This window comes from Eubalaena glacialis, chromosome 15, assembly GCF_028564815.1.
Source record: "Eubalaena glacialis isolate mEubGla1 chromosome 15, mEubGla1.1.hap2.+ XY, whole genome shotgun sequence".
NCBI lineage: Eukaryota > Metazoa > Chordata > Mammalia > Artiodactyla > Balaenidae > Eubalaena > Eubalaena glacialis.
In genome coordinates, this window is record NC_083730.1 from 9121524 (window position 1) to 9193612 (window position 72089).

Sequence of the window (72089 nt, forward strand, 5' to 3'; positions counted from 1 at the left end):
GAGCAAGAGTTCTACTTTGATTTGCACTCAGGATTGCCATAGTGATTTCTGAAGAATGGTACGTGACACAGGGGTCTCTTTATCATTCAGTTATCTATGTCCACTTACCAGACCAAACTGCAAGTCCATAAGCAACCATTCAAGATTCAATAAGCATGTAATTGCAGGGATTTTACTTGTGTCCAGTTCTCTTACTGCCAGGAATAGGGCCTGTAGCTCAGCCCACCGTGCTGCTGACTTGCTTTTGCCTTCTTCTGTGAAGGGTTTGTGATTTGCTGGACACAGGACAGCCATTTTCCTCATGGAGCCATGGCTCTCCATTCTGGAACTGCCACCTGTGAATCAGGCCAAGTCCCTCATATCCTTGGGAAATTGTTGGAATGATGAGGCCCATCAGTAAGAGCAGCAGACAAGTCTTCAGATGGCCTTTTCGGAGGTCCTAGTGGAAAACAAGCTACTTGCTCATGAATAAGTTATGAAAAGATTGAGTCCCACTGTGTATCATGGCTGTAATATCGCTTCCATTTTATGAAGGAATTCAACATTTCCCTTCTTGTTGGGATGCTTTTTTGATACTACTCATGACATGGGGGTAATTCAGCAGTTGACATAATTTTATGTTCTTCAGTTAATGGGGCTGTCATGGTAAACACCCAATAACTAGCTAGTAACTATCTTTAAAAGAAATACATCACAGTGTATCTGAGCAGTATAAGATAATTTTCTAGTTGACCATGATTATGGGCTTTTGCCAAGAAGACTTGAGTCTGCATGAAGGCAGGTGGTTGACACTTTGAATATCATTTCCACATTGGTGTCTGTATTAGTCAGCACAGGCAGCTTTTAACAAAATATCATAGACTGGGTGGGTTAAACAACAGACATTTATTTCACAGGCCTCGAGGCTGGGAAGTCTGGGATGAGGGTGCCAGCATGGTGAGTTTCTGATGAAAGCTCTCTTCCTGGCAGGCAAGCGACTTCCTCATATGGGGGAAAGAGAGTGCTCCTGTCTCTTCCTCTTCCTATAAGAACACTAATCCCAACATGGGGGCCCCACCCACCCCATGACCTCATCTAAACCTAATTATCTCCCAAAGACCCCATGTCCAAATACCATCACATTGGGAGTTAGGGCTTCAACATATGAATTTGCAGGGGGGGCACAAACATTCAGTCTATAACATTATGCCTCTGGATCCCCCAAATTCATGTCCTTCTTGCATGCAAAATACATTCACCCATCCCAACAGCCCCCCAAATCCTAACTCCTTCCAGCCTCAACTCTAAATAAGTCCAAAGTCTCATCTAAATTAGACGTGGTGAGATGTGAGGTATGATTCATCTTCAGGTAAATTCCTCTCCAGATGAGAACCTGTGAAACCAGCTGCTTCAGTCAGTTCAGGCTGCTGTAACAAAATACCACCAACTGGGTGGCTTAAACAACAAAGGTTTACAATTCTGGAGGCTGGAAACCCAACATTGGAGAGCAGCATGGTTGGGCTTTGGTATGGCCCTCCTCCTGGCTTGCAGGTGGCTGTCTTCTCTCTGAATCCTCCCGTGGTGGAGAGAGGGAGCACGAGTTCTGGTTTCTTCCTGATCTTATAAGGACACTAATCCCATCATGTGCCCACTGTGATCTCATTTACACCTAACTGCCTCACAAACACCCACCTCTAAATTCCATCAGATTGGGCATTAGCGCTCCAACATATGAATTGAAAGCTCCAACACAATTCAGTCCATTATGGTCCACACAGGATAGTTTGAGCTACAGCCTCTGCAGTTTCAAGAAGGCTTGTGTTGTTCAAGCTGCTAACCAAAAATGACCTTTTCCCAGGTGATGTAAATTAATTAGGCCCAATAGTGTCTTTAAGTGGGGGATATGATTTCTCCAAAAGCAAGTAGGCCTATTAGGCATTAGGCCTCTTGTCTAGTCTAATAACGGAGGTTGGGGAACAAGAACATTGTATTCCTAGTGGTCTGCAGTGTATCACAGGGCACTCCAGCCCATATAATCCTCCCAAAGTTTACAGTCTATGCAAGGTTCTGGATTTTTTTCAGGGTTCATAAACCATCTTCCATCAGCCATATGATCATAGTAAAGTTGCTTTCAGGTTGATTCTCCATTTCAGAAATAATCATAATGTCATCTCTATTGAGCACTAGAACACTGTAACCTAGCTGTATTACACTAGATCTGCCTCACTATACTTGTGACAGTACTTAAGGGAGTTCAAATATCCTTGAGGCAAATGTACATTGGAAACCATTCCACATGAATGCACACTGTGGATGACACTCCCTAGCAACCGATATTGAAAAAAGGCATTAGCCAAGTCAACTATGGAAAACCGGTCATCTTTAGCTTGTTGAATAATGGGTAGCAGTTGAATAGTCTGGACCATACTGGGGACTGCAGAAGCTATTAAGACTGCTGTTTACTGGAGTCTCCTGTAGCCCTGGGTCAGCCTCCACGATCCATCATCTTCCTCACGGGCAACATCAGGTTACTGTGGAGTGAGGGTGTGGGATCAACACACCTGTCCTTAATTAGGACGGTAATTTTTTGTGGCTGTAGGCACATGACAGTGGTTCAAATTAACCACTTCAAAACTCTAAGGGCTCCCATTATTCAAATCCAGTTACTACTGGATTTAGGGCAGATCTACAAGTTGTTTATCTTCCTTGTTCTACTCAGTACAGGGAAGGATTTTTAGTCAAGGACTACATAGACAGCAATGATACATTCAAGTGAGGAAGTTACCCCCACGGCAGAATTTTGAAAATCACTTATTCCAACTTTTAATGACTTTAATTTTTATTCTTCTTATAGTAGCATCTCTCTATTCCCCTAAATTAACTCTATCACCTCCCCAAGGGGCTCACAAGCAGGCCAAGGCAGTGCTCCTGTATCCAGCTGACCTAAAAGAGTTTCTTCTCCATCGGCAGGCCATCTCACCCACACATTTGTAAAAGGCCTTGGTTCTCGCACAGGAACTGGTCAGGAGAGCCCATCCTTCATGTCATGCTCTTCCTCTCTTCCTGCCTGTGGTTGGCAGTATTCTAAAGGTGTCCTATCAAGATTCACATACCCTGTTGATTCAGTTGAAAACTCATCTAGGCACTTCCCTGAAGTAACTTTAAAGATGGAATTAAGGTTACTAATCAGGTGAATTTACAATGGCGAGAGCATCCTGGATTATCCAGGTAGACCCAGTGTAGCCACATGAGCCCTTGAAAACTGAAGAGGAAGGCAGAAGCCAGAGAGTTGCAGCAGAAGGGAAAGTTAGAGAGATCTGAAGCATGAGGACTGGATCGACTGCTGCTGGCTTTGAAGGGGACCACAGTCAGGGAATGTAGGTGGTCTTTAGAAGCCGAGAAGAACTCCCAGCCACCAGCCAGCAAGGAAACGGGCTGCAGTTCCACACCCACATAGAAGTGGATTCTACCAGCAACTGGAATGAGCATGTAAGTTCTTTTCCAGAGCCTTCTGACACCTTGACTTTGGCTTTGTGGGACCTGGAGCACGGAAACTGGCTGAACTTACTAGGCTTCTAATCTATAGAACCATGAGATACTAAATTCTATTGTTTCAAGAAGTAGTAATAGAAAACCCATACCTTGCCTTAGTAGTAAATGTGTGCATTTTGGAAACTTGATGCTGTAGGCTCATGAGAACCTTTCTCTATCTGAATTTCCCCTAATTTTGGACAAGACAAGCATTTCTGCTTCGATGTTTTTATATCTTGGGAAGTTCAAGGAGAGACAGTTGTGTTTCCTTGGCTTCATATAAAATTCTATCCAATTTCCTCCTTTTTAAAGCCATTTTAAATTAACCATCTAAACACTTCCACACCATTAGGTCCTGAATTCTTGCCCTTTACTTGTTTCGATTACTTTTTTTGGTAAAACCCTAACATTTGAATTATCTTGAAGTCTTATGGGAGGAAGCTGGGATTAAAGATCCAAAACTGCCTCTTTTACATCCTCCGAGGTCTCAAGAGCAAAATCACATATGGTGGGACGCGTTGTATCATAACCTGGGTGAGAGGCATCAAATAGTGAGTTTGTTTCACTGTCACAGAGCCAGTCCAGCGCTGCCTGCATCAGCAGCATTTCTGCAGCTTCAGTAGATACTGACATTTCAATGACAAGGGAAGGACAGAGTAATTACTCTTCTCTTCTATTCATTCTAGGAATGAATAGCTCCTGTCCTAATCCACTCTTGTCAGCAATGATTTTTCCTAGAACTATCCCCACAGAGACAGCAGCCAAGAGGATCAGGGATGAATGCAAACATCCCCCTCTACTCAACAGTGTTCCAAGCCAGAGACACTGCAACTTGATCTAAAATTCTCAGGAGCCATTTTAACAAGGGTCATCAGGACAGTGCTTGTAACAATTTACAAAACACCTCCACTTTGTTACTAATTAATCCCTTACTCCACTGGTTTCCTGCCCTCCATGATCTACTGGCCCTGCCTGGATTACCTTCTTGGCTGTGTCGGGTCTCCCAGGCTAAACTGACCCATCAGAAGTTATACTGCCCAGGTTCCTGTGGTTGGAGCTCCACTTGCTAGCCAAAGAGGATGAAACTCAACCCAAGGATATTCTGAACCTTTACTTTTGCTAACGTTAAAAGCTTCAACTGGAACGGATTTAGCCAACCTGCCATCAGTTTGCTCTTGTCTTCTAATTTTGCTCGCTCTTGGCATTTAGGTTCTATCATTTCTAGATTGCAATGGAAAGTCTTATAATCAGTAACTGATTTCAAAGCCTGTGCAACTTCAAACCAAGTGTGGAAACCACCTCTGCACCAATAGTCCATTTTCATCCCCTTTATCAGAATCATCCTTTTTCTTTCTGAATAATGCCTAAGCCACACTTTCAGCAAAAAGTAAGTCAGAAGTCTTCTAAGCGATCTCACGTCTAATGCCAACTGTACCAAAAGAGTGTTTGATTGCTAAAGAAGACTGCTTAGGACCCCGAAATAACAATGCTTATAAATTTATACTGTACTATAGGAAAAGGATACAATATAACCATAGTGTTGAAATAAAGGTTCAGATCACTGCCAAAGACTGTCTCATAGCGAGGGGTCTGGGAAGGCTTGGTACAAGTTTCTGTCTTCTATAAGGGTCATGGTTGTAAGCACTTTCTTTCTTAGATCAGAAAGATCTACATGTGCATAGAATGCCTTGGAACTAGGGAGCCCAAAATGGAATATCACTGGGTTATAAAATATTTTGCTGGTCATATACACATATTCTTGCTACAAAATCAGCCTTAACAGTAGACGTTTCCAGGTGGGGGGATGCAAATCATCAATCTCATTCTTGCCAATAAACAATGCTGACAGGTTCGTAAAAACCACCCTAAAACTCCTCCAAACCATGGTTACAAAAGCGACGTCACTAATCAGCATGTTTCACGTGTTGGAACCAGAGGTTAGTGTCATGCAGGAACTTTAGCAATACAGTTCAGACAGAGTCCAGGTCTGCCAGAAATTAACCTGCACAGCACATCATGTTGAAGAATGGTCCTATTCCTAATTTTCTATTACGATTGGGGAGTTGATAGGTATCAAATTCTTTCACTGCATTTAATCATTTAAATGACTACATATTTTTCATCTTTTATCTGTTACTATGCAAAATTTACACTAATTTTTCCCCCTAATGTTAACCCACGTTTGTTTTTCTGGTGCTTTGCTAGATCTGGTTTGATAATATTTTATTTGGAATTTTTTTCCATTTTTGTTCATGAATGAATTGACCTGTATAATTCCTTTCTCATTCCAGGCCTCCTCTGGTTTTGTTACCAAGTTTATACAAGCTTTATTGAACCAACTGGGGAGTGTTACCTATTTTTCTATTCTCTGAAAGAGTTTGTAAGAGACTTTTTTTTTTCCATAAAAGTTGTATAGCATATTTTCTTTTAAATTTCAAACTTCTGATTCGATTTCTTTAATGGCTATCCAATTACCATCTTTTTAGCTTTAGAATCTATCTTGGTATGTTGAATTTTTATAACTTTCCGATTTCATTTTTTCATAGATATTGCGATAAAGTTGATCTTTTTAATCTCGGCTATCTATATTTATGCCCCTCTTTTGGTCCTAATATTATTAATTAGTAATTAGTTTATTGAATAATCAATAATGGCAACATTTTCTCCTTCCCCTCCAAGAGACTGTTGTAGGCTGGAAACTTGCAGTGGGATAGAGGGTCTTGATTTACCTTCTCTCTTCTGCCTTTCCCAGTTAGCTAACTGGGCCTTGACTCTTCAAGACCTGGTATGTAGGGAATAAGAATGGGATGAATGAAGGAGCTGTCTTACTTTAACTGGTCCAAGATTAAAATGACTTCTACTTCCCTGGGCCTGAAGTATGATTCAGCCTGTATCCTGGTGATTTCTGAATGCTTTAGATGTATTTTCATTTCTTCATCCTCTTTCATGTCTTCTCTATTGCTGGATTCACTATAACAAGAAATGTACCCATTTTATCGATTGCTTCAAAAAACACACTTTAGGACTTCTTTGAGTCTCTCTACTGTATCTTTTTTCCCTATCTCTCTAAATGAGTTAAGGTTTAAAGCATTTAGAACACAGCCTGACTATATATGTGCCATAAGTGATAATTCTTATAACCCACTAGAAAATAAACTTCACTAGAGTCCACTTTGTTCAATGCTATGTTCTCAGTGCATAGAACAGTTCCTAGCACAATAAAATAAAATGAATGTCCCTTTTTATCTTTTGAGCCTTCTTTTTCTGTTGTTTCTCCCACTTCTTAAAGAGAATATTTATTTCACTGATTTTCATTCTTTTTCATTCTAAAATAAAAGAACATTTACGTCTATAAATTTCTCTAAATGTACAGATTTTCCTGCATCCTACAATTTTAATAAGCATATTTTCCTTTCTTGTTTAGTTCTAAGTATATTGTAGTTCCTATCATTTTCAAACATGTTATTTGTGTTTTTAAATTTCTAGATTTGGGTAATATTTTCTTTTGTTATAGATTTATAAACTAATTGTGTTGTGGTCAAAGAATATATTAGCAATAACAAATTTTTTTCAATCTGTTGAAACTTACTTTATGATACACTAGGTATACGATTTTCTCTTACTTTTTCCATGTGTATACATTCCCTGCTTGTTGAATGTAGAGTTCTATAAATGTCTACTTTGTTTTCAAACTTTTGGTCTCAGGACCTCTGTAAATTCTTAAAAATATACCGAGGACTCCAAAGACCTTTTTTAAAAAAATGTGGGTTGTGTCTAACAGTATTTCCCATATTAGAAGTTAAAACTGAGACATTTAAAAATAAAACTTTTTAAAATTGTCATTTAAAATTAACAATAAAACCATTAAACAACTATAAAATGTAATTTTTTTCTAGTTTTTTTCCTCATATATGTTACACAAATCAATCTAAAAATTAATAGTATTTTCTGAATTTATTTTCCCTCAACACCACTAAATGAGATCTGCAGACCAGAAGCAAGAGCATCACCCAGGAACTTGTGAGAAATACAAATTCAGAACTACTGACTCAGAGTCTGTAAGGAGTGGTTGGAAACTGGGTTTGATCAGGCTCTCCAGGTAACTGATGCTTAGTACATATGAGAAGCACCGCTTTAATGCTGTACAATGATCTTTCCATTTAAAAAAATATAGTTTTATTCTTACCTTTAAACTTTTATTGTTAGAGTCTATATACAGAAAAGTACATGAACCATAAGGGCAGAGCTCAATGCATTTTCACAAAGTAAACACATCTGTGTAACAGCACTCAGATCAAGAAACAAAACCTTAGCTGTACCCCTGACTTTTAACACTCTTGATTAATTTGCTGTTTTTAGAGCTTTAAGCTCAAATCATATCATGTAGTGACTACCTTTCTTTGGTTTCTCACTTTTGCTCAACATTTTGTTCATGAGATGCATCGATGGAGTTCCCTCCACAAAAGTTAATTCATTCTCTATTGCTACATAGCACATTGCTATAGTATCCATTCTATTAGACATTTGAGTTGTTCAGTTTTTTACAATTACAAATAGACCTGCTATAGACATCCTTGTACATGCCTTTTGGTTAGGATATGTCTGTATAACACACAAGGCATATATATGTATAATATGTAGTTAATTTGAAAGGCTTCCTAAAAACATGTCATATTTAATACAGAACCTTCTAAATGTCAAGGAAATTCATCACCACTGGAGACAGATAATCAGGAAAAACACACATTTTTAATTAAAAATGTATTCCATATTGTACTATGAACTTACTAAACACAAGTTTTAGCATTTGTAAATTTAGCCTGTTTTCTATACAAAAACCTTTAAAAAGTTTGTTTTGTTTTGACCATTTTCAGATCAATGCTCTATTCTGATTATTTTCAGGTTGTCTAGGTCAGCAGTGTGCAATGGAAATATAATGCAAGCCACATATGTAGTTTTAAATTTTCTAGTAGTCTCATTGAAAAATAAAAAGAAACAGGTTAAATTAAGTTTAATACATTTTATGATCTCATACCTAAAATATTATAATTTCGACATAATCAAGATAATGAGAAACATTACATTCTTTTTTTACTGTTTTCAAAGTCCAATGTATTTTTAGGTTTTTCCAGCCATACTTAAACATTTTCCAGTAACTGAATCAAGTATCAATTTAAAATTTAAGTTTATCGAAATTAAATAAAACTAGTATTCAGTAACTGCATCTCACTAGCCATATTTCAAGAGCTCAATAGCCACATGTGGCTAGTGGTTATGCTATTGGGAAGCACAGGCCTGGGTCAAGAGTGGTTTTGTTGTACTCCACCTGCTAATTTAAGCTGTGATGAAAATTATAAAAAAATATATTTTCTTTTACACACTGTGGAAGACAGAATTTTGAAACAGATGAGAATGAGAATTTTTTAGTCTGCTTCTTTTGGGGAGATACCTTTGTACTTTCCTCTCAATTATGCTGTGAATCTAAAACTGCTTTTAAAAAAGTAAAGTCTTTTTTAAAGAGAGTGCAACATAGGAGATTTTTGCTAAAATAGCAAACACGCTGATGATAATAAGATTCAATCTAACTAACGAAGATTATCTTACACAAAGTGCAAGGGATGAGAACAACAAGGCAGGTTCAGTAGGGAACTGTTGCGAGCGCTGCATAGTTAGTGGAGGATGGGACTAATGGGGGAGAAATTAGAGGAAACAACAGATAATGAAAGTACTAGCACATAGTATAGAGCTATGATTTTATTCTGTATCCCAGCGAGCAGTGTTAAAGTTTAAAGTAATCTGATGTTGTATTAAAGTTCTGAATTGTATTTCTGAAACATCCATTTAGGAAGTGACACACAGAGTGCCTTAGAGGGGAAACTAGAGGCTAGGAGCCCAATTAGGAGGCTATTTCAATTATCCAAGCAAGAGAAGATGAGACTCTGACCTGGGGATAATGGAGATGAAGAAAATGGGGACAGATTGAAGAGATATTTAGGCAATAAAAGCAACAAGATGCGGTGAGCAGTTAAATATGGAAAATATTAAGTAGGGAAATACCTAGCATAACTTCCAGGGAAATTGGTCAAACATTTGTACCATTAGCCAAAATAGGATGACTGAAAAAGGAGACAAGGAAGAGAAAGGGAGAAAATTCCAGGGCAGAAAGAAATCCTGAGAGGTCATGTCCTGTTACAGAAAAAATTCCAGCTCTGGAGTCTGGGACTTTGTTTCAAATGGCAACTCCATCATTTTAAATTATTAACCAAATTAGCTTCTGAGCCCCTTGGTCCTCATTTACACTCTTTGAGAACTTTCGTGAGGATTAAATATTTACATATGTTAAACTTTTAGAATAAACTAGATGCTCAATTTAAAAATATACGTATTTGAATCTGCTGAATGCCCGCACCGGCTACTATGCTGTATGCATAAAAGGAATGAAACCTAGGGTTTGCTCTCAATCAGATTATAACTTAATCTTCTAGTCATTAGGAATAGCAGTGTTTTATGAGCTTTCTGCCTGATGGAATTTTGAACCTACGGTGAATGGGCTGACATCATAATCCATTTCTGTTCTCATAACACACGTTCAATAATTGACTTAATCTAAATCCTCTGCTATTTCTCCTCCTATAAAAGTTCCATATTAAGTCAGATGTAGTTTCCGCAGCAGTCACTACCGTATAAAACTAGATCGCTTTTATAAATTACTTTTGTTATGCAGAAAAACAGATAGCAATATAAATATTTTCTGGTAAGTATTTTATTTCAAAAATCAGGAAACTGGAACAAATTATCAAAAAAAAAAATAATATCCCATGATCAGCTTCATGTTTTCAGGTTTCAAGAGAAACACTTTTTTAAAGGGGACTCTTGGCAAAAACGCATTCATGGAGCAAAATGAGACAGACCTCGCATTCTGCAAACAGGGCCAAAGAAAATTCCAAATTCATTCTGGAGACATATGTAAGGTCACGCAGCACCCAGAGCCTTCCATCTTTCTATCCACTGCTAACACCCACCTCTTTTCACGAATTTGATTGCTAACTGCTCAAGAGCAGCAGGTGAAAGAGACGGCAGGATTCAGCCTCAAGCGTTGCCAGCCTCCCCCAGCTTCCGCTCAAAGTCTAGCAGGCGTTTAACTTCCCGGAAACGCCCCCGACCCCCCCCCCACGCACACCCACGCAACACTCCGCCCCCACAGGAAAGCTCCCCTACACTAGGTTCCCACGCTCCCCGAGGCGGTCCCCGGAGCAGAGGCTTCGAGGACGCGACCGCGCAGGCGTCCCAGTTCCGCGCAGGCGCCGCAGTTCCGCGCATGCTCAAGGCGGAGGTCGGAGGGGTCCTAGGAGGGTAGCGGAGGCCGGCCTGCCCCGCCCCCGCCGAGCTTCCCTTCCGCGCCCAGGCCGGCCGGCTTCCCTTTCCGGGAGCGCAGGCGGCGGCTGCCGGTGTGTCTTTCTCTCCGCTCTGCAGAGTCGGCTCTTGCAGCTCCTCTGCGGCGAGCATGGCAGCTCGGAGACGCGGGGCCGCCCTGCGGCTCTGCGCCACAGGTAAAGGCCGAGCGGGGCGATGCGGGCGGGCGCGGGGACCCTCCCCCGATGGGATCGGGTGCGGGGGCCTGGCAGGGTCTTGGCCCGGGGTGGGGAGAGGTCTGCGGGGCCTCCGAGATGCCCTCCGGGTCCTGGGTCCCGAGACTGAGCAGACGCCTTAGGGTCCTTCCCAGGCGCAGCTTCGCTGGGCATCCGCGCTTTCCGTTTGCTTCCGTTCTCGGTGCGGCAGGAAGTTTCAGGAGCGCTGACTCCGTCGATGGGTGTCAAGGATGCTGCCTTCCCAGCTGGCGGCCAAACCTGCTTTGCCTTTGGGTTCTGAGTCTTGTCACATCTGAAGAATCTTTACCCACGCGGGGGCCAAGAGAGGGAGGTTCAAGGACGGGCCCTGGTCGGGCCTCCGGGGGCTGTGCGATGTGAGAAGTGACCTGCGGGCGTGTTGCCCTTTCTCATCCTCCGGCCGGCATCGGGTACCCTGGTTCTCACCTCAGTGTGTCCACTCACACAGCAGCCGTTTAGTTCCCTCTACGTGCCAAGCACTGTTCTGTAATCAGTATTAGGAGTGTAGCTCAATTTTGTTTCTATCTATCAGTTTGGGGGCGGGGGGAACGGTATTTTGAATGGCGTTTGAAGCTTATACTGAGAAGATAATTGTTACTAGAGAAAAAGAAATATAGAAGAACAATTTTCATCTCTACTCCAAAAAGATGGAATGGTAAAAAGGAAAAATAGGATGGAAATAAACATATATTTAAAGAGAAATTCGGTGTCTCAGATTTACTAGCCTACATAGAACTTGCTGTCACCATACGGTCGTAAATATTTATTAAACAGGTGAACTACAGTACTTATGCTTTTGCATCATTTGTGCCCTGGGATGGATGAATGATGAGTTTTTTGGTAGGCTGTAAAAAACCAAAAACATTTTATAGGTGAATAAGCATATAAGCCAAAAGATAAATCAGCATTTATTATACTGTATACATTTTGTCTTTTTTTTTTTTCAGTTTTTTTACTTGATATGGCTTTCTGTAAAGGATATGTAGAAGATTTAGATGAATCGTGAGTATATATTTTTTAAATAGTATCTTCACTTCTTCCAACTGTGATGTTATCTGAATATTTGTATGAATCTAATATTTTTTTAAATAACACTTGTTTTATTGAGCACTTAATCTACACTACATAATTTGCTAATTCTGTATGGAGGTAGATTTTTTTTTGTTAAGTATAGTTGATTTACAATATTATATTAGTTTCGAATGTACTAAGAAGTGTGAATGTAATCTTTTAATAACAGAGACAGTAATGACCAATGCTAATGTAGCACCAGTTTTGTTCCAGGAGTTGCCCTAAGTGCTATATATGTGTGAAATGGGATTGTGCTCAAGAGTTTTATGAACAGTTATAAGAATAAAAAATTGGCAAACTCTTCTGTCTTACCATTTTACCTGTACATTTGTTAAGTCTTTTGGCCTTAGTCACTACTGAGTGGGGGCTGGAATTTGGTAACCACGCCGTAACACAGCATTAATCACAAGGCCTTGCTTATAGTAGGTGAGGAGTGCTGCTTCAGACCAAAATCCTGTGCGTGATTGATCTTTCAGGCCTGACCATAGGCAATTACAAGGCTTTTCCTGGCAGGCCTCCAGCGGGAAGCTGCCCTTCCCACACCAGACTTGGGGTACAGCCAATGCCCTGCAGTCTCTGGAGGGAGTTGTAGTCATAGACTCAGGCCCCCAGGGCAGCCGTGCTCATGTGCGTGTCTTCATTCTTAGCCCTGTTGCCTCTTTTGAAGGCCTTCTTGTTGGGGGCCTCACCTAAGGCATTTCTTAGGAACACCTCCTCTGGGAAGCTCCTTATTGAGGGGTGTGGCTGAGGCACTTTTCTCCACTAGGACTCAGTACCTTTCCACTCCTGTCCTTTCCCTTCTCCCTCCCTCTGCCCATGGGTCCTGAGAGAGGCAGAAGCCTTTGGTTCAGGGCTCCTCAGCAGTGAGGTGAATTTCTCTGTCTGTGCTGCATTCGCCTGCCCTCTCGCCTCTTCCAGTTCCACCCAGAAAAATGGAACACTGAAGGGCTGGCACCGGTTTTTCTGCCTCTTGGCTTGCACTGTTGCAGTAAGTGAATAAAGTCTTGATTGTGACTTTCAGTTTGGCTTGTTGTCCTAATTAACCACCTGTACACAACAGAATTGGTACAGCAGCAGGGTGGTCAGTTGGGCACAGTCCTGCTCTGGAAGAGCAGAAAGCCCAAAGATGCCACGGGGCACTCAGCAGCCTTGATAATGGGTATTGGGGCGCCCTAGTGGATTGTTGATGGGCACTTTGATTCTCAGGTTAACACAGAGGTGATTTTGTTAAACTTCATGGTGCCTGGAAGGGTGTGTCGCTCTAGACCTGATCCTTAAGAACGCCCTAACAGCGTGACTTTGCTTAAGGAGGAGGCAGAAGCAGGGATGGGCAGGTGCAGATGCCCAGGACCCTAACCTTCCTCGGCCGGGTGCTCCGTGAACTAACGGTTTGGGCCCATCTGTAGTGAGTTTCCGGTAACTGAAGAACACATCTGGCCCTCCTTCACAGAGGAGGAAGTGGCCCTGCAAGCCTCCTGGTGGTCTCCTGGGCCTGTGGTGCGGGATTAGGAACAGTGAGTAATGAGACTGTCAAGCAGACTCAGAGCTCTAGGTTTGTCCTTCCTGTTCCTGTTTGTTACTGGACCCAGTTAAGCCTCCTCATGAAGTCAGGTCAGTCAGTCTGTGACACAGTCCAAGCCTTAACTGACAAATTTCTGGACATGGAAAAAGCAGCCACCATGAAGAACACAAAGGTTGACCAGCACAGAGTGACAGTAAGTGGGAACTGGGTGCCCTCTCTGGAATGACCCATGCAAGAGCCTTTCCAGAAGCTCTGAGTGAGGTTGCTCGATAATGGGGTCTCAAAGGAGGAGATTGATAGGCTCCTTACCAAGGACCTCATGGCCAGGTACCAACCTGTGAGGGGTCTGATGGGCTTTTTCAAAGGTCAGCATGATGACAGCCCTGTGGCTATTAGAATAACGCCCACCATCCTGCCTAGTGAGTCTGGAGACAAGTCAGAGAGTCCCAAAACCTTTACCCAGACCTTGACAGGGTGTTCGGTTGAGGCCTCTCTCTCCCCGGGGGGGGGGGCTGCCAAGGTCAGAGTTCATTGGGGAGGTAGAGGAGAGTTGCACTTCTTAGGCCTTTTGGGTATCAGTATACAGGTGAGTATGATCCATACAGCCCCTGCTACCAGGAGGAGGAGGAGACGTATAATGCTGTCAGGCTTTGAGTCTGTGATGACCAACGCCAGCACGCTTGCCCAGGCCCGGTTCTGGCTGAGCACTTCTGGGCCCCTCCTCTTCAGCATGTTAACTGGTATAGATGTGTTAGCTGTGTGTGCTCCTGCTTGCCCTGGTCCCCAGGCCCCAGTGGGGGTTGCTGCACTTGAGGCCATCTTCTTGGAGCACTGCAAGACTGAACCTACCCGACCTTCAGCACTTAGTGCCTTTGTCTCCCCAAAACGGTGTTGGCTGCCTGGTGAGTAAAAGAAATAGCTGAGCTGAAGGAAGCCAGAGTGCTCTGTGAGCCTTTTTCTATTCAGGAGCCCCACACCCCCACCCCCTGACCCCCTCTGGCCTGTGCACAAGGCCTTGGGTACTTGGAGACTAAACATTGATGACAGGTGGCTCAGTACCATGGTGGTACCTGACATCAGGAAGATGCTACTAGAGGGAGCTTGGTCTGCGGCATTAATGATGTCAGGTGCCAGCGTGTGTCTTCACTGGGCTGATACGGATCAATTTCCTTCATTGGGAATGGATTCAGCGCACCTTTAATATCCTGTGCTTATCTAAATTCCCTGCCTGTCTGCTCTCAGTAGGTAGGCCATGACCTGGACAAACTCCTAGAGGGAGCACAGACCTTCCACTCTACTGATAACAGCTCCTAGATTGCCCAGACAGGGTCGCTGTCCAACAAGGACCCGACACCATGATGACTCACAGGTGGTAACATGGCTGGGCTGTTAATACCCACAAAGTGTAACAACTGAGATTCCTGGGGGGTGATCTGGGAAGCAGTACAACATCTCATTCTAGAGGAGATCATTACCAGACTCTTGGCCCTTTCTGACCCCCAAAATAAAAAAGGCTCAGGGATTGATGGGCTTATTGGGCTACTGATGTTGTCACATAACTCGTGCAGGGATCTGGCACCCATCTATCAGGTACTAGAAAGGCCACTGCCTTTGAGTGGGGCACCAACCAACAGGATACTCTAGAGGCCCTTAGGCAGGCCACCAGGCTTCCTTTCTCCTGGGTCTCACTGGTCCACATCTGCCGTTTGAGTTACACATCTCAGCAACCTCTCAGTTCGCTGACGGGAGCCTGTGGCAGAAGGACGACATCACAAACCAGCACAGACCTGATAAGCCCCCCAAGTGGGCTGAAAGATACATGGCTTTTGAGAGGCAGTTACTGGCCTGTTGGCCCTTGATGGATGAGTGTGGTCGTAGACTCACGAGCAGATATTCTAATCATGTTGCTGCAGAACGAAAGCTTTGGAATCTCATGAACTAGGAATGGCACCTCCAGGAGCTCAGCTGGAGTCTCACAATTCAGTGAAAAGGTCTCCTGAGTGTCCCCCCACCTCCCAGGAGTAACACCCGAGGAGCCACTGCCTCCTCTGGCCCAAGGGGGACCCGGATAATAGAGACCTCCCATACCACCTATGGGCCTGGTTCACTGATGGCTCTTCCTGGGATGGAACTGGGCGCAGCCCGCATCCAACCTGAAAGAGACCTGTCCTTCCCAAGCATGGTAAAGGACCTTTGCACAATGGGCAGCTTCATGCAGTGTGGAAGACTGAGATCTGTCCTGCTGTTCCCCCACCTGCTCCTCGCTTCAGCCCTCGCACATAGGCCCTGCTGTATGTTCACTGACTCGCTGGGCTCTGGCAAATGGCTTGGCCGTTGGTTGTGTGGCATATAAAGCAGACCCCCTGTGAGGATGGGACATTGAGATGAAGATCGGTTCTGCCCCTACTAAGCGTTGTGTTCCCTCCGTGGTTGCTCACCAGGAAGGCCCCTGTGCTGACAAAGGGAAACAACCAATGAGCATCCCGTGCTTGTCAGCTGAACACAGGAACTGAATTGTTCTCCACCCCAGAGCAAGCAGATGTGCAGCTAATTGCCTCCTGGATCCACAAGAGGATGGCCCTTGGAAATTCAGACACTGTTGTAGGTTGAGCTGGCCTGCACAGATTGCCACTGCTGTGGGAAGACTGAACCAGCATGAAAAAGCTGTCCCGCTTGTCAGACCCTGGTCAAGGCTAAACATAACTACCCAGGAACACATTACTTCACGTTGGGCCAGGGCGTTCTCAGCAGATGGAACACATTAGGCACCTCATCCCACCCATAGTATCCCCCTGGATCCTGACTGCAGTTGACACTTTGTCTAGCCATCCCCATGCATTCCACTGACTCGGGCCACACTGTCAGGCCCTATAGGACGACATTTGTTTCCTATTCAGGTTCCCTGAGAGCACTGTATCTGCTAACAGCCCTGGATTTGCAGTCCAAGCTACACATCAGTGAGCTCAGTCATGGGGCATACAGTGGACTCTCCGTATCACCCCTAATCTACAGGGGTGTTGAGCATTTTAATGAACAGTTAAAGGACAGGTTTAATCAGCGGATGGGAGGGGACAAGATTACCACGGCCTGGATTACACATCTCAGGCAAGCGGCCTGGGGGCTGAAGGCAGCAGTTCCCCAGTCTGGTACTTCTCATTAACCCTGCATGTGCAAACACGTTGTCTGCCCCTTCCTTTAACTGTATGCCCTTCTGCAATTACGACACTTTCCACTCCATGTGGGGCTCTGTAAGGGACTTCTGTACCCTTCGACTCCTTCCCAAAGACTCAAATTGGTGGGAGAGGAGGATGGCTATTAAACATCAAGGAGGGGGGGACGGCAACCTCCAACATTGGCCGCTGGGTGCAGAGCATGGGGTTTTGTCTACAAAGACCTCAAGAATAATGACCATCAATTAGAGGGCTCTGGTTCAACAACTTGCTTTAGGTGGCTGTGACACTTTCCTGGGTAGCCCCACGAGATGAATATAAAATAGAACTTTTTACTATAAACCACAAGGGGAGCCAAGCCAAAATATTTGGGGGATTGATTAAGGGCGCTGTCCTTGTCTGTGGTACACAGCAGACTGTGTTGTAGTTGTGTAGATGTGAACATCTTTGGACTTAACAGCTATGGTATGGGGATATGTTCTCTTTGTCTTACCTATAGGGTTAAGAATCTTATTAGAATATCCCCACAGAGAACTTTTGTCATTCATCCAGTACAAATTGAATATAGATCACTGTGCAAGGCACTAGGAGATGAAACAAATACACTCCTTCTCGCTTAGCGTATCTATGGTTGGATAATATATAAGTAACTACAACGTGTGGAAATTGATGAGAATCATAAAGAGGGTAAAGATGATATGGAGAGATCATTTCTAGCTTTGAGGAACTTAGGAAGGCATGACAGAGTTAGCAGTGCTTTTGGCTGGATAGGATTTGAATATGAAAGAATGTAGAAAGTCAAACATTGTGAGTTTAGCTGTGGTAAGTACCATAGTCTGATTGGAAATCATACTCATATTTGGGTATGATTATATACTCAAATATATAATCATATATATTTGATTGGGTGCTTATATTTGAGTGGGAAGATAAGTTGGAGCCAGAGTAGTGTAGCAATTTGTACTTTTTTTTGTAGGTGGTGGGAAGGGACCTAGAAAATGTCAAATAAGAGTAACATGATCAGAACTGTGTTTTAGGAAAATTCTTGGTAGAGTATTGTGTCAGGGTTCCCCAAAGCACTTCCAGCTTCACTGATTGACTAGGAACACTCAGAGGACTGAGCCTGTCGTGGAAGTCAGAGCCATGATTTGTTACAGTGAGAGAACACAAAGCAAAATCAACAAAGGGAAAGGGCACGTGGGGCGAATTCCAGGGGAGACCAGGAACAAGTTTCCAAGAGTCCTCTCAGTAGAGTCACACAGGACGTGCTTAATTTCTTCATCAGGAGTTGCAACCACAAGTGTGAAATGCTACCTACCAAGGAACCTCATTAGAGACTCTGCCTAGGAATTTTTATTGGGGATTGGCCATGCAAGCACCCCTCTGCCTAGCCATTACCAAAATTCCAGACTCCCTGAAGGAAAGTAGCTGTTCATCACCAAACCACATTGTTTGTACAGTGGGAGACCAGTGAACCACCCTTAACAGGAAATGGTGGGAACCCTCCTGAAATTCAAGTTCCCAGATGCCACCCAGGGACCAGTCCTGCAAGCAGACCTTTCCGAGGCTGACGCCTCAGGCCTGCTCTGTAATGCACGGGTGTAAGTGGAGTAGAAGGGCTACAAGCTAAAGCATTTGTCTGTCTGTGTTTCTACAAAGTCCCACTTCAATTTTTTTTTTGATTCTTTACTCCTATTATCATTTCTCTACTTTTATTAAGATGTTTATTGGATCAGATCTAGAGGTCTCTCAGTAAAAATAAAAATTTATTGAAAGAATTTGTTCTATGCTCCTATATTTATCAATTTATTTTCTTTACCTGTACTATTCAGTTGTAAAGTGGAAACCTACAATCAAAGATTTGTTTTCTTGTTTTTGTTTTTTAGATTTAAAGAAAATCGAAAGGATGACATTTGGCTTGTAGATGTGAGTATGTAAACTTTTTGTACTAAGTAACCGCCCGTACCATTTTAAGTGTTATTTCGCATTCTCTTCACCCCAGTATGTAATAGACAGTACTAATGTATATTACCCACTTTGTTCGCTCAGGTAGTACCATTTGGGTTTTTATATTAAAGTGAACGTCAAAGCCTTAGGATTCCTGGCAGGGAAATGATGAAATTCAATGAGGTCCACTTGTGGATTATGTCTGAGGGAGATTACGGTATGCTTTTATTACAGAATTCACTCTTATTTTTTCATATTATCCGAGAGATTGAGTATAGTAATATCACTTGGCAGTCAAAATCATATTTTCATCTTAGTAGTGAACAAAATCAGATTTTCATCTTCCTTTCCTCACTTTGACGTTTTGAATGTATTTAAACCTTATGATGTTTGGGATTCATTTTGACATGCCTCAGTAAAAAAGTAGAGTGGCAGCAAAAGAGGTGGAATGAGAATGGCAGAGCTGACAGTTATTGAAGCTAGGCAATGAGGCATAAAGGTCCCTTGTTTAATTCTGTCTGTTTTCCTTTTGTATATGTTTGAACATTTCCATAGTGTAATATTAAAAGAGAGATAAATCTTGTTTCGTAAAAGTACAACAAGCAGTTTGTTACGCTATTTCACTGGAGGAACCTAAGTACCACCCCAGCCATCTGGTGATTCTGAAGAGGAACGAACTAGGGTTTTAGTTTCATCAGCCTGACTTGTCACTATACCAAACCAGTCATCCTGATGATTCCCCACATCTTACCAGTGGTTACGCTTAGAACAGCAGAGGCTGTTCTGTGTTGGAATTTTTGTAATAGAAATAAATTGATATTTATCATTAACACTTAAGGGGTGTGCATATGATATATGAAGTGTATTTGGTGGTTTAATTTTATATATAACATGGACATACTTGGGAGCAGAGATGCTTTATTGTAAATCATCTACTTTAAATAGATATCAGTAGTCATTTAAACTTAAAGTAGTATCAGTGTTGAGGTATATCCTAGGAGATGACCTGTCTAGGTTTGTGTATATGTGTGTTCTTTTATTTTGAAACCACTTTAAAAATTATATTTAGACTTTTTGTCTAAAATAGATTATTATCCAATCATTTAGTCAAAAAGATTCTTTTAAAATTAAGATTGATACCCAAAGTAGCACAGTATCTTAGTGGTTTTTTCTCTCTCTCTCTCTCTCTCTCTCTTTTTCTTCAAACAAGTTTTATGCACCATGGTGTGGCCATTGTAAAAAACTGGAACCAGTTTGGAATGAAGTTGGTCTCGAGATGAAAAGCATTGGTTCTCCAGTTAAAGTTGGAAAGATGGACGCTACTTCCTATTCCAGTAAGCATCTACTCAGTTTATTATTCTACTGTTCTCGTAATGAAAGTGTTTTAATTACATGAAGCAGTATTCAAGGTAAGAGGAAGAAATATATATATATATTTTTTTGCTCATGTAAAATTAAAATTATCTTAGAGATTTCAGACTGTATATTTTATGAGTTAGATGAATTAACCATTGAATGTGTAATATGCAGTCTATGTTAATCTTATACCCAATATAGATGTATGAGCCATTGTTCCTATTTTGAGCCCACTTGAGATAATCAGTTGCCTGAGACAGCCACAGAAATTTGAGTGTTGAACTCTTGATATTGCTGCATGGCTTAAGAGTGAGAGTTTGCTGTCTGAGTAGCCTGAATGGCATGGTAGAGGAGTAACGGGAACTCAAAGGACAAGCTGAGTTAGGATAAATACAAGTTAGGATCGGGAAACTGTTCACATTAGAGAGAATATTAAAGCAAAATCATAGAGCTGAAAAAGAGTTTAGTGAGTCTGTACCAAAGACTAGAATGTCTTCGAGCAGAAACTGGCAAACCACAGTGCTGGACAGTCTGGCCCCCGCCTGCTTTGTACATACAGCTCGACTGGAACAAGTCACTCTCCTTTGATTACCCTTATTTATGGCTGTTTTCATGTCCCAGAGGCAGATTCAAGTAGTTACAACAGAGACTGTAGGCCCCACGAAGCCTAAAATATTTATTATCAGACCCTGTACAGATAAAGTTTACCAACATCTGTCTTAAAGGATTTGGGAAAAGGCAAAATTAAGTTTAGAGAAGTATGAGGTATCACACAGATTTGGAAAGAGCATGGCTTCAGAAAGTAGATCAAATACAGCTCTGCCTACTACTTTTGCCCTGTAGCACGGGGAAAGTTTCTTAACGTCTCTAAAACTTTGATTTGCACACGGGTAAATATTTAATTGTAATGAATTTTTTATTGGTTGTTTTGAGATTAGAATGAGGTAGCACATGTACAGTCCCTCGTAGTATGCAATAAATGTAGGTTCCCTTTTCCTTTAATTAATGAAGAAAGTAGAAGTATGAAATGCAAAATGCATATTTCATTTTAGGAAATCAGCACTGTACTCTGGATATAAGTTTGGAACAAGACAGACGTATGTTTTAAGCCCAGGTCTATCATCTCTTACTTTTGTGGCTTTGGGGAAGTGCTTAACCTCTCTTAATTTTAGTTTCCTTGTCTGTAAATGAGAGAGTGATAATTCTCAAGGTTGTGAGGACTGTATTAATATTTCTTATTCAAAACCCCTAGAACAATGGCTAGTACTTATAAGGTGCTAAGGGATAATACCAGATTTTAAGAGCCTCTCAGGTGGGACAAAGTGTTTTGGATTTTATCAGTTGTCAATTGAGAGGTAATACACATTTTTGAGAAGGCATATGATTTGATAAATATGTTTTTGAAAAGAAGAACAGATGAAAAGAACAGTAAGAGACAAAAAGATCATCTAAGTGGACTTTTGTATGCATCTTGGTATAGGGTGCTGGGAGGGCAGACTTGGGTGGTTGGCAGGGCAGTAAAGAGGAAACAGTAATTCTTATAGACATTTGCAAGGGTTAAATCACGGATGTGCTAGATTGGCTCTGGTATAAAGAAAAACAATTGAAAATAATAGTGTAAGATTCCTAGCACAATTCACATTGAGCTACATTACCACTGGTTAAATGGGAAAGAATAATACATTTAATTTTGTGTGTGTTTTCATGTTAGCAGCTGTTTTGAATTTGTGGTATTTTGCTTTATTGATGTTTGGGAATATGGGGAACTAGAGTGCAGGTGAGATGTTAGAGCTGGAATTATTGAGTCACACAAGTGAATTGCTGCGACTTTGAGAGGGGATGAGATCGATGGCAGGAAGTTATCTTAGAGAGAGAGATAAGATAATATTCTTGAGTTGGTATTTCTTGAAATAAGCTTTTACAGTGTTTAAGAAATTATTCCTTTTAACTGTTGTGAAAGTAAATTCTTGTGTCTAGGCATATATGTTGATTAGACATGCATACACATACATGCGTCCATATAGTCATTCATTTATTTCAGTCAGTCAAAGGATAGCCAATAAACATAAATAAATTGTCTGGTGTTTAGTGTTTGATGTCAGTGATAGATGAATTTTTCATTCTGTTATAGAATCAAGAAGATGTTTTATGTGCTATGGAGAAAAGAAATATCATCTTCCTAAAAAAAGTAGTTAAGTATTCAAAAACTACCGTCTAGAGATTACAAATAGATTTTTGGCATATAATTCTTAAAGTTTTCTTAAATATTTCAAGGCACCTCAAATACAGGCATTTTAGTAGAACTTGGAATCAAACAGGTGAAGAAATTGAATTGTTTTTTCAGGCTAGCTGTTGGCAGTATTCTGCATCTAACTATAGAGCACTAAAGGATTGGTTGTTTTGTACATGTTTCTTCCGTCCCCATAGGTTGCTTTTCAGACGCTTATAGCATCGGTGTTTCCCAGCGTTTACTCTGCAGGCTGCCTGCATTAGGATTACCTGGGGTGCTCAGTATAAATTCAGATTTCAAAGGCCCACACCAACCCTACCAAGTGCAAATCAGATTGAGTCATAAGAATCTGTATTTTTAACATGGACTTCAGGTGATTCTGCTGCACACTCAAGTTAGAGAATCACAGAGTAAAGTATTATTTTGATGGATAGTTATTTATAGGATCTCAGTTTAGGGTGGGATAGGATTATTCAGTGATCAAGTGTAGAAAATCTCTTAGACTGTTTCATGGTAGCTTATTTCTCAATCATGTAATTGCAGTGATTGAAATAAATGCCATCATACTCAGTCCAACAAATTTCTGTGTATAGAAGTTTTGAACAGGAGAGATTTGAACTTTCATGATTTAACCTGCCCTGTGTGTATCAAAAATTTCTTGATGCATGGTTTTAATTAATAATATATCAAATAACATTAAAAAGTTGTATAATGTCCAGTGTAAATTCACATATTATTTTAGCCTTTCTTTTTCTACATATTCCTCCAAAAATGAGCACAAAAATTGTTTCTCATTCAAAAGTTAAAATGTTATGATGTTACCTGTAGTCATGTACTGATTTCTATTATGAAACCACTGAAATTCCATTTATTCCTCAACCTAAGTGTGACATCATTTTATAGTAAAGATCATATTTTATCCCCCTTTCATGTATAAACTTTCAAGGGCATTTGGCCAATAACATTCTTATTCTGATTCTTAGATCTCAGATAGATTTGCGGATCAGTCTTACCTTTCTAGATTATCAGCCCTTTTAGTCAGTGACTATATTTCAGGGTTGCTCAGACGTGGTACTGTTGACCTTTTGGGCCAGATAATTCTTTGTTTTGGGGGGGAGAAGAGTTTTCCTATGCATTGTAGGATATTTAGCAGCATTCTTGGCCTCTACCCACTAGATGCCAGTAGCTCCCTCCTCTCCCCACCCCCTAAGTTGTGGCAACCAGAAATGTCTCCAGACATTGAGGGCAAAATCACCCCCTGTTGAGAACCTCTGCATTATTTTATTCCCTTCCCATGTTAGACACATAGTGACACTCAGTAAACACTAAGAAAAATAGTATTTTTGAGCTGAAAAGGATTTCAGGTTGAGTTCAACTCCTCACTTTTTCCCTCCTTTCGTTGTGCAGATGAAGTAACAGAAGGTAATTAGCAGTGAACTGACTTTACTAATTTCCGACATCAAAGTTAGCCGCAGAATTAGTCCCAGAATCCAAGATCACCATGATTCAAAATCAGGCCTATCTTAACCATCAAGTTGTTATCATTTCAAGGAGAAAACAAATGAAATAGGGAGCTTTATGCTTAACCTTATTTTCTGAACATATAAAATTACAAAATTTCAGGGGAAGTTATTCACGTTGCAGATGGATTCTTCAGTTTGTAATGTAATTGATCTCAGGTTTCTGTATAAACCATTGTTCTTTGATAGGAAAAAATAAAGAACAAAAGATTTAAACTCAGACTTGAGTTTCAGTATCGGCCCTGCTGCCTAATCAATGCTTGCTTTCTAACAAGTTACCAAGTCTTCCGAAGTATTAGCTTATCTGAAAGATAACATTAGCATCTGTCACCCCACCTCACAAAATTGTTTTGAGGGGTAGTTGAAGGCATATTATTGCCAGTTATAAGATATCTACACATGCTAGGTCTTATTAATATTTTCTGCACATTAGTGTGTCAGCAGGTAATTACTTAACAGTGAGGTCAGGACCAAGAATAGAAGAAAATGGACTCAGCATTTGAGCATCTGTATGTGCCGAACTCTCTGTTAGATTCTTTTCCACACTTCCTTGTTTTAAATATCACCCATAGCCCTACAAGATGAGTGGTATCCCCGGAAGCGGAAACAGAATCCAAAGTGAAGGAGCTTACACTGAGCTGCATGGACAATAAATGGAGACGTTGGAACCCTAACCTGGGTCATTATGTGCCTGTAACTCATGCCTTGCTGTGTGCCTCTTTAATTATACAATCATTTACATTTAGGAAAACCTACCTTTGAAGTTTTAGCAGTCATTGTCAGTTGAAATTCTGTCAGAGATGAAAGTAATGTTCAAAGAACCAAAGGGCTAAAAGGTGGGTGGTATCATCTCCATCTTATAGGTAAGAAAACTGAGGTCAAGGAAATTAAGTGATGGGGTTATGTGTGGAGCTGGGATTTTCTCTCTGAAGCCTATCATGAGAACCATAACGTCAGCTATAAAATACCACCACTGTATTTTCTCATTGATTGCATATTTCATTTTTTAAATTTGATTTGTGTACAAATAAATTTTACACTAAATTATGTAAGCAATTGCTACTGGGCTACACCGCCCCCTCCAGTCAATTTTATTAGTCTTTATATTTTGGCATTTTTTAATAAGGTTTAGTTGAAAGCAATAATGGCTGATATTCACCTGACTTCTTAATTTGGGATGGGGAGCATTAAGAACATACATTACACACATAATCTGTGTTTTTTCTTGGAAGAGGGCAATCTTAGTAACAGCAGTATTCAATTAGAATATGCTTGACCTGAAAATACTTGCAAATGATGTAACCAATAAGGGTTTTTTAAATTTTTTTAATTCTTGAATTTTATTTTATTTATTTTTTTATACAGCAGGTTCTTATTAGTCATCAATTTTATACACATCAGTGTATACATGTCATTCCCAATCGCCCAATTCATCACACCACCAACCAATAAGGGTTTAACACCAAAATATATAAACAGCTTATACAACTCAATAAAAAAAAAAAAAAAAAAAAACCTGATCAAAAAATGGGCAGAAGACCTAAATAGACATTTCTCCAAAGGAGACATACAGATGGCTAACAGGCACATGAAAAGATGCTTAACGTTGCTAATTATTAGAGAAATGCAAATCAGAAGTACAATGGGATATCACCTCTTACTTCTCAGAATGGCCATCATCAAAAAGTCTACAAATAACAAATGTTGGCGAGGATGTGGAGAAAACAGTTGTATACTGTTGGTGGAAATTAAATTGATGCAGCCACTATGGAAAACAGTATGGAGGTTCCTTAAAAAACTAAAAGTAGAACTACCATATGACCCAGCAATCCCACTCCTGGGTATATATCCGGAAAAAATGAAAACTCTAATTTGAAAAAATACATGCACTCCAGTGTTCACAGCAGCAGTATTTATAATACCCAAGACATGGAAACAACTCAAGGGCCAACAGACGATTAGCTTAAGAAGATGTGGTATATATATACAATGGAATATTACTCAGCCATAAAAAAAGAATGAAACTCTGCCATTTGTAACAACGTGGATGGACCTAAAAAGTATTATGCTTAGTGGAAATAAGTCAGACAGAGAAAGATAAATACTTTATGTTATCACTTATTTGTGGAATCTGAAAAATAAAACGAATGTGTATAACAGCACTGAAACGGACTCACAGATAATAGAAAACAAACTAGTGGATACCAGTAGGGAGAGGGAAGCAAGGAGGGGCAAGATAAGAATGTGGGATTAAGAGCTACCAACTAGTATATATAAAATAAATAAGCACCAAGTATATATTGTACAGCACAGGGAAATACAGCCATAATAACTGTAGATGAAGTATAATCTATAAAAATATTGTCACTATGCTGTACACCTGAAACTAATATAATATTGTAAATCAACTATACTTCAATAAAATGTGTGTGTGTGTGTGTGTGTGTGTGTGTGTGTGTATGTGTGTGTGTATATATATATATACTTGACAGAATAAGTCCTAAATTAGAGATAGGCACAAATAAATTATGTAATTTGTCTAAGTTCACATGATTGTTCAGAGGCAGAACCTGTATCTTCATATATATATATATACCAAGTTCCTATTTTTGTTACCTCTGTTGTTTGTGTTGCCTCTAATAACCATTGTTGATCACTGTCCAGAACCTTCTGGTCACCTCTCTCCATGCGTTTAAGGGAGAAGCTCTAGAGCTGACAAGGGAAGGAGGAGAGATTTTCGATATTATTTGCCACAAATTCACTTTGTCTTTATTCTTGTGTATTGATGGGGAGTGATGAGAAACCAAAATTAATGATTACTAAAGTGATGAGTAAATCAGAACTCACATATAGAGGTAGATATAGAGGTAGTTTTCTTATACCCAGCTATCATAAGAATATATTCTGGAAATAAAAGAAAATTAACAAAAGGAGAGATCATGTGAGTAAATACAGTATACTTTGCATATACTAGGATAAGTATAAGTATATTGTGTTTTGTCTACTAACTGAGAATATTTTATTTCTTCTTTCCAGTCCTAATTGCCTTGAATCTGTAAAGTAGTATAGTATTAATTTCCCATAGTGATTACTATACCTCTTAAAGTCCTAATTCTCTATTGTTTGCTTGTTTTCATTACTATTTCTCCTTCCCCTCAAAAAGATGCCACTGTAGTGACTGTGTCTCATTTTAATTAACGTGCGATTTCAGAATAATCTTTGAAATAACTGGAATTACTCTAGGTTATTATAGAAGCAGAAACTTTTAAAACAAGTAGATAAAGTTGCTTTTAGATCATATATTAAATTAATTTTGCAATTATGATTTATGTTTTTAACATTAAAATACAAAGCAGTTCTTTTAAGACTCAGAAAACACTAAAGGAAGAGACGGGCCTTTTTTGAAGAAATATTTGTCCTGGAAATGAAGTCAAATGAGGAGTGAGACTTTATTTATATATGTGTGTGTGTATATATATATTGTTTTTTTTAAAACAAGAATATCTTTTAAAGTAGTACTTTAGAGATAAAAATTTACTCTTTTGGCTTTTTTTTTTTGTTACAGTATTTTTGTGCAGGTCATAAGTTGGATTATTAAGTAATTATTTTGTATGAGAATGTCATGTTTTTTCTTTTTTGTATGTGTTTATATTCTTTTATAAGAATTGAAAACAGCATATCTATATGGGTTTGTATAAATATATATATATTTTTTAAGTAAAAGGCTCATTTATTACCTAGTTTCTCATTTTAAAAAAATTTAGAATTATTTATTCTTTTTCTTATCAAGGCATTGCTTCAGAGTTTGGAGTTCGAGGTTATCCAACAATTAAGCTGTAAGTTGAGTGTTGTATGTTTATATATGTGTATTTTTATTAGTTCACTCTACTTACATTTTATTACATTAATTTCTAGTAGCTTCCTTGGAGGACTGAAGATTTGGGTTCCACAGTTCTTTCTAGGTGCAGTGTGTGATCCAGGGAGAGGGACTTCATCCGTGCTTTTCTTTGCACTTAAGTTAATGTGTGGTTTATGGCTAATTCACCAAATGTGTTTTGAGTTTACTGTGACAGGCGCTGAGCAGGACAAGGTATACAGTTGTAAATTAGGAAAGCTCTACCCCTGAGGAGCTCAAGGGTATATTCTGTTTAACTTGTGAATCCTGTCTCCTAACAAATTTTACTTTTCTATAATTGAAATAGACTTATTTCATTAGAGATGAAAGAAAAGAGAATCAAATTGATGGATGTTAATTCTCATCTGTAGATGTTGATCACGTCTAAGACAGCATATACGGTAGAAGAAATATTGTGATAATTCTAAAGGACTTGTGTTTTATAATCATGATGTTATTGAATTTTCTCATGAGTTTAATCCTGATCTCATCCTTATTTCAATAATGTGGAGAGTTGAGGAATTATTTTGAAACTTATTTTTATTATAAAGTAAGTTATTTTAGTATTTTAAAATCTCAGATTTTAAAATTTGACTAATTTTAATTTTTTTATTTCTTGGATTTTGTGTTGGCCTCCCTTCCTTGCCCCACTGTTTAAAAATGTTTGCTAAGGGAATTCCCTGGCAGTCCAGTGGTTGGGACTCTTTGCTTTCACTGCTGAGGGCACAGGTTCAGTCCCTGGTCAGGGAACTAAGATCCCACAGGCCACACGGCATGGCCAAAAAAATAAATAAAATAAAATAAAAAAACACATGCACACACACAAAATACTTCCAGGGCAGAACCTTTAAAAAAAAAAGTTTGTAAGCCTCTTTGACTTTCTTGTGTTCAGTAAATTATCTTTTCTATTCTTTCTGTTTAATTATAGATGTTCTACTGTGCTTTCACAATTTTTTAAAAAATTTCAGTTAGTTGGACACAATTCATTGGCAGGCTTTTGGAAAATTATCTAATTTTCTAGAAGAGGTATTTTTATGCATTGTTTTACTCTTTAATCTTGGAGCATCTGTCATGTTACTCTGATGTTGTATTGCTTAAAAATTGGTTTTACCTTTACCAAAATACTTTTAATTCCCTGTCCTTTCACTTACTTTTTAATAGAGAAGATAGTGAGAATTAAGCTTTGATGAGTTCTTGACTGTGAATGTATATATTTTTCATTTATCAGAAGGTACAGACACAATGCAATTATCAAATACAGAGTAAAATATTTTCATGTAATTTTAATAAAATACAGCCTTTTTCTTTGCATTTTGGTTGTTGGTTCCCTGAAGCCAGTTATTGGCTGTTTTTTACATGATTATGCTACTTCTAAAACTCCACTGCATTTACTATTTTATTTGCTGTAATTTGTGTTACAATAGAGAGTGATTATCATTAAATGTGAAAACAGTTGAAATAATCTAAACTTTTACCCTATTTTCTTTTTTTAAGATTAAAAGGGGACCTGGCGTATAATTATAGAGGACCACGAACTAAAGATGATATAATTGAGTTTGCTCACAGAGTGTCTGGGTAAGTTCGTATTATGAAGGGCCTTTACTATATAATATTAGTATTTGCAAGTTAAATGTATTTGAGTAGACCATATTGAACATACATATTTTTAGGTGTTTAGCCTAAATAAAATTTGTCTATTTATTTATAAAGGAAAGCTAGGGTTGCGTAGCATATGCAAAGAGCTCCTCGAGAGGAATAAAAGGGTCCGTGATCTTATGTACTTGTTAGCCTCACATTTAAATTCACTTTGTGTATAGAAGAATATTTTCCCCAATGGATTTTTAATACATTTTCAAAACTTGATTACTTCTAACATCTTTGTGAATCTTAATTTTTTTATTATAATTTTGCCTTTGTACTGCCTGGTTTACATTCATTTATTTTTCTTGTTATCTAATTTCAGTTTTCAGAGAAACCCCAAAGTATTATATTCTAAATAAACTTGGGCTTTAATCCCTAGCCTTTAATACCAGAAAATGCTTTTCAGATGCAGCCAGGATATATTATATTGATAGCTTAAAATAATTTTAAGATAAATTAAAATATTGGAATGGATTTGTTGGGTGGCATGATACTATCTAGCTTAAATTATTTGAGAAAAGGCACAGAATTAGGAATGGTCTTTGTATATTATAGTTTGCAAAGCTTTAGTAAAGTATAATTTTCACTGTATTTTCTCATTGATTGCATATTTCATTTTCTTTATTTGCTTTGTGAATAAATAAATTTTTAGATAACTTCATACTACATGAGGGGGTTGCCAGTAGGATTATTTTATTCCCCTATGGTTTAAATTAGTCTTTATGTTTTGGCAGTTTTTAATGAGTTTTAGTTTAAGCTTAAGATGGCCTTCTGATGTAACTGGGAGTGACTCTACTGCAAAGGAAATTTCAAGAGTCAGTTCTGGAGTTGCGTCACTTTCTAGTTAATTACTAAAGTATTGAAATAGTGGCTAGAGTATAGTGATGCAATGCATTTAAAGAATTGTGTGTTTCGAAAATGTTTGCCTTTGCGGGATACATTTTGTTCTTTTTTGCAAATGTGATGGAGTAAAAATCTAATAATATAGACCACACTAAAAAAAGACTGCCTCTTAGCTTTTAATAGTATTTCATAAGTGATATGTTTTATAATAATCTTTGGTATAATTCATTTCTCAGTCTATTTGGCTTTGAAAATGACTGTATAATAAAACTTTTTGTAGTTTTGTTTTCTCTTCATGAGATTCTTATATGCTATTATGACTACCATTTTCCATTTTATTTTTCCTGAGAATAACATACTTAGGAAACATTTTAGATTTTAACCTTTATAGTGTGTTTTAAAACTAGCATTTAAATGGTCAGAGTAAGACATAAATATTCTAAACATAATATTATAAACTCCTGGGATAGTATTTCACAGTGTGTTTGTGTGAATGATCTTTTGAAAGGGAGAAAAAAAATAATTCTCATGCGGATTGTTTTGTTTGTAGCTGAGGATTCTAAATGGATTATAGTTCCATCTTTGCCTATCAAAACATTGGTTAAGATGATACTCTCTAAAGGGATGTATTTAAAGCTTATTTTTTAAACTGGTAGATTAAATTGTAGGTACTGTATTTTTATTATATGGATATAATAGTGGTCATGGGCCATAGTTTATTAGATTTATGTAGATTGAGTGATATACTTAAAATGCAATTCATACAATATTAAAACTTTGTAACTTTAGATATGATAGGATGACATATAAATAGGAGTAAATTATGTACTATCCTTAGTTCAAGTGCAAGTTTTTTTGTTTTGTTTTATTTTCAAACAGGGCTCTAATTCGGCCACTTCCAAGTCAGCAAATGTTTGAACATGTGCAGAAGAGGCATCGTGTATTTTTTGTTTATATAGGTGGAGAGTCACCTCTGAAGGTATCAAATGATTTTATTCTTTAATCCACAAGCACAGATATATTGTAATTTAATTTTCTGTATAAGGAGGGCTTCACCAAAAACTCAGGACTTACTTCACTCTTATTAGAAATACTTTAGTTCAATCTAAGTATTTCTATAATAAAAACACTTTGTCATATATCCTCTATAGTATTTGCCTTCATGAAACAGAATTGAGTAAAAAGTGGGTGGGTGTTGCCTGTGTTAGTATATTTCTTCTATTGACCTGGTTATTTAGATTTTGTATTGCTTTTTAGCATTTTGAGTCTTTGAGACTGCAACATGCAGTTTGAGTGTAAACTTTTTAAAAGCAAAAGCTCATTGTCTTAAGATTATCGTATGTATGTATGTTTGTGTTTGCATGTCAGACACACACCTCTTCCTATAATCATCATCAAATTAAATTAATAAGTATGAATTGAGCTTGTTATATTTAATGAACTTTATTTGAAGGCATATAAAAGCACTTAGTTACAATGGTCTTTTGCCTTAGAAACAGTTTATTTCATTTCCTTATATTTAATCTTTTCACATGAAAAGACTTAAGGTAGCTAATTGTGATGATACTACTTAGCAGTGATACTACTTGCTCTGAATGTTTAATGAGGAATGAATATTGATCTTGATTAATATTTAAAAGTCACCTTTTTTCTGTTCGTATCTTCACAGGAGAAATACATCGATGCTGCTTCAGAATTAATTGTATATACATACTTTTTTTCTGCCTCAGAAGAAGTCGCTCCTGAGGTAATATTTAAAGTTGGATTTTAAGTAGTGTATTAATTACTATATATATTCAACAACTGTTTGTTGTCCTTTAATTGTGTGCCATGCACAGTTTTAAGTCCTGGATTATTGATGGCAAGCAAGATCATCAGGACCCGATAGGATGGAGTTTACGTTCTCATGGGTGGGGAAGTGGACTAAATTTTAGTATTGTAGATAAGAGCCTTCTCTTGGGTCCTCAGACTGAGACAGTGGTCCTCGGTAAACAAAGCTATAAACAGGATATCGTAACTGCTCTAAAAAATAATAAAGGAGCAGTGTGATAGTAAGGACATTTAGAGGTGGGATGGCTACTCTTGATTGATTGATCAAGAAATGTCTGTCTGAGGAGAAAATACATCTGAACTGGGACTTACAGGATGTGAAGGAGCCACGCACAGATCTGTGGCCATAGTAAACCAGAAACAAGGAACAGACATTACAGATGGCCAAGATGAGAACCTGCCTGGCATAGTGGAGTAACAGAGCAGTAGCCAGTGTGGCTGAACTGCAGTGAGAAAGGAGATGGGAGGTAGGCAGAGGCCAGTGGAGGCCTTCTAGGTCATGGCCACGCATGTGAGGACTTGGTCTCAAGTTCATTTTAAGGACATTACTCTGTGCTAAGTGCAGAAACAATTGGATCAGGATGAGACTAGATCAGGAAGCTCAGTTGAACTCTTGAAGTAATCTAGGATTTAGGCTTGAAAGTTAGTAAGAGAATCAGGAAGAAGTGAAAGAATTGTATTTGGAGATAGAATTTTTTGAGCTTGTTCTAGAGGAAAAGAGGTGCATCAAGGATGACTTTTAGGTTTTTGGCCTGAACAACTGGTTAGATGGTGGTGTTATTTATGAGCTGGGGAATACTGGGGAAGGAACAAGTTGGAGTATGGGAGGAGTGATGGAGTTTTGAAGGTTTATTTTAATTTAAGTTGATGTATTAGGCATCCAAGTACAAGCATCAGATAAGGGTTTGGAGATAAGTCACGGCTGCATAAATGAAATAAACTTCTTAGACATGGGATGCAAATCTGGTGGGAGATAAGAGGGTCCAGGTCCTAACAGCAAAGGACAATGAGAAGAAATTGTCAGTAAAGTAGGAAAACAAGGTGAATGGGAAGCCAAGATAAAAAGTGTTTAAGAAAGGAGTGGCCAATCGTGCAAGATGCTGTGAAGCAACCAAGGTGAGGAGAGGAAAGAACCATGGTGTTTGTCCCCATAGAGGTTGTTGGTGGTTTTAAGAGAAACAGTTTCAGAGGAGTAATGGGGACAAGTGACTCACTGGTGTGATTTCAGAGACTGGCTCACTCAGGGATACCCTTGAAAGGGAGAGATGCTGAACACTGTGAAATACTCCCAGGGTACCTGTGTGGATGAGTTGCCAACCATGGGTGAATAGAGGCATGCTGGATGGTAGAGCCTCACCTGAGAGCTTTACCACTGCCCTTACAATAGTTATTTTCATGGTGCTGTAATGTAACCAGATCATTCTAGACCACCTGCGACATACCTTCCTCCCTTTTTAATCTTTCCAGGATAGCTGTCCTTATTTTTTTATTTTATTATTATTTTTACTTTACTAGTTATCTACTGATTTATTTGTTGTTATGCTCAGTATTACCATACTCATGTAGTAATTCTGTGTGGCTCACCTAAATTATATCTTTTCTGCTCTAATACTGATTTCTCTACTGTAATTTTATTATTTTGAAATAAGTACAACACAGGTATAAGAAGCAGGTACCCACTGAATGGATTCCTTATTATTGATTGCCATTGTAAGTTCCCATTCATAAAGCAGTTTATCGTTTAAGCGTGCTCTCACCTCTCAACGTGTGTTAGCAGATCTCACTCTCCTGACTCCCCAGTGAGGTGGGTGCTCTGAGTCCTTGATTCACGGGAAGCCGACTCCCCGGATGAAGTGATGGACTCATTGTTTCGCAGCCTGGGAGTGGTGTGGAGAACCTACCTATGCCGATTGCTACCTTAGCCCCTGCTCTTGCGCCGTTTCAGAGTGCCTCCTGGCCTTCACTTCCTGTGATATCTTTGAGTCTGTTAACAGCTCTAAGAATATTTCATGGTTTCACCATAGCAAACAGGGCACCGTGCCAGGGGGTGTATAAAGAGATATCAAGCCCAGTCCTTGGATCAGCTAGGGATTGACTGTGTTCTTTTTAACTGTTGGTAACTTTTTTGTGATTGTCATCATTGTGTTCTTTTTTCCCCCTGGTAACTTTCAGTGCTTTTGAACTCATGGCTACCAACTGAAATTTTTTTTCTGATTTTCGCAGTATGTGACCCTGAAAGAGATGCCCGCTGTGCTTGTTTTCAAAGATGAAACTTACTTTGTTTATGATGGTAAGTTCCAAAGTTTTAACTCATGTAAACACTTTATAATTACAATGTTGTGTCTATTATAGGGCTTAGGTGTTGATGAAAGATTTAGTAAATGCAGCTACTGCTTACATTTCCCGTTAGTTGAATGACTGCTAGGTTTTTCTTACCCTTCAACTTTAGTTTTTCCACTCAGTGTTCTTTCATTCTGAGTTTGGCTACAGTAAATTTCTTTTTTTGTCAGATCATTTGCCTTTTTTAGAAATGAGCCCTAGGCAATTTCTATACATTACTTAAAATATTCAAAATTAATTTTAAAAAGGTCTAACATTTGAGACACACAAAGATGTGAAAGAAATAAACCATCTTCAATAGTGGTAAAGCCCTGGGGTATTCTTCTGTAGCCTTTTCTCTCCCTCCCTGACAGAAGTAACCACCCACCTGCTATTCAGCATTTCTTTGTTGAAGCAAATACTTGGTCTATTTTTTAAATATTTTATTATATCAAACACACATTATAGTAAAGAGAATGCTAAAATAATAAGACTCTACATACATACCTGTCACCCAGGTGAGACAGTTACTAAGATCTTACCACGTTTGCTTCAACAATTTTTTTTCTTTGTTGAAGCATTTTGGCAAATCCCAGTGGCATTTCATCGCTATGTGCTTCATTATGCGTCCCTGACTATATGTTTATTATGCATTTCTTTAAAAATGTGGGCTTTTTGGAGTTTCTTTTTTTAAGATAACCACATGCTACTATAACACTTAAGAAAATTAACAGTAATTCCTTGGTATTATCAAATACTTACTACCAGAGTTCGCAAACTGGGCTTTGAAGTAGCTTAGGGCAGTGCAGCAAACTCACAGGGGCATGGGGAGATAGTTCTGATTTCAGGAAGCACTGAAACTCGACATCTGTTGGACAGTACACAGCCACTCAAAAGCAAAAGCGAATGCAAAATCTCACCTACTAGCGATGTTAGTAACATTGTAAATTACATACGATTAATGAAATAAAAAATTCAGTTTCTCATTCTTACTAGCTATTTTTCATATACTCAGTGGCCTTGTGTGGCTTTTGTTGGAGAGCACAGATAGGGACCATTTTATTCATATCAGAAACATTCTAGAGAGTTACTTTTACTGAACCAAACTTGGGTCCACTCTCCTGTGTGCAGTAAAGCCAATCTGCTGATGCCGGGTTGTGGTGAAGGAAAGGGCAGCTTCAGTGCAGGGCGCCAAGCAAGGAGTCCAGGGCAGCTAGTGCTCAAAGGCCAGGTGAGGGAGGGGAATCACAGGGTATGTGATCAGCTGGTGCACAGTCCTCTGATTGATGGTGAGGTAACAGCAAGGGCCGTGTCAGTTAACATTATCAATCCTTAGGCTCCAGTAGGCCTGGGGGATAAGTGCTCCTGGTCATCAAAACAACTCAGGAAATGTGCATCAGATACGGTTACATAAGCAGAGAATATGGGGGAAGGGTCGCCCAGGACTGCCCCTGAGGGGTCCTGCTCAGTCATATTATTTTGTGACAGAGAAGAAACTAGAAGTGTTTTGAGAGCTGTAAGCTTTGAGTTGCTTAAATGACTCAAATGAATAGAAGAATATCTAATAAAAGGAATATTTTGATTGTCTTGTTTTAGTCAAAGGAGCATTTTGATTGTTTTGACAGTAACATGAAGACAAAGCAGTTGTAAAATCTTACAGCTTCCCTATCTTTAGATAGATGTGAGGACCGTGTTTATTCCTTGATGTAGTATAATAGCCACCACTTACCTGTTATGTTTGTGCAGCAGGGGCTATCTATTTGCTTAACTTGACATTTTCATTTCATTCTCACCTGAATCTGGTAGTAAGGCAGATAGATAAATATCCTGAGATTACAGAGGGGGTAACTAAGAATGTTAGATAAAGGAGAGAGATATGTAGTTAAATTGCAGGTTCATTCCTTTGCTCATTCATTGGATATTTGTTGAATGGCTGCATGAGACATTGGGCTTAAAAAGGAAATTAAGAGGAACTTATTTGAAATATGTTCATATTTCATATTTCATATTTGAAATATGAAAATTCATATTCCATCCACTTATTCTTTATCTACACTCCTTGTATGATAAGCACTTAGTATATTCAATATATTGTCTTATTTGATAATTACCACAATCTTTTGAGATCAGCAGTCTTACTGTTTTATAAACAAACAGGATTAAAGAGATGGTTTTTGTTTTTTCCAAGTTAAAATCGTACATGGTATAATCAAGATTCAGCCTTCAAATCTCTTGTTCTAGTTGCATTATGAGTTTCTTAACTCAGAGAGCCATTTCGCTTTTTTTTGAAAAAGGCCTGATTTTCTTTATTAAAGAATACATTTAAGTCTAAATAATGGCTAAGAAGTGCCCTTCCCCATCCATGTTTCACATGTGGCCTCTGATGCATGAGAAAGAGAGGGGTAATGTGTTTAGCATCTACAGCTGTTTTGAAGGCCAGCATTTTCTAACCTGCAGTAGTCAGTTCTTAGAACCTGCCTGAAGTCTTCAGATAAAAGGTTACTTTGAATGCTTATCCTACTATTACATTGTTGTTAATAATTTCAGGAACAGTGGGATGGGGCTTAGGAGGATGGCTTAGTTCCTAATGAGTTTTAGATTTATTGCTTTTGTGAATAATCTTTAGAAAATTTGCTTTTGACCTGGAGTGGAGATTATGGCCCAATAATCAACTTCTAGTTTTATGTTTGTTTTCCTAATTCATAAATCCAAATCCATAAATACTTTCAGATTTGCATTATATTACTTATTTTATAGGTTTGATAACTTGAAAATGTTTTGTTTAGCAATGCAAGTGACAGAAAAAGCACATCTTTCAAGAAATCAGTAAAATCCAGTCTTCATCCATATTGGTAGGCTTTTACATCAACTTCTTTTTCATGCAGTTGTAATAATTTTTCAGAATTACTTCAGAATTATATTTCTAATCAGGACATAATTCTCTTGGATATTGTAAATGTTTTCTGTCTGCTTATCAGAGGAAGTATTTGATGTTGAAAAGGGCTGATATAGTATGTGTGACTTTATATGTGAGTTTGTTTTACATATGAAGGAGGGTTGTAAACTGAGGTCAAAGTGTCATAAAATAGAGAACAAAGAAATTGTAATAAAAATTGCCCATAATGCCATCATCTAAGAATAACCATCAACTCAGGAAAACTGTTTAATAGGAGTATACATATGCCTTCATTTTATCATTCTATCAGTTTTTTTCATACTTTAGTTTTTACAGAGTTACAGTCATGTTGTAATATTGTTTTGTTACCTGCTTTACCACTTAATTATTATAATTTTTTAAAATCTATAAATGGTCTTTCTCAACATGTACCATAATGATTTAAATTATTTCCTGTTTAGGATATTTCAGTTATTTATTTTTATTTATCTATCTTTTGCTATTTTCAGTGGTGCTATAATGATGAATTGTTTTGTGCATTAATCCTTTTTTTACATTTGATTGCTTCAAATAGCTTTCTAAAAATGAAATTTATGAATTTAAGATTATGATCCTATGTCAGGCATTTTATACATGCTGCTAGATTAAACATTATAAACATTTTAACGTCATATTTACACTATAATTTATCAACTTTGTTTTGTTTTTTTAAGAGTACGAAGATGGTGATCTATCATCTTGGATCAACAGGGAGAGGTTTCAGAATTATCTTACAATGGATGGCTTCCTCTTGTATGAACTTGGAGATACCGGTAACAAGCATATATACAACTCGCCATCACACTACAAAACTTTTCCTTAACTGATAACTTCAATCTGTAGAAAATGAATTTTTTAAGTTCTATTTCATAATATCATTCCTTCTTTCAGACCTGAATGCCACTTCAACTTTATGAGAATATAGATTAATATTAACCAAAGAACATACCTTTGCATGTGGAATAAAGATTAGCTAGAAAGGGATTACTAATAGAAATGAAATGATAGTGACAGGGAAAACAGAGCCTGGAGAATAAGGAAATGAGAAAAAATAACCAACCAGAAAGCTGTCCACAGGACGCTGATTTTGTAATAGGAGTTGGAATACAAATTATCACAACCTTTGAAAGCCTGCTTTTACCTGTGAAGAAACTATGGGCATCAGATTGGCATGGTTTCTTGAAGTTATGTAATTGAAAATGATAAGCAAAGCAAATATAAATATAGATGCAAAAAAGAAAGCTGTAAGGAACTATAGCTGTAAGGACTGGTCTCAAATAGATGTGAACTACAAAAACTGTAGGAAGCTAACCATGTAAATTTTAGGAGGAAGTGTTTCGTAAATTTATAATGAATTACAAATAAGAAATAAGTCATGGTTATTGTTGCCACATTTGTTTCCATTCACAACTTTATGATAGTTGGATGAAAGTATAGTTTTAGATTAAAAGAATGGGAAAATGTTACTCAAGGCTCAATTTTTTTATCTGAGAAATAATAGGCATAGAGTTTCCTCTTCATGATGTCCTGCTCTTGGATCTGGTTAAGAATACAAATTAGAAGCACTCTAACACACTTTTCTGTTACTTTGTAACTTTCACAGGATGGTATTTGTTCTGGTTCCTGAGTCTTCTTTTAATGTTCTGTGTCTGGTGATGCTTCTGTCTTTGCTTTCCTTACAGAGGGAGGTGTGTATTAGCTCAGTATTGGAAGTTGACGCAGATACTGTCAGAGACTGTGGGTTTACTTGCTGATTCATGCAGGCCCGTGTGAAGGGAAAAGGGGGAGAATGTAGGAATACGGTAGTTCTGCTGTCAGTACAGCATCGTAGGAGGCGGCAGTTAAAATAGGCAGCTTTGCCAAAGCTCTTCAGTGTCTTCTCCCAGATTGATTTGGAAAGAAGTTGGCTATGGCAGTGTGTCTTTGTGTTCCCAGCGTAATCACCCTGGTTGGGTGTCAGCTTCGGCTGTGCCCCGCTTGTGGTCCTGCCTGGCCACTTGTCATATAAGCCCCGCAACAGACTCCTGGCCCTCGGTGGCTTCAGACACCTAGTGTATTTTCAGGACTTCTGGCGACTGCAGGTCCCTGCATCTTCCGACTCCTGCTTACTTTCCCGTTTTGTCTCACTCTCTCCCGTCTCCGGCCACGCTGACTGTTCAGTTTCCTGAAAACGCTGTGCACCTTGCACCAGAGCACCTTTAAACATTCTATTTTCTTTGCCTGGAAAAGTGTAGTGAATTTATATTCATCTGTCAAACTCAGACCAAATACTGCTTTCTTAGGAAAGTCTTTCACTAACCCCCTGGAACTACATTAGTTTACTCTTACAAAATGTTCTTTTATAAACCCCATGTCCCCGTCCTCCCAAAGTCTTCTGACTGTTAACCACACGTCTGTGTGTGTGATTGTCTTCCCCACGTGCAGAGCTGTGTCTGTGTGCTCCTCACTGCGGCCTCGGGAACTAGCCCTGTGTCGGCTACATTGCTCGGCGCCCAGTAACTGTGAACTTAATACGCGAGAAACCACCTGTGTCGGCCTGTGGGAAGATGCTGGACATGTTGTAGGCATTTTGAAAAAACTCATGAAGCACTTTAAATTAGAGAAATAACAGTAAAAACCAAACACTGAACAGTAAATGCAGTAATATTTCAAAAGGGGAAATAAACATTATGAACTAATGTTTTTAGCTGAGGGTTAAAAGAAGCGTCAAGATTGTGTAGAATTTAAAGTTAGTATAGAATTTAAGTATGAAATTAGAGAAGATACGGGGATGAGATTGAAAGAGTGTCGATTTAATCCTACGTTTATATACCTACTCTGAGCCAGAAACTATCCCAGTATTTTTGTACATGTCATCTCATTCAACTCTCCAGATGACTTTGAAATAGATAATAGTTTCTAAAATAAGTTGGCGTCCGCTGAGGTTAAGGCACATGGCTAATGCATGCTGTGCCTCACTGTTGTTCTCCCAGGCCTGGAACATAATAGACCCTGCTGGATTGCAGGGTCTGGTCTTCTGACTTCCATACCAGTGCTCTGGTTGTTACGTCATGCTGCCGTCCTGGAGGATGTCAGAGATGAATATGATTTATGTTCTGTTGAGGGTTAAATAAATTTGAGTCAGTTTTATTTTGTGCATTAATTACTAGCAAACAGTGGCCCGTGGTACCAAAGGGAATAACATTGTAAAAATCATTTTCTTGTTCTGTACCATTTTTTCAGAGCTGTAGTAATTCTTAGTATATTTCTTTTATCAACTGGTTCCTTATAGTTTTAGTTTTCAACAAAATACTTACTTTAGTGTGTGGGTTATGTGAAAAACATAACAATTTGAGTATATGAATTGTTAAATATTTACTATTATTGATATTTACATTTCAGGGATGGGAGGTAGGTGGGAATTTATCACTTGGAGTCAACAGTTCACTGTTTCACTCTGCTAAGCATAACATGTTTAAGATAATTGGAATTGAATTCTGGAAACTATATACTATTTTCCTATTCATTGCTACAATAATAATTGAAAAGTTTAATGAGGATTATTGAATTTAGGTATGTCATTCTTAATTTCAGGAAAGCTTGTGGCTATTGCAGTAATTGATGAGAAAAATACATCAGTTGAACATACCAGGTATGGTGCCTTGAAATAGTTTTAAGCTTCAAATATCATCCAGTTCAGACTTTACATGGCTTCAGATAAACTTGACATAGTATCTTACTTTTCCTGCAGTGTTAGATATTAGATAAGGCAGCATATATTATAATTGAATAATTATATTTTTCAAGTTGATGAAATGGAATATTCATGTATTTTTTGTTTCCTCACAGATTAAAGTCAATTATTCAGGAAGTTGCTAGAGATTATAGAGACCAGTTCCACAGGTAGGTGTTTGCATTCTGGAAGGCTCCATTATCTTTGTCTAATTAGGTTTTGTAATACAGTAAAGCAAAAGTAGGAGTATTTCATACTTTCAAAGATGAATCAAGGAGCTGAAGTGAATTACAGCATGTAGCATTTCAGTATGAATTGTTTGGACTTGAAGTTTATTGATATGTGTCTTACAAGTTTAAAAAAACTTATAATTTGTATCATACCTGAGTCTTGATAGGACTTGGGATAAGTTGGTGGTAAGAAAATATGCACATACAAGCATGTACCTCAGAGGTATTGCGGGCTTTGCTCCAGCCCAGTGCAGTACAGCAAGTCACATGAAATTTTTGGTTTCCTAGTACATATAAAAGTTATGTTTTTGTATATTAAGTGTGCAGTAGCATTGTGTCTAAAAACTGTATGTACTTTAAAAATGCTGACCATCATCTCAGGCTTCAGTGAGTTGTAATCTTTTTGCTGGTGGAGGGCCTTGCCCCGATGTTGATGGCTGCTGACTGACCAGGGTGGTGGTCACTGCAGGTCAGGGTGGCTGTGGCTTTTTCTTAAAATGGGACAGCGGTGAAGTTTGCCTCATCCATTGACTCTTCCTTTCATGAACGATTTCTCCATAGCATTGGTAGCATTTTACCCATAGTAGAACATCTTTCAAAATCTGAAGCAGTCCTCTCAAACCTTGCTCCTTTGTCAACTAAGTTTATGTAATATTCTAAATCCTCTAAATGTTGTCATTTCAGTAGTCTTCGCAGCCTCTTCACCAGGAGTGGATTCCTGGAACCACTTTGTTTGCTCACCCGTAAGAAGCAGCTCCTCAGCCATTCAAGTTTTATCACAAGATTATACCAATTCAGTCACATCTTCAGGCTCCACTTCTAAGTCTAGTTTTCTTACTGTATTCACCACATCTGCAGTGACTTCCTCTCCTGAAATCCTGAACCCCTCAAAATCATCCATGAGGGTTGGAATCAGCTTCTTCCAAACTCCTGTTAATGTTGATATTTGACCTCTTCCTGTGAATCATGAATGTTCTTAATGGCATCTAGAGTGGTGAAGCCTTGCCAGAGGTTTTCAGTTTACTTTGCCCAGATTCATCAGAGGAATCACTATCTATGGCAGCTGTGGCCTTAGGAAACGCGTTTCTTCAATAAGAAGACTTGAAAGTCAAAATGACTCCTTAATCCATGAGCTGCAGAATGGGTGTTGTGTTAGCAGGAGTGAAAACAACATTAATCTTACTGTGCATCTCCATCAGAGCTCTTGGGTGACCCAAGTGCATTGTCAATGAGTAGTAATATTTTGAAAGGAATCTTTTTTTTTTCTGAGCAGTAGGTCTCAACAGTGGGGCTTAAAATATTCAGTAAGCCATGTTGTAAATAGATGTGCTGCATCCAGGCTTTGTTGTTCATTTGTAGGGCAAAAGGCAGGATAGATTTAGCATAAATCTTAAGGACCTTAGTATTTTCAGAATGGTAAATGAGCATTGGCTTCAACTTAAAGTCACCAACTATATTTGCCCCTCACAAGATAGTCAGCCTGTCCTTTGAAGTTTTGAAGCCAGGCATTGTTGACTTCTCTCTAGCTAGAAAGTCCTAGATGGCGGCTTCTTCCAGTTTAAGGCTGTTTCATCTACACGGAAAATCTGTTGTTTAGTGTAGCCACCTTCAAGACTTATCTTAGCTAGACCTTCTGGATAACTTGCTGCAGCTTCTACATCAGCACTTGCTGATTCACCTTGCACTTTCATGTTACGAAGATGGCTTCTTTCCTTAAATCTCATGAACCCACCTCTGCTAGCTTCAGACTTTTCTTCTACAGCTTCCTCTCCTCTCTTAGCCTTCATAGAATTGAAGAGAGTTAGGGCCTTGCTTTGTATTAGGCTTCGCCTTAAGGAAATATTGTGGCTGGTTTGATCTTCTACCCAGACCACAAAGACTTTTCTGCAATCAGTAATAAGGTTGTTTTACTTTCTTAACATTTGTACTCACTGGAGTAGCACTTTTAATTTCCTTCAAGAAGTTTTCCTTTGCATTCACAACTTGTTTGCTAATTGTTTGCTGGAAGAGGCCTAGCTTTCAGCCTATCTGAGCTTTCAACTTCCCTTCCTTACTAAGCTTGATCTTTTATAGCTTTTGATTTAAAGTGAAAGACGTGGGACTCTTACACTTGAACATTTAAAGGCCATTGTAGTGTTATTAACTGGTCTAATTTCAATATTGTTGTGTCTCAAGGAATAGGGAGGCCCAGGGAGAGGGGGAGGGAGAGAGATGGGGGAACGGCTGGTTGGTGAAGCAGTCAGAACACACAAAACATTTATTGCTTAAATTCAAAGTCTTGTATGGGCACAGTTCGTGGCACCCCGAACATCACAATGGTAACATCAAAAATCACTGCTCACAGATCGCCAGAGCAGATACAATAATAATGAAAAAAGTTCGAAATATTGTGAGAATTACCAAAAATGTGACATAGTGACACGAAATGAGCAAATGCTGTTGGAAAAATAGCACAGATAGACTCACTCAAAGCAGGGTTGCCAGAAACCTTCAGTTTGTAAAAAACATAGTACCTGGGAACTGCAGTAAAGCAAAGCCCAATAAAAGGAGGTTGCCTGTATACTCATACACTTGAGATAAAATTAAATGCACAATCACAAGTCAGATACAGACAGATGATGATTTAACAGGAACTCAAAGAATAATGGAACATAAAAAATAGGTGATATTTTTTCCTCTATGCTAAATCAGTTTGTTACTGTCATAAAAGACAGTCAATATAAATTTGTTGCATTACTTAATTATTATGCCCTTTTTATTCTAAGTCTTCTAATGATATATCAATGATATATGTATTTCTTGTGTTACACAGTATGAAACAAAATAGAAATGTCTTAAAATTTGCTTAATTTGTCACGTGTTTGTATCTCAAAAGCCAGTAGAATTCATACTTTTTTATATTTATTGTGATATGTTAAATGTTTACAGTGTTTGCATGCTTACCAAACCCTAAATTCAGTGCTTTATATTTATCTTTTTTTGTATTTAATATTGTTCTCTCTGTCTCTGTTCTTTTTGGTTGTTGTTGATTAGGGATTTTCAGTTTGGCCATATGGATGGAAATGACTATATAAATACCTTGCTGATGGAGTAAGTAAAATGCTAAATGACGAAATGATTTTGCTATCAACTCTATCAAATTTTTTTTGTTTGTTTTTTTTGCCACACTGTGTGGCTTGTGGGATTTTAGTTCCCTGACCAGGGACTGAACCTGTGCCCCCTGCAGTGGAAGCATGGAGTCCTAACCACTGGACCTCCAGGGAAGTCCCGACTCTATCAATTTTTAAATTTCTGTTTTTCAGAGACAGGCAGGACTAATAGCTGAAAAAAGCAAACCTTTGTATATGCTAATGCAGATACTCTCCCATTAAATATTTACTTTAGTTTTTAAATCTGTATTTGAAACTTATTAAACTTTAAAGTTCTCTATACTAAAAAAACTCCCAATTTAATGTTGACAATTTATAGTATTTTGGAAAGAAAACATCATTCAAAAACTTGTAAACTTTGTAGTTTCTGTTTAATATGAACCTTAAGTTCAGTTTTAATGAATAAATGTAACTTAAGTAGAAAATTTTTATCATCCAAGAATTAATTGCTGTTCTAGAAGAATTTAACAGACTAAAGTAAATTTATAGGAAAACTTTGCAGCTTTAATATAATATTGATTATGCTTATGATGTAAAGATCTGATTTGTCACTTCAGAAAGTTGATATTAGAAAACATTTACCAGACCTATACTGAATTAATAAGTTTCAAATAAAAGCCTACTCTATTCAGTGGACATTTAGTGAGTATTTGCTGTAAGTCACACACTGTGTTTGGCATTGCACTGTTGATGCAAAAAAATGAGTAAATTATAGAGGCCCTGTCTTCAGATGCTCCCAGTCTGCTGGGTGAGACAGCATGGTGACTACAGCACTGTGTGGGAAGGCCTGTGTGGTACGGAGCTCTGGAAACAGAGAGAGACCCACCCACGCCAAAATGCACAGCAAGGCGCAGGGGCTCAGGAAACGCTTGCCACAAGAGCCGGTAATTAAGAGGGATTCTAAAGAATGAGAAGTAGCTGAATGAAGAATGCAGCGAGGTTATTTCAGGCAGAGTGTAATAGCAAACACAAGAGTGTTTGGAAAATGGGTCTTAAAATAGCCCGGATGTGAAGATGGCGGAAAGCCCTCCAGAGCTTTACCAACTTATAAACCCAGAATAACATTCATAATTTTCAGGTAAGAGCCTAAAATTACGAAGTAAAGTACCTCTATTCATTTATAATCAATTCATTATCCTTATTCCAATAAGAATTTGAGAGGGTTTACCGAAGACATAAAGTACCAGATGTAATATATAATGAAGAAATCAAGACAAAGGGAAATAAAGTAAAGGATCTATACAATTACCAAAGGTACTTAAACAATTTGAATTTTTAATACTCAAGACAAAGTAGAAAAACATTGCTTATACATTTCCCGTCCCCTATAGAATAACTGTTGCTTATAGGAGTATGGCTGACCTTGTAGAAACCTATGAGAAATTGCTATGCTATATAATCTCATAAAGGGGGGCACATTATAATAGAAATGTATTTTTAATAGGATCTTTACAGTATATATAGTAGGGACTTCGATACAACCATTTATAATGTCCTTGGAGGCAAGCCAATAAAGTGATGCAGTAAAACAGTGTGGGCAAGAGGCCAAAGCAATTTGCATCTGATAAATAACTCCTTGATTCAGGATAATATTCAGAATTTCTAGAGATGGATGGACATACCTTCATGAGTATTATTTCTAATGCGAGTTGTGAGATAGAAGTTTTGCTACAGTTATGGTCAGAGAACAATAATCTCTACCACCAACCCCTTATTGTTTGGTTTTTTTAAAATTCATACTTTGCTTTTTTTTGAGAGAAGAGAGAAGGCATATAATGATGGCTATATAATAATCGAAAGTCCTTAATGAGCACTTACGCTGTGACCAACACTGGACTGAGTTGTCAATGTATGTTTTCTGACTTTTACACTAACTCAGTAAGGTATAAGTACTGTTATTTCCATTTTATGTAGATGAGGAAATTGAAATTTCTTAGAAGAAACTCAAGGAAGTTAAATAATAAGCCAAAGGATGCTCAGCAAGTAAGTCAAAGAGATCCAGTCCTCAAATGCAGATCTCTGTTACTGTAAAATCTCCTAACTACTGTGAGATCAGTATTGACACATAAATTAGTAGAATTTAATGAGTATTGATGCCTAAAAGTTTTTAACGTAGGGCAAATACGTGATATTATATAAGATAGTTAACACTGTAGCATTGACGATGTTTTTTACTTTTTCTCAAAGGAAATAGGGCACTCTCAGACCTTTCGTCTATTAAATTATTTTGCATTTGATTTTTCTGAGTATAGTTAAGTGGGAATAGGATGAGATGCTATTTTTCATCGTTATTCAAATGCAGTTATTTCAGAACAAATTGTTTGTAGTTCAGCTGTGTATTTAACTTTTTCATAAGATATATTTTTATAGGAAGACCAGATTCTACTTCATTCCATAAAAATAGAATTTTGCTACTGATGCAGTATGATGATAACTAATAACTAAACTGCTATAAGTTAAAAAGTTTTCTCATGTTTTTATAAACAAGAATGAAGCTAAGATTTTTTTTAAATTACAGTTAATTATTGCCTAACAATAATACTGGATAATAAAACACCCTGATACCCAGTGGCATAAAACAGCAATCCTTTATTCTCTCTCACTCGTCTGGGCTTGGCTGATCTTAGCTGGGCACAGCCAGACGTGGCTCCAAGCTGCCAGTTAGGTCCAGGTCTACCGTACGTGTCTTCCATGTCCTTGACCCTGGAGGGATATTTTCCTGGGGGATATTCTTCTCATGGCAATAGCAGAAACACAAGAAGGCAAGCACATTTCAAGCCTCTGCTTCAGTCATTTCTGTGCCTTCCCATTGGCCAAACCACACGGCTGAGCCCAACATCAGGGATCATGTATGCACGTTTTGCCTCAATGAGAGAAGGACGTGGTGTGGGGAGGGATAGAGAATTATAAACAAGAAAGCAACCTCCGGGACCCAGTTACTTATGTGGTGATAATACAGTGCTGTAAATTGTTTCTACTGTAGAGTTTTGTGCTTTTGCATAATACATTCATATAGACATATGAATAACCATAAACTGATACGTAGGTGGCATACAGAATTAAGTACCTTTTTATGATTATGCAAAACCCTATTCTTGAAGGGAAAAAAAAATATTTGAAGTAAAGGACACATTAGTAATATTATGGTTTTTGTCTGCAAACTGAATTGACGTCTAGTATATCACTGAAGCACCCATGAGGAGGGGGTGATTATACTGTAGGGTAGTGGGAGTTCAGAGAATTTGGAATAGTATTTACTGAACGTGTATTATGTATGGATACAAGGAATGTGCTGGATATTTAACTTGAATTTTCTCATTTAACTTCTGTAGCAAGATAGGTACCCTGCCCCCCACACCTTTATTCATTTATAAATGAAAAATATTAGACTTAAAGTTGTGGGAAAGCATCAGATCCGAACACAGGCAGTGTAACTCTGGAGACCATGCTGTTCCCTCTCTAGTTGCCTGAACGCCCTTTAACTTAGGTGGGCTTTATATGATTAAAGTGATGGTATTTAAGATAAACTTGTGGCAAGGAATTATATTGCCCAGAAATTGATACTTCATACATAATAATTTTTATCCTTAGGTTTGATCATGAATACTCATTTGTCTGATGTTGTATACTAATAGTTTTCATAAATTTAATTTAGCTATTTTTTAAATTGATGCACAATTTGAAATTTTCTTTATGTTAACAAAGGAAGGCAAAGCTATTATAGCTCCCTCCTTTTGTACTTCTAGTTATTTAGATATAATTCAAATAAGTATCAGAATATCTGTTGTCTCTGTGTTTAACATGTATTTTGATTTCTTTTGTTTTTCTATTTTCAGTGAATTAAAAGTCCCAACTGTGGTTGTACTGAATACTTCAAACCAACAGTACTTTTTACTAGATAGACAGATTAAGAATGCAGAAGACATGGTCCAGTTCATTAATAACATTTTGGATGGCACAGTAGATGTGAGTTTCTGCTTTAATTGCAATGGGGTGATGGGAGGAGGTGGAGGAGAAATGAGTTATTTTCTTCTGATTCTGAAAGAAAGAGTCGGCCATCACCCGGGGTGAGGGGCAGGCCTCCATCCTTGCTTCTCTCACATGATAGGCTGAGTCACATTCCCCAGGACCTAAGTGGCAGAGGCTGCTAATGGGTGGAATGTTACTTGGAGGACATAGGTTGTCATAGTGACTGGGGGAGGTGTTGCTGGCATTTAGAGTCAGGGGCTAGGGATGCTAAGAGGTCTGCAGGGTACAGAGCTATCCAATAGTGAACTTCCTGACTCTCAGTACCTCTCTGGATTCAAGAATACAATTGCGTTAAGTTATTGGCTTTCTAAAAAAACCTGTGAATAATACCACAGTTTCTTAAAAGATCAGGAAATGTATTTAAAACCAGCCCCAGTGGAGTGTTCCAAATATAATCCTATAAAATATTTCTCAGAAATGATGAATGGATAATCTTCACTGTTTTTTTCTGTAAACCATATTGCAGTGTTTTTCAAACTGGGTTGTAGCCCGTATTAGAGGGTCATGAAATCACTTCAGCAGGTGGTGGCCAACATGCATCTTAATTCAATATACTAGAATAAAATAAGAAAAGAAGAGACTTCAGTGCTTTCGTGAAGTGTAATTATTACTTTGTGAGACTTGTGTCAGCTTTACACAAACTATATTTGAAAGTTGGCTCACAGAGTAACAAGTATTTCTTCTTTGGAAACACTCTTAATCACATAGTAGGAATTCTATATTTGTGAAAATAACACTTGTTGAAATGATGCTCACCTGTATGAGTGAGAACCCTTCTATTTGTAAGTTAGTGAAATTCAAGGAATGAGCCAGACTTTAGGCATGGCTGAATGCAGGGATCTGATGGATTTTCATCAGGAATTTTTCTCCCTCTGCCTTGCAGCACTTTTTTCTTTTTGGGTTTCATCGTCGGAGAGACTCTCCCTGCAGGACTTTGAGGATATCCTGCAGCAAGTGTAACACTGTCAGCTAAGCTGAAAAGCTGGGCAGGCCGGCGCGTGGGTGGGTCAGCCTCAGCCGAGCTGCTTGGACTGTGGCCAGGGAGGACGCACGTTCACACAGGAGAGCAGGAGGAGGGTGGGACAGAAAAACCAGTCAGTATTTACTCCGTGGCTCTCAGGTGCTCTATGTAATCTTTTGTAGTCAACTCTTGACCTGCAATTGTAAGATTATCTAACAGAAAAATGAAGTAATAGTACTGAAATAACAATTTAATTGTTTTTTATTTCTCGTTAAATTTAAGGCCCAAGGAGGGGATAGCATTTTGCAGAGATTGAAAAGAATAGTATTTGATGCCAAATCTACTATTGTGGTAAGTTGTGGCAGTGTGTTTAGTGTCACTAATAATTGAGAATATATAGGTATATAGGTTATGTCTGACTAAGGTAAAATCTGGAATTTCAAAGGATTTGGTAAAAATACGTATTCTTAACTTGCAAGATAAGAACTAGTACATATTTACGTTAAGAAAAGATACTAATCAGGTGGATATTAAGTTTCTCCAATTATTCATTTCTGTATGATTGGTGAGTTAACTGGAATTCAGAATCACTTAACCTGATAGCATGACTTAAAGTGTTTTTCAGAGTTTCTTTCCTCCTCCTGCCCTTTTCAGTCCTTGGATCTGAAGCCTTCTTGCTGAGAACTCTAAGAAATCTCTCTTACTATCCCAGCTTCAACTGTCAGTCAGCTTGACTGCAGGGCAGCCCTAAATTTGTTGGAGCCTTAAACTTAGTTCTAGCTGTCTATCTTGAGCTCCTCCACGGGTATTTTCATTCATTATGGCCAAAAGCAAAATAGAGCTAACCTTCTTCTGTTGGTGAGAAGTAAAGTCATGCTAATAACTCATTAGTTACTCCGTGCATCCTTCGGTTTGTCAGTGACCTTCTTTCCACGGATTGGGCCCTTATCCCGTATGTGTGGCTGCTGGCCTCCACTTGGTTTTCACACTTCCTCTTGCCCTGCCTCCCGTCCTCTACCTAATTAGTATTACTAAAATAATCAGTTCTGATCGCTTCCCTTCCCTTTTCCAGTGATGCACCTCACAATTCTCTGTCCGTCTCACATATTCTCCTCCTCAGTCTTTGAGCTCACACTGTATCCTGGCCTGCCTTGTTCTTACGCTTAAATTTCTGCCTCAAAACACCTTTATTCTGTGATGCCTTCTTCCATTCTCTCAATCCAAAGCGACCCTGCTCTCCTCTGAACTTGTCTGTTTAGTTCTCAAGAGTTACAGTCACAATCCAGAGAATATATTGTACTTGAAAAACCTATTCAGTTAAGTTGCTTTTACTTTTCTGGGAGCCGAGGAGACAGTATACAAACTGAGGGAAATTATTAAGTTAATGTTGCTTTACTACTAACCAGACAAGTAAAAAATGTTAAAAATGTTATGTGAAGAGAATATTACCTTCTTTATGGTCAATAACCACCCTTCTCCATAGCAGACTCCTATAGCCAGGATATAACTGTACAGCTCTTGGCACATAATAGCCATCTCAAAGAGACCTTTGTGATTAATGTGAGAAAAATAAGCATCTTTTGAAAAGGTAGTGGAGAATTTGGTGCCCTTTTCTGCTGCCAATAGCTGGTTATACATACACACATACATGGGTATAAAATTTCTAAAGGGTCTTTCACATGATAGTCACAACGGAAATATTGACATTGATTCATTGGAACTAAAAGCAAGTTGGATGGCAGCAAGAGGAAGAAATCTGTAGTGGTTTTAAATTCATTTATGCTTTTTATATCAGCATACAAATGAGGGATGTAATTATCTTTCCACAGTCTATATTCAAGAGCTCTCCACTTATGGGCTGCTTTCTCTTTGGCCTGCCACTGGGTGTCATCAGCATCATGTGCTACGGCATCTACACGGCTGACACAGACGGAGGTTACCTAGAAGAACGGTATGAAGTGTCCAAAAGTGAGACGGAAAGCCCAGAACCGGTAGAAGAGAGCAAAGAAAAACAGGAGCCCAGGAGTGGGGACTCTCTGGTGCCTGCAGTGCAAGAACCCAAAGATGTGTTAGAAAAGAAGAAAGACTGAGACTTTACTAAGATAAAATATTTCATAGGATTTCAAATTATTAAAGAGTCTATTTATTGAATTTAGACATTTAATCATGACCTTTACAGAAGAGAACATGGTGTTTGTATTTTGCTAACATCAACTGCATGGGTTATAAAATAGTCCTTCCGTAAATGGGGAGATGTTTTGGAGCAAAGAGATGAAACGTTTGTCTAAAACAAACAAAATCAAAACACTCCATCAAAGTTTACCTTATAGATGTTGTTCTACCAGATCAGTTCTATTTGCATGTTTCTCTATCTGAATATTCTGTGACAAAATTAAGATTCTTGGGCAGAATATTTAAATTGGCCAGGCAGGTAGAAGATACATGTGTGATAGAGAAAAATAACACCTCCACCTCCTACCATCCATTTTCCTCATGTTTTGGATAAGATTTATATGGACAAAATTAAGTCTTTAAAATTTAGGCACTTTAAAGAGAACTAATAACTTTTTCCAAGGATCAAATTAAGATTATGAGATAAAATAATTTGGTTTTATACAGCATAGTGATTTTATTTTGTTATTATTTTTAAAGGAGAGGAAATGTTACTTTTTACCTTTATACTTAGTTGCATTATAAAACTTTCATATGGGCCTATATCGTGGGAAAAAAACAGTCTTATGTTTAATCTTTGCAGAAGAAGCAGGATTTACTTGGATCAGTGATTTCAAATGATGCCCTGGACACTGAGAAGGTGTCTCAGCCAACACTGCAGGAAGGGAGGGGGGTCTCTGTCACTCCTACACTGCTTTAGCCAGAACAGCATACTTTTATCTCTCTGTTTTATATATTGGGATTTTGTCTAAAATTTTTTCTTTGGTAAAAAGCTCCTGCTGCTTTTTAAAAAGTAATATATATCATGTTTTTATTTTATGGTATGGTAACTTTATAGTAATTTATAATCTAGTGTGTGTGTATGTATATCTATATATACACATACACACATACATAAACACATATAAGATTTATTGACATACATCTGTTATGTACTATTACGGGCATGTCTGTGTTCATAGTGAGTAATGAGTGGCATAATCAGCCTGTTGAGAAACTTCATGTCCAGTGATTAAAGACATCTGCCAGTTACCTGCTCCATCCTCCCAGTTGTTATCCAGTTCAGCTAATGACCTCTCATCTTCTCTCCATAACGGAATAACACAGGAATTCTATCCCAAGTTATGTACAAAAACTGGTATTTTTTAAATAGCAGTGTGGTATGTTTATTGTAGATTAGTTTATGTTTGAGACCTTCATTTTAGCTAAGTTTAGGATTTTTATTAAGTGACTATAATTTGGGTGGTTATTCATGGAGTTATGAAACATTTTAGAATGTTTCATCACTTTAAAACTATGTAATTCATGGTCCTGATAGTGAAGCTGTTTAGGGCTGTGGTCCCCAGGGCAGCCTGGGGCTGTTTCTGATGCCATGCTGATCACTACTAACCTGACGCTCTTGTGCCTTTGTCCTAAGGAGTTACTAGGAATTGCTCTCGTACCTTTTAGTATATAGTCATTACTTGTTCTTGATGTTTGGCGCCCCATTATTCTCATTTTTATAAATGAAGCATGTATGCAGTCACAGGAAATTTCACGAAATACCAGAATGAAATGTTATTCTTAAATGGAAATTGGAGATAAATGCTGTTAATTTAACAAGGAAATTTCTCTCTAAAGAGTAATGAGAGAGTCTTTTGGAAAATAGATATTAATGTTGGTAGCTGTCAAGCTTATTTTGCAGCTGTGAAAAGCTTAGCTAAATACAGATGCCTCACGTTAGTCTCAGCCTGGTAGGGAAGTTACAGCTTAGCCACTACCAGTGACAGGAGGAAGCTGTAAAAATGTCATGGCTTTTTTCTTCATGTTTATCACTAACAGATGTCTGTTATCTGCATGGTTTTGTCTTTTGTCAAGCACACCTATAGATTAAAGACCAAAACAGGGAAAAGAAAAAAAAAAAGAGCAAAGCTTAATATGTATCAACAAAGTCCAGTGTTCTTTGTATTTCGAGATTTTCTTGTCTATAAATTAATGCCTTAGTTCTCTGTTATCTTTTTTCACAACACTATACTGTTGCCCCATATTCTTATTTGTGTTTTCAAAGTGTGTCTATTTGGGAAACAAAAAGTGTAGATGGTTTGTAAGTGAATAATTTTTTTTTATTAAAATTTTGCTTTCTACTTGTCTCTACTTTAGGATATTGTCACAGTATCCTCACAAAACAAGTTGAAAATTTTTGCTCACTAGTATGGTTTTCCCCTCAATGAGATAACAGAGTTTACTAGAAATGCTGTTTTCGTTTTAGGAAAAATTACTTCAAAATAAAGGTAGGTTTCTTAATGAATCTTGTAGAAGAACATAGATATCATCCTGATTCAGTGATGAATCTCACTGTGATTACATATCAATAGGGGGAATACCCTTCAGTAAGTTGGAGTTTTTGACTTCTCTTTCAGTTGCAATAAAGTTCCGTTTCTAACTTCTAATATTCAAGATCCTAGATGCTTGCTGTTGCTGAATCTGGTGCTCAGACAGTTTTTAAAGATATTTCAAAGAGAGAAAGTGCGTGTTTTTATGGAGCAGCGCACCCCATTATAGCTTGCAGTCTTTTTTGTTTCATTGTATACGTTAATATTTCTCTAGCTATCTGAAAATTAGGTGGATTAGACCTGGAATTTTCACTTGCTTCTTTATACTTAGTGCTCCCTGGTATCTGAGTTAGAAATAACATGAAGAGCCAAATGTCTAGAGGCTGAAGGACGGGTCTATATGAATAGTCAATATAGCTAAACAATTAGCTATATTGTTTTTATTCAGTGGATATTTGTTCCTGTTGATATTTCTTGCGTTTTGTTTCAGGGGCTTTTGGGTTTTGATTTTGCAAAAAGTAATTTAAATATTTTCATCATTGCTTCATATGGAAGTAGGACAGGGAAAAATCACTCAGCTATTCTTTTTATATAGAGAGTGTTCAAATAAACAAGTGTAGGATGTTAAGACTATCAATTAATTGGTGGGATTAGGTTTGCCATTTTATTTTTATAAATATATATTTTTTCTGAATGTGTCTGAGTCCAAGAGTGGGCAAAAAAATAATTTTCTACTTTGGACTAATCTATAAAGGCTTTTGAAAGTTTGTGTTACTAACGCATTGAATTCATGATATCCTGCCTTATGGCACCAATTGTAAATCTTCATTTTTCTAAAATAAATTAATTGAAAACATGTAACCATTTGTTATTTTTACCATTTATCTTTTGGTTGTCTGGGATGTAAATAATTCTCTATGCAAAGCAAAAAGGACAGTTGAGACTCATCTTCCACAGTGTTGTTTTTTTTTCCCCCTTTTATTAATTGTAAGTTATTTGTAATTATAGAAACATAGTTTTAAAATTTAAACAGACTTGATAGAGATAAGATTGTAATCTAATTCTTTCATATTGAAGGTGAAGAACCTGAGATTCATAGGTTTGATATATTTCGTATTTGTAAAACCTGATCATTTTAAATGTTAATTACAGAGTTTAAAGCTAGAATAATTGGATTTGAGTCCTTGATCCAACTGCCAGATTGTGATCTTGGACACAACACAACCACCCCTCACTTTCACTGTCACTAAAATGGGAATCTAAAGCCTCAAGGTTTTCTTTTTTAAAATAGCAAACAAATGGGGAAAGTATATTATGAAAAAACAAAACTTTATGCAGATTAATGTTTTGTAATTTGTTTTTCCCATTTTATGCCATGAGCATATCTTTTAGTGAGAATCACTCTGGCACAGGAGTAACAGCCACAAAATTGGTTCCACACAGCCTGTGGATGTGTGCAGACTGACTGGTTAGAACGGGCCTCTTCTGATAAGAGCCCTCAACTTTTTTCTAAGTTCATTCCTATAAACAGAAAAGATGTTTTAAACAAGTAGTAAAAAAAAGGGGCTATTATTTTGTTGCAGTTTATTCTTTCAGCAAATGTTTATTAAACGTCTCCTATGTACTCCTGAGGATACAGCAGTAAAAGGCAGTCACAGCCTCAGTCCTCATGGAGTTTTTAGCTGCAATAACTGGTACTCAGGCTTACTTAAAGCGCTCTTTTGTAAGTTTTCTACTTTTCTGTTTTTCTTAGTTTCCCTTCTCATATAATTTGTTGTTCAGCATCTAATTGTTGCTATTAGATCTTTGGGATCTTTGGGACCAGAGGGTAAGAGACCAGGACAATACAGATGGCATCAGTATGAAGGGGTGGGATTTACTCAGCGTGTCTGAGACTGTCTGTGGCTGGATGACAGGGAGGGGGATGCGGTTCAACGTGAGGGAGCACTGGACGAAAGGAATCTCCAGGGACACAGTTGGCTTCCTGGGGGGTCAGAATTCCCACATTGAAAATATGTAAACATAAGCCGACATTTCTTTCTGAGACAGATTCTGTAAGGCCATAAATGCAAGCACCAAAGCCACCCTCTACGCCCATGTTTACAGCCGTCCCTTCCCTTTCCAGCAAAAAGTCCAAAAAGAGTGCTGGCCAGCTTTTATATAGTAAATTTTAGTTGGGTGGATGAAGCAGTCAAGTGAAACTGATGAATATGTAATAGGAACTGAGGATATTTTTCCTCTCATTCAGAGTTTTCATATGGATCTTGGCATCCCTGTCTTCATCACTAGGGTCACTTAAAGATTTATGGAACAGTGGTTTTTTTCCTTCAAAGTTGTTTGATACTCTGCAGTTTCTGAACATATGTTTGATGTTAGTAGAAATTCTATATAAAACCATAAGAATCCAGTCAAAACTACAGTAAATGATCAGATTTTAATGACTCATACAATGACATTTAATATTTTGATGTACACTCAAAAATAATCTGTGTAACTAATAGATCTGTGTTAAATTCCTTTGTCTCCTTTTTATTCTTAAACTGATTGTTAAGGAAACTATAAGATTCTGAATTGGCATTATTGAGACTTCTGGACTATATGACTTTTCCAAACAATACTTTATTGTTCTAAACCAAATAATTGATAGAAGGACTTAATATTAAAGATTTTTGTAAAGTAAAAGATTACTCCCTTTTTGTACAACAGGTGATTTTGAAAGGAGTAAAAGAATTTACAAAATTCACCCTATTTTTGGACATAGGTTAATTTCACATTTTAAATAAAAACTAGGTAGTTTAGTTTTCAAGATTATCATATAAACCTCTTACGCCCAAATTACTACCCTTACTACAATCTATTCCTCTCAGTTGACAGTATGATCTCAAATTGTGAATTGCTGGCCTTCAAAATAATGAGTTTTTCTCTGTGGTCCTTGTAAATACATAGAGTGATTTAAATACTAACTGTGAAGCATAACAGTAATTTCCACAGGTGCCTAAGGACCTCTAGGAAGATACACCGGGAACATTTTTTTCCCAGGAAGATCCAGTTATTTATTAAATTATGAGGTACTCCTCAGATATTATGGAGGAAAGTTGATGATTAATCTTTTTAAATTTATAGTATGAAGTATAGTTTAAAGAGCCTTTGGAGATAAACTGCGGTTGATATCTGAGTAGAATCACTCAATAATTGTTTAAATCTGAACAAGTCACTTAACCTCCCTTGCTCATTGTCTCTGATGGGGGGGGGCAGTGGCTTGTCTCCCCATTCCCTTCTCAGGAGTGAAGTTGGGAACCTTAAACTTGGTGGTGTTATCATGTATGTGCATAAAGAGGCTGAAGTTTTAAGGGACTCGGTAGAAAAATGTCAAGACGTTAGGGTGTTTTGGCCACTGCCTGTGATCTTTGGGAATGTCCTTATAGGAAAGAGACAGCATGGGAAAACAGGAAGGGAGCGTACAGCTCTGCAGAGAGCCTTCCTGAAGCCAACAGTATGTGACTGAGGTAACCATTTTCCATTTTTACTTGCAAAAGCCAAATTCCTTGCTCCAGGATTAAGAATCACTCACATATGGCCACAGGGAACGATAGTTTAGAGACTCCTGACCAGGTAGCTCACTACTGCCAAATGATGATCTCCTAGCTCTCTATCTGGAAGAATACGGTATTTCTAGGAAGTAGTAAGTGCTGTACGTTGTTTTCTTATCTAAATTTCTGTGGAGAAAAGGATTTCAGTAAATGATGCTAAATCAGTTGGCTATCCAATGGGGAAAAAGAGTGACCATTGATTGATCCCACCTAACACCATACACAAAAATTAATTCAAAACGGATCATAGACCTAAATACGAAAAATTTTCTTAGAGAAAATCTTCCTGACCTTTGGTGTAGAACAATTGCTTAAAGAGGACACAGATGACTAACATGCAAAAAAGTATCAATTGAATCTCATTAGAATTAAGAATTTCTGTTTATCAAAAGACACCATTAGACAGTGAAAAGAGAAAGATGTTCACAATTTTTACATCTACCAAAGGACTTGTATCCAGAATATACAAAGAACATTTGCAAATCAATAAGGAAAAGACAACCCAATGTAAACAATGCACAAAGGATGGGAATAGGAACTTTACAAAAGAGAATTTCCAAGTGGTCAATGAGACTATTAGCAGGTACTCAACATCATTCCTCATTCAGACTCTTGATTTTAAAAATCTCACAAATCTGTATCTCCAGCTTGTGTATCTGACTTGACATCTCTACTTGGGTGTTTAATAGGCAGTTCAAACACCATGCCCTAAACACTTTGATTTTCCACCAAATGCCTGCTTTTACTCAGTCTTTCTCATCTCAGTAAATGGTAACTTCGTTTTTCTAATTACTCAGGTCAAAAACCCTGGATCTATCCATAGCTTCTTTCCTTCAACACCTGATATCTAATCTGTGAGAAATTGTTAGCTGTATCTTTATTTTTTTAAATTTATTTATTTATTTTTGGCTGCGTTGGGTCTTCGTTGCTGTACGTGGGCTTTCTCTAGTTGTGGCGAGCGGGGGCTACTCTGTTGCTGTGCACGGGCTTCTCATTGCAGTGGCTTCTCTTGTTGCGGTGCACTGGCTCTAGGCACGTGGACTCAGTAGCTGTGTCTCGCGGGCTCTAGAGCTCAGGCTCAGTAGTTGTGGTGCACAGGCTTAGTTGCTCTGTGGCATGTGGGATTTTCCCGGACCAGGGCTCGAACCCATATCCCCTGCATTGGCAGGCGGATTCTTAACCACTGTGCCACCAGGGGAGCCTTAGCTGTATCTTTAAAGAAGTCAGGCTTCACACCATTTTCCAGGTTCCCATCTCTATTCAGGCTGCTGTATCCGTTACCAGGCTTTGCTGTTCCACCCTTGCCTGACTGCAGTCCACCATCAAAAGAGCAGCTAAAGGGATCCTCTTAAAATACAAGGAGGATCATGGCATTTGTCTGCTCAGAACATTCCAGTAGCTTCTTATCTTACTCAGCATAATACCCATGTTTTTGGTTATGTTATTGGTTGAAATATGTCCCCCAAAATCCATACATTGAAGTTCTAACCCCTAGTGCCTCAGAATGTGACCTTATTTGGAAATAGGTTTGTTACAGATATAATTAGTTAGCATAAAGTCATACTGAATTAGGGTGAATCCTAATTCAGTATGACCGGTGTCCTCACAAAAAGGGAAATTTGGAGACAGACACACATGCAGGGAGAATGCCATACAAAGATGAAGGCACAGATTGGAGTGATGCTTTTACAAGCCAAGGAATGCCAAAGATTGCCAACAAACCACCAGAAGCTGGGAAAGAGACATGGAACGGATTCTCTCTCGCAGCCTCAAGAACTAACCCTGACAACATCTTGATCTTTGACTTCTGGCCTCCAGAACAGTGAGGCAATAAAATTCTGTTAAAGTCATCCAGTTCGTGGTACTCTGTTATGGCAGCCCTAGCAAACTGATACAGCCTATAATGCTTTTTCTCAATCCCCACTCATTACCACTTTTCTCTCCTCCCTACCTCCCCCCCGCTCTTGTTCATTCCATTACAGCCTTCTGCCCCTTGCTGTTCCCCAAACCCACCAAGCATGCTTCTTTGTCCTTGCTGTTCCCTTTGCCTGGAATAATGTTCTCCTGGATGTCCTCACAGCTCACTCTCTCCTTATTTTAGGTCACCTACCCATTAACACCTTTATTAACCAGTCTGTATGGATTACACCTCCTGGCCTCCTACTTTCTCTAACCCCTTTATTCTGCAGCTTTGTTTTGTATAAGCTCTTCTTTATAATATTATCCGTTGTTTGTTGCCTGCTTCCCCTCTCAAATACACAATAAATGTAAGCTCTGAATGGTCAGACTTTATTTTTTTTCAACGCTATATTCCCAGTTGCTAAAACATGCTTGGCATGAAGTATGCATTCAGTAAGTACTTGTAGAATGAATGAATGAGTAACTGAATATAGTGTATTTATACAATGATGTATTTATCACTAGGGTGTTAGAGTTGAAGGTTTCTGATTTTTAAAAAAATCAAAAGCACACATTTTTAGTTGAAGATATTAAATGCATGTTCCAAAAGTATCTAAATGCTTAACGAATTAAGCAATCAAAAAAGATAATTAACATAAAAGAATCATAAGCTTTGGAAATATTTTTGTATTTATAAAACATGTAAAATATGTATTAATATGGAAGATTGTTATATTATTTAGCTTAGGATCTAAAATATTAAAATCTATATAGTCACTGAAAATAAGAATAGATTAGAGGCAAGAACATGGAAACTTTTAGGTAATCAGACATTCTCCGTCCCTCAAATACAATGGAAAAATAAATATCTCTTTTGCAAATGTCCATCTAAAATTGTTAGCCTTTGTAATAATTACTATATTTTAAGTCAAGGATTCTTAACCAGTAGGGCTTATCAGGGATTCTTAACCAGCAGGGCTTATCAGAATTACAAGAGCATCAATTGCCTCAGATGAAATATACATAAATCCTAGAAAATCTATTTGGTTGGTCTTGGATGAACTTCTGCTTGAAGCCAGAACAAAGAGAAAAAAACCTTCCCCGGTTGATTTCGACGTGGTGAACCAATGGCTTAACTGATTAGTAGGAGGGGTCAGAGTGTCAGTGCCTTTGAGAGAAGTTGTACTTTTTGTGATTTCCTTGTGAGCCTTCAGAAGTCAAAGACGTGCAAGAGCATGACATGCTTCAATAGCCCCATTGTGACCCCTCGGCCTTGGCCGACTGCGAGTCAACTCACTGGCATAACAGTAGCAGCTTCAGGAAAGTGGTTTTTATTCTTGAACACAAGAAAGTAGGTTATGTGCAGCTGGGATGATTTACTTCTCATTTCCCCTCAAGATGAGCGATGGCTCACGGGACTGAAATCAACCCCTTCTGTAAGGGGGCGTGTGAGACGGGGGAGGTGTAAGGAGATATGACCCTCAAGGTTTCAAACTTTCACTTCATCCTCATGAGTCATTTGTGTGGAAAATGAAATTTAAAATGGAAAAGTGTATGCACAGTTGTGCTTCTTGCTTCTACACAATTTAATGTAAAACAAGATTTTATGTGACCAGTAACTGTTCCCAAATATAAATTGTGTGCCAAGATGTCCGCTTAGTAACATTACGACCAAAGCCAGAAATAGCCAAAGCACAGATCTGCAGGAGGGCATTTCTGCTGGACCATCCTATAGTGCAGTGCAGTTCTAGATAATGGGACTTCTGTGCTCAAGAACAGTTTCTTCACTAGGAAATTGGATTATTTGACTTCAGACTGTAGAATCATAAGAAAACATGAGGAACTAAAATTTCCAGTGCTCATGCAGTGATGCCCGTTAGAAAGAGAAGAGATGGTACCATGGCTTTGCCCCAATAACTCTGCTTTTCGTCAGTTTTGTGTGTTCTAGTTTTTTTAAAAAAACACATTATAAAGACTTCTTATTGTGTATATTAGAAAGAAAAATAAGTAAAGCAAATGTGGCTCAATGTTTACAATTGATAATTCTAAGTAAAGGACATATGGGTATTATGTACCCTTCACCTAGAATCACCAGTTGTACTATTCTGGCAACTTTTATGTAGGTTTAAAATTTTTCAAAATGAATGTTGGGGAAAAAAATAGAGTAGGCATTATAGTAAATTCTTATTTCCTTGTGATAATCTTGGCAATACATCGAGATTTTTTCAAACACTCATAAATTACTTTCCAACACTTGCTTTCAGCTCAGATCCCAAGTTTGAGTAAAATTTGCTCTGAAAGTCCTCAAAACGCAGAAACATGAAAATATTTTCTTTAAAGCCCCACAGGGGGTCAGCAAACTTTTTTTTCTGTAGACGGCCAGATAATAAATAATTTAGACTTTGAGGACCACATATAGACTCTGTCTTTCTTTACTTTTTTAAACTCTTAAAAAATGTAAAAATATTTTTTAGCTCAAGCCCTCTTCAAAAACAGGCTACAGGCTGGATTTGGCCAGCACGCCATAGCTTGCCTGGTACAGAGTATTTACCAGATCAATAGCTACCTACCAGATACAAGGGGATGTGTTCTGTGCTCCAGCAAAGAAATCACATCTGCAACAGCAGCTGCAGTTGGAGTCACCACCTGATTAAATTTTCAATAATCTACTTTCATTCTTCAATACCCATCTGTTTTCTATACAGGCACAACAGGCGACTTGAATGGAACCACCACCCCTGCATTTTTTAAGTCCTTGATGATAGCAGTAAGTTCTGCAGTCCCTCCAGGAATGTGGTATTGCCTTTGGTTTACTATTTTCAAAGGCAGAGCCTTTGAAGGGGGGAGGGGGGGAGGGAATGAGTGGGAGTTAGGGGTTAGCAGATGCAAACTATTATATATAGAATGGATAAACAACAAGGTCCTATTGTATAGCCCAGAGAACTATATTCACTATCCTGTCATAAACCATAATGGAAAAGAATATGAAAAAGAATATATATGTATAACTGTTCACTTTGTTGTACAGCAGAAATTAACACACATTGTGGATCAACTATACTTCAGTAAAATGTAAAAAAAGAAAAAAAAAAAAGTAAAAACAAAACCAGAAAACAAAGGCAGAGCCAGTTTGAATGGCTTCCATTTAACTCTCCCTGTCATAGCCCTCACTCCATGGTCAGATAACATGTGGAAATCCTGTGAGCTGCTATACATTATTTCTAATTATCCATTCCGGAACCAGGAAAATAATCCCGGGCGGGGGGGCTACAATGAGATGGGCTCTTGACCAAACCCCACGGCTTATCTGACCATTAGCTCCCTGCTCTGACTGGTGGACCGTAGGAAGTACTGTGAATTTTGAGCCAATGCCCATAAATCCTCAATATCTGATTACTTTTACTTCCCCAAAGCTTTCGTCCTGATAAATGGTTACAGAACTTTTCAAGGAGGGCAAAGAGGATGATTTACAGTATAACAACTTTTTTTCTTTGCTGTGTAGCAGCATCTTTTCCTCGATGGGACCTGGCTTTCCCTGCATTTGAGGGGCTCTGGATGTATGAACTGGGAATTCATTGAGGGCCATGACTCTCTTTTTTGGGGATGCAATTCAGACTTCAGTTCGCCAGTCCTGCAGCTTTTCCACTTACACAGATCAAGTAAGACTTTACTAGACTCCCAGTGGTTTCAGTTCTGGTTTGACTGGTTAGTCTCAAGCTACTTGGCATTACGGTAACCACACTCACTTTGCCTTTGGTGACTAAGTCCCCCACTTGGCTTCACTACCCTGGGATCCCACTATCCCGTTGTGAGAGGGCCCACCTCAGTGTAGCAGTTCCCTTAAACTTGGGACTAATGGTAGAGAGAGACCACATAGTTCAAGACCCCTGGGGCTCCTCTCAGGAATTTATTTCTCCAGCAGTAGTGAAAGACGTGTTGTCTAGACCTTCCCAGAGCAGGTCTTATGTGATAAATCTACTCTGTCATCCCAAAGAACTGACAACTCTTTATTGGACAACTTTATTGAGATAGAATTCATATACCATAAAATTCACTCCTTTAAATTGTACAATCCAGTGGTTTTTTTAATATAATCACATAGGTATGCAACTATCACCACTGTCTAATTTTAGGACATTTTCATCACACCATAAAGAACCCTGCACCCCTTAGCCATCATTCCCCCTTCTACCCACTCCCCAGACAGCCCTAGACAGCCACCAATCCACATTCAGTATGAAGGCTACAATTTCTTCAATTCCTTGTCAACACTTGTGATTGCTTGTCTCTTTTATTTTAGCCATCTAATAGGGTATGAAATGCTATCTCATTGTGGTTTTGATATGCATTTCCCTAATGACTAATGATGTTGAGTATCTTTTCATGTGCTTGTTGACTACTTGTATATTTTGTTTGGATAAATGTCAGGATTTCTTCTTCTTCTTCTTTTTTTTTTTTTTTTTGGCTGTGTGGCTTGCGGGATCCTAGTTGCCAGACCAGGGATGGAACCCTGGCCCCGCTGCAGTGAAAGCATGGAGTCCTAACCACTGGACTGCCAGGGAATTCCCCTTGGATGAATGTCTATTCAGATCTTTGGCCCATTTTTTAAAAAAATTGGGTTATTTGTCTTGTAATTATTGAGATTTAAGAGTTATTTATATATTCTGATACAAGTCCCTTGGTTTCAGTCAGTATAAATTGTCAAAATCATGCGATTCTTTCAGTTTGCATTGCACCTTCTCATGAGTCATGATTAGTTTCTTATGATTTAGGGCTGGTGGGCCATTACAGATTGTTCAGGCAAAGGGAGATTAACCTCAGAGTTGGAAGGACGTGTATTTATGCCAATTTTCTGGGTTTCATTCATTTCCAACCACTAACCTAACTTCAACAAAAGAGACTCTGCAAGGTTGAGGATTCAGTTTGTGTAGCAATCTTGCCACGTGCAAGACAGAACTTTGGTTTGCTTTTTAGGAATCTCAGTTCTGTAGCTACAGGAGACAAGAATTTCTTTCAAGACCATCATAGCAGTTTTAGGTCTTTTATGCAGACATTGAGCTGGGAATTGAAGGCTTTGAGCTCATCATTTTCTTTCCCCAATTTCTTCAACACAGTTAGAAACAATAAACCAATGCATTATATTCTGTATTTTCACTAAAATATACTAAGACAGCAAATACATGGTCACCTAGAGCCTTGCTTTTTATAGGCACTTGAATTCAAAAATCTAAATGGTTTTGCCACTGCATGCCATGGATTACTAATGCCCCATTACCACTGGAACTCATGTCATTTATGCCTTTACATCTAATTAGATCAGAGAACAAATTCTGGAAAACTCAGACCAATTCATAGATCTTAAGATCCTGCTCCTCTGGAACCATTCTCAGTACCAAACTCTGTACCATTCTACATCAGTAGTATTTAATCAGAGAAGCAAACACACTAGAAGATATATATGCATATATATATATATATATATATATATATATTACACAAAGACACATACACACACATATGAATTAGTTACAAGGATTTCTTAGAGCTGGCTAAGCAGTTAAGCAGTCTCGCTAAGGCTGTCTGCCATCTTCACACCTGATGCTGGAGCTTGAAGTTCACAGGGTAGGCAGTTCAGAAGGAAAGATGAATGTAAGTAAGGTGGTAGAGATCAAGAGCAAGCTGGAGCACATAAGGATGGGTTGAAACCTGTGTTAGTTTCTGTTGCATTGACCTTGTGGTATGGATGTCATGCAGAAGCCAGGACCCTTCATTGAGGACGTGGCCTAAGACTCATAGAAGCAGGAGTACCAGGGAATAGGGCAGCATCGGCAGGCCCAGCAGCACCTCATGCCAACATAAGAGTCAGCAGAACAGCAACACAGCGTGGGTTACAAATGTCTACTACTTTTTTCTGCTCACCACATCTCACTCAAAAAATTCTCTTGTGGGGAGAAAATATTTGCAAATGATATTACTGACAGGGGATTCATAGCCAAAATATATAAGCAGCTCATACAACTCAATATCAAAAAAACAAACAACCCAATCAAAAAATGGGCAGAAGACCTGAACAGACATTTTTCCAAAGAAGACATATAGATGGCAAACAGGCACATGAAAAGATGCTCAATATTGTTAATTATTAGAGAAATGCAAATCAAAAACACAATGAGAGATCACCTCACACCTGTCAGAATGGCTGTCATCAAAAAACCTACAGATAACAAATATTGGTGAGGATGTGGCGAAAACAGTTGTACACAGTTGGTGGGGATGTAAGTTGATGCAGACACTACAGAAAACAGTATGGAGGTTCCTCAAAAAACTAAAAATAGAACTACCATATGATCCAGCAATTCCACTCCTGGGTATATATCCAGAAAAAACAAAAACACTAATTCAAAAAGATACATGCACCCCATTATTCATAACAGCACTATTTACAATAGCTGTGATGTGAAAGCAACTTAAGTGTCCATCAACAGATGAATGGAGAAAGAAAATATTTTATATATATAATGGAATATTACTCAGTCATTAAAAAGAATGATATTCTGCCATTTGCAGCAACATGGATGGACCTAGAGATTATTATGCTTAGTGAAGTAAGTCACACAAAGACAAATACTGCATTATATCACTTACATGTAGAATCTAAAAAAAAAATCAGTGAATATATATGCAAAATGGAAATAGACTCACAGATATAGAAAACAAACTAGTGGTTACCAGTTGGGAGAGGGATGGAGGGAGGAGCATGTGAGGGGTAGGGGATTAAAAGATACAAACTACTATGTATAAAATAGATAAGCAACAATGATATATTGTATAGCACAGGGAGTTATAGCCATTATCTCATAAAAAGTTTTAATGAAGTATAGTCTATAAAAATACTGAATCACTATGCTGTACACCAGAAACTAATATAATATTGCAAAGCACCTATCCTTCGATTAAAAAAATTCTCTTGTGGTCCATCCTAATGAGAGGCATACAGGAAAGGGAATTCTGGAAAATGCTTTTCAGCCTAGCCAAGTAGATGCATAAAAAAACCATCTCATGTGGTTATATAAATCTTGTTCTTTGTGACAGTTTTATTGATACAAAAACTGCACATATTTAATGTTATAATTTGATAAATCTGGACATATGCATGTACCCATGAAACCATCACCACAATCAAGATAATAGACACAGCTGTCATCTCTGAAAGTTTCCTCATGCCCTTTTGTTTTATTTTAATTTTTATACTAAGAACATTTAAGATGAGATCTATCTACTCTCTTAACAAACTTTTTAAGTACCCAATACAGTATCGTTAATTATAGGCATGATGTTACACAGCAGATCTCTAGAAGTCATTCATCTTGCTTAATTGAAACTTTATACCCATTGAACAACTCCCTATACTTCTTTCAGTTCTACTGTACATTAAGACTTTCAAACCATTGTATCATTCATAATTCATTTGATATTAGCAAAGTGAAAGGTACAGAATTATTTTCACATTTTTAAAACGAGAGTAGTAAAGCTCTAGAAGGTTTAATGATGTGGGTAGTGAAATTAAACAAGAAAATTTTTGCCTTGCCAACTTGTAGAGTTCAACTTATATAATAATTCAAATCTTCCAACGTATAGAGAGCACTCAGAACACCTATAACTCTGAACATTTCATTATTATCTTCCATATTATTATATCATCAGATGTGAAGAAGACAGCCTTAAATAGAATTATTATTACAGAGATTATTTTTTAGTTGTCTAATAATGTAGTGTTTTAGATGCTACAAAATCATCCATTATTATTAATTTTATGATTAGATTTACCTTTATGTTTACTAATCTCTTTGCTCACAAGCATCCCATGTCTTGTGCCTTTATTGTACATTAATTTTGTACTACTATATTACATTTTTAAAGCAGCACCTTCAGTGGCATTCTGGGAGTAGTAAATATATAGTATTACTGGACAGTAAATATATATAGTTTTAGCTACTGCTAAATTACATATGTCTACTACTATACGACATATAGAATATGGGTTTGAACAAACGTATAATGACATGTATCCAACCTTAGTATCCCACAGAGTATTTTAACTGCTCTAAAAATCCTTTGTGCTCCATCTAGTCATTTCCCCTCCGCCCTCACCAACCCCTAACCCAACCTCTGGTCTTTTACTGTCTCCTTAGTTTTGACTTTTCCAGAATGTCATATAGTTGGAATCATATAGTGTGTAGCCTTCTCAGATTGGCTTCTTTCACTCAGTAATGTGCACTTAAGGTTCCTCCAGGTCTTTTCATGGCTTGATGGCTCATTTCTTTTTGGCCCTTGAATAGTAAATAGCTCATTGTCTGGATATACCACAGTTGATTTATCCATTCACCTACCGAAGAACATCTTGGTTGCCTCCAAGTTTCGGGAATTGTGAATGAAGCTGCTGTAAACATCCACGTGCAGGTTTTTGGTATGGACATGAGCTTTCAGCTCCTTTGGGTAAACACCAAGGAGCATGATTGCTGGTTCATATGGTTAGAAGTATGTTTAGTTTTATAAGAAACTATTAAACTGTCCTCCAAAGTGGCTGCACCATTTACATTTCCACCGGCAAAGAATGAGAGTTCTTGTTGCTCTACATCCTCATCAGTATTAGACGTTGTCGGTGTTGTAGATTTTGGCCATTCTCATAGATGCATCATGCTATCTCATTGTTTTAATTTGCATTTCCCTGATAACATATGATGGGGAGCATCTTTTTATATGTTTCTTTGCTGATGATCATGTTTTGATTTTTGTACAGTGAGTACAGCTTCAATCCTCTAGGTACCCTTTTTGGGATTAAACCCCCAATCTGTGTGTGCATGTGTTATAAATGTATTTTTCATGATCTCTCTATGGGGTTAATACCTTCTTTGTGTGTTTTGGAGTATAATAGTCCTATTCAGTATAGCAATTCAATTCTTATATGTATTACATATCTACCAAATGAAGAAGTCTATAATTTTCTAGCATAATTATTAAATTGCTTCTCTGTTAAAAATTGGGAAAGATCCAGTTATTACAGGAATTGAAACAGTACATTTTAGAAAGGCTCTAGCACTTAAAGCTCCAACACAAGAATTATATCTATGGATTCCTACTGGAGAGTCATATTTCATGGGAGTGAATCCTTATTCAATTACTCCCTAGTTTTGTTACCTTGAGAGGGTTACTTATCTGTATAATGGAAGCAATTCATATTATGGACTTGAGTAATAAATGATAATATAATGTATCATATAGCATTTACTTTGCACAAATTAAAGCACTTAATACATCTTAGCTACTAGTATCATTATCATCATTATCATCAAATTTACCACAACTACCATCCCCTCTACCTAGTCAGTTGCAACTTAAACAAATAATATATTCTTTCTGTTCTCCTAGAGAATTAAGGGGAAGATATAAAAATGGTAATTTAACTTGCTATATTTTTGCATTGCCTGTCTTCAATAGTTAATGTGATTAAAGAGTTTTAAGTATAATTCACTCCTTTTTCTTTTTATTAGGCTTAGCGTCCTTCCTATCCTTTAGCCAGCTTATCTCATTTTATTTGACTTGTTTTATAATAAGTTGTGCCTGAAAATAAAATCAACACACTGGAATCAAAACTACTTATTTTGCATGTCAACTTCTAGTATTTATTTTCATTACACATTGTCAAGGAGGAGCTAGTAATTAAAAATTTAATACTCTACTTTTCCTAAATGACATGAAATTGCAATATGGTAAGTAATATTGTGTATATTTTTCAGTTCGATGGATTTCATTTCTAAAACCAGTATTTTGATAGCTTCATCTTAGGGAATTTTCTTTGATCACATATACTACACCCCTAGGAAGTAGATGACAGCTGCTATGTATTTATGTGTGTGAAGAAATTGAATTTAATTAAAGTTCATTTCTCTGATGCTTAGTACAGTTATTATATTTGAAGAGGCTAAAAAATGCCCTGTAAGTTGAAAGACATATGAGAAAAGGACACTCAGAGGCAAGGATCAAGTTACTCTAAAATCAAAGTAACTTAAATTATAATATTATTCAATTAATGCCTATATCTTAATCGACTCTCACTTGTTCCAACATGGGAGACATAAAAGGAAGTAAATGTCTAACTGACTTCTCACTCATAACAAGTGTGTTAGGATCCCATGAATGCTGATGTTGTAGGCTCATTGGTAGGACTATCAGATTTGGGAAGAAAACAAAATAGAATGCTCACTTAAATTTGAATTTCAGATAATCCACAAATGTTTTAGTATAAGTATATCCCATGCAATATTTGAATACATTAAGTAAAGAACATAAAAAAAAAAAAAAAAGCTATATACCCACTGGGCTAAAAGACATAAATAAAACGGACATCACCAGACTAAAAGACATAAATAAAACGGACCTCACCAGGCTAAAGTGAGAGGGACATAGTTATACTAGGAACATAATTATACTAAAATATTATGTGTTGCTTACCTGAAATTGAAATGTAACTGGGCATTCTGTGTTTTTTTCTGGCAAACCTTGTCAGGTGAGCCATTCTGTGTGCTCTTGATCTCTCTCTCCTTGGACAGCACCCATTTAGAAACACTAAGTTGCAGCCCAGAGGTCCCTAAATCCTCCACTGAAATTCAAGGATTTAAGGTGATACCTACTTTATCTCTTTTAGACCATAGAGATTTTTTTTTAATGTTCTTTACTCAGTGTATTCATTTTAATATTATGTATTATTACATTTATCTGAATAAATGTGCACTAATTCACTTGTAACTTATAAATCATAATAATAAACAAACACAATATACTCTCTACCTGCAAAAGAGCCAGTACCACCAGAGTGGTACATTTGTTACTAAGGATGAACCTGCATTGACACATCATAATCACCCAAAGTCCATAGTTTACCTTAGGGTTAATTCTTCATCTGTACATTCTATGGGTTTGGGCAAATATATACTATACTGGCATGTTTCCATCATGGTGATATCATGCAGAGTATTTTCACTGCCAAAATCCTCTGTGCTGTGCCTATTCATTTCTCTCTCCCCCGTTACTCCTAGCAGCCACTGACCTTTTTACTGTCTCCACAGTTTTGCCTTTTCCAGAATGTCTTATAGTTGGAATCATATAGTATGTAGCATTTTCAAACTGGGTCCTTTCACTTGATAATATGCATTTAAGGTTCCTCCAGGTCTTTTCATGTCTTGATGGCTCATTTCTTTTTAGCCCTGAATAATATTCCATTGTCTGCATGTGCCACAGTTGATTTATCCATTCACCTTCTGAAGGACATCTTGGTTGCCTCCAAGTTTTGGCAATTATGAATAAAGCTGCTGTAAACATCCATGTGCGTGTTTTTGTATGGACATAAGCTTTCAACTCCTTTAGGTAAACACCAAGGAACACAATTGCCGGATCATATGGTAGGAGTATGTTTTGTAAGAAACTGTCAAACTGTCTTCCGAAGTGGCTGCACCATTACATTCCCAACAGCAATGAATGAGAGTTCCTATTGTTCCACATCCTTACCAGCATTTGGTGTTGTCAGTGTTTTGGATTCCACATTCTAATAGGTGTGTAGTTTTAATTTTTAATTGTTTTAATTTGCATTTCCCTGATGATATATCATGTTGAGTAACTTTTAAATGCTTATTTGCTATCTGTATATCTTCTTTGGTGAGGCGTCTATTCAGATCTTTTGCCCATTTTCAAACTGGGTTGTTTGTTTTCCTACTGTTGAGTTTTTAAAGTTTTTTGTATATTTTGGAATCCACTCCTTTATCAGATATGTCTTTTGCAAATATTTTCTCCCAATCTGTAGCTTGTCTTTTCATTCTATTGACAGTATCTTTAATAAAGCAGAAGTCTTTAATTTTAATGAAGTCTAACTTATCAATTTTTTTTATTAATTATGCCTTGGTTTTGTATCTAGAAAGTCATTGTCATTCGCAAGGTCATCTAGATTTTCTCTTATGATATCTTTTAGGAATTTTATAGTTTTGCATTTATGTCTGTGATATATTTTGAGTTAATTGTGAATGCTGTAACCTAATGAATTTTTAATACATATTTTTGTATTTTATTACATGGAATCATTACAGATCGCTGCATAGTTTATTTGGTATTAGGAAACTGTTTTTTAGAAAACATGCTACATAAGTAAGAGATAAAGGTTTAGTTTTCAGTTAATCATGAAAAAAAGTCATGGTATCTGCTTAATTATGTTAGTTAATTATCTACTCAGATTTGATAATTCTAGTTCACTCCTCCTAAGACTAATGTTTTAGAGGAAATTTCCAAAGTTAGGGAACAAATCAGAGAACTTGCTTTTTGATAAAATTAACAGTTGCTAAACAATATTCCCTACTGTTATGAACCAGGTGTTATTATGCCTCATCTTATAGATGAGAAAACTTGAGTAATCAGAATTTAACCTGTTTGTGCAAGGTCTCAAAGCTAGAATGTGATGGTCACCGAAACTCAGTTTTCCCACAGCTTCCCAATTGCTCTCCGTGTAGCAGGAACTTGGAGCTGTCTTGGGCAGACCATTTTCAAATTCTTCTTTTTCCTTCCTTGGCTAATTCCTACTCAGTTTTAGTCTTC

At 37.8% G+C, this 72089-nt stretch overlaps 1 protein-coding gene across 1 annotated transcript; it reads left to right on the forward strand.

Moving 5' to 3' along the window:
- The first annotated feature begins 10815 nt into the window (after window positions 1-10815).
- TMX3 (thioredoxin related transmembrane protein 3) lies at window positions 10816-54805 on the forward strand. Its single transcript, XM_061168857.1, has 16 exons — window positions 10816-11060; window positions 12065-12119; window positions 18767-18806; window positions 20038-20161; window positions 27724-27769; window positions 29323-29403; window positions 31192-31291; window positions 31982-32059; window positions 34366-34432; window positions 38071-38169; window positions 40970-41027; window positions 41225-41278; window positions 44372-44428; window positions 48324-48453; window positions 49760-49828; window positions 51307-54805. The coding sequence occupies exons 1-16, from the start codon at window positions 11015-11017 to the stop codon at window positions 51565-51567; spliced, it is 1365 nt and encodes a 454-aa protein (XP_061024840.1). The 5' UTR covers window positions 10816-11014; the 3' UTR covers window positions 51568-54805.
- Window positions 54806-72089: the final 17284 nt, after the last annotated feature.

Excerpts from the sequence above, each read along its gene's own strand:
- TMX3 (XM_061168857.1), top strand. The coding sequence starts at position 11,015 with ATGGCAGCTCGGAGACGCGGGGCCGCCCTGCGGCTCTGCGCCACAG. Across the intron at positions 11,061-12,064 it reads CCTGCGGCTCTGCGCCACAG|TTTTTTTACTTGATATGGCT; the intron begins GTAAAGGCCGAG and ends TTTTTTTTTCAG. Across the intron at positions 18,807-20,037 it reads ATGACATTTGGCTTGTAGAT|TTTTATGCACCATGGTGTGG; the intron begins GTGAGTATGTAA and ends TCTTCAAACAAG.